Source organism: Emydura macquarii, unplaced genomic scaffold (assembly GCF_026122565.2).
Source record: "Emydura macquarii macquarii isolate MOO-44397 ecotype Brisbane River unplaced genomic scaffold, CSIRO-AGI_Emac_v2 contig_1483, whole genome shotgun sequence".
Taxonomy (NCBI): domain Eukaryota; kingdom Metazoa; phylum Chordata; order Testudines; family Chelidae; genus Emydura; species Emydura macquarii.
The window spans coordinates 6,228,331-6,289,278 of record NW_027131620.1 but is presented as its reverse complement, the minus strand read 5'-3'; the positions used below and the strand labels follow the sequence as shown (position 1 = coordinate 6,289,278).

At 43.7% G+C, this 60,948-nt stretch overlaps 1 protein-coding gene across 1 annotated transcript; it reads left to right on the top strand.

The window, feature by feature from the left end:
• The first annotated feature begins 589 nt into the window (after window positions 1-589).
• SLCO4A1 (solute carrier organic anion transporter family member 4A1) lies at window positions 590-52,981 on the top strand. The gene is made up of 12 exons (XM_067554114.1): window positions 590-692; window positions 30,936-31,899; window positions 33,981-34,071; window positions 36,684-36,805; window positions 37,963-38,074; window positions 44,525-44,679; window positions 45,585-45,780; window positions 46,085-46,244; window positions 47,621-47,793; window positions 48,269-48,333; window positions 49,147-49,295; window positions 50,208-52,981. Exons 2-12 carry the CDS (start codon window positions 31,086-31,088, stop codon window positions 50,355-50,357), a joined length of 2,187 nt encoding a protein of 728 aa, XP_067410215.1. The 5' UTR covers window positions 590-692; window positions 30,936-31,085; the 3' UTR covers window positions 50,358-52,981.
• Window positions 52,982-60,948: the final 7,967 nt, after the last annotated feature.

Below are 60,948 nucleotides of genomic sequence, written 5' to 3'. Positions count from 1 at the left end.
GCAATACAAGGTGGATATGTACACACACTCACACACACCCACATACAAAAGGGGACACACACAAAGAGGGACGTGCACACTCACACACACAAAGGGGGACACCCAGAAGGACCCACACACACACACAGAGGGATACAGTCTTTTTCAGTGTCTTGGGTCAGGAAATGAAACTGGCTGGCACCCTTGACCTTTCTCTTCTCTCTCTTCCCTTCTTTTGCCCCCCAGCCGCTGTACTCTCTCCTTTCCTCCTTTCCCCAAATTTGTCTCCCCCTTTTCCCACCTGTCTTCCTCCTCCTTTTTCTTCTTCCCTTTCCCATTCTCCTCTCCCCAGGGTGACTCCACCCCAGCTCTGCCTCTCCCCCTGGCTTCCCCCCAGCACTGCAGGGCTTTCACCGTCACAAGGCACCTTGCCTCCCCAAGACAGCCGCAGCCCTGGCCACTTGTCAAGTCTTTTTCCCTCCCTCCCCTCCTCTCTAGCTGTCACTTTCGGTTTAAGCCTATACTAGTGAGATGCTTCTATTGGTCCGGCTGGATAAGGCCACCACCTTAAACCCGCCTGGATTGGTTTGGCTCTTCATCAATCATTGCTAGTAACCGGGACTCAGATAGACTGAATGGGGAAAGAGACGAGGGAGGGAGAGAGAGAAACTGATGAGGAGAGGGGGAGAGCAGCTGCCAGAGGCCAGGAGGAGGTACAGTGGGTAGCTGGGCATGTGGGCGGCTGGGGAGAATGGGGTATGCCATGCTGTGTGTATAAAATAATGCAGAGGGACGGTGTAACAGATTGTAGGGTAATACATTATCTATATAGTGACTATATAATTATACTGATAGGGTTCCAGATTCTACTTATCTGTTTTCATCAAGGTCCCTTTTGTGCTGAGGTTTATTGCAAAAAATCCAAGCTCTGATGACCATCTGTTTTGGTGAATATTATTTTCAGTTCACTGGGGGGGCGGATGGTCAAGGTGTGCAGCCTTAGGGAAATAGGATGGCAGCCAAGGGCTGGCAGGAAATCCAGACACGGGAGAGGTATGGAACGAGCCTGGATGAGTTTATATTTATTCCGCTGTCAATGGCTGACAAAGTGTGGCAGTGCAGAATGAATTGGAGCGATGTGTGTTCATTGTCAGGTTATGCAGCGCAGTTACTCTACAGGATAACGTGGCTATAACCTGCTCTGTCTGGGAATGTACTTAGCTCTGGGGATACAGACACAGCCTTCAGCACAGCCTCGGCACCCAGTTTAAATGATGTAGATTGAATACCGTGTGAAGGTGACTGGGGAACTGGGGTGACTGACAAAGTTGTCGTAAAAAACAAATGAATGGGAACCTGATGTCACATTTCCGCCCTCGCTGATTTTATAGTAGCGTGATCAGGCCACATGATTAGGGCAAAATCCTAGCTTGTTAGGCATTTATTTATTCTTGTTTTGGTCACTCAATAGCTCAATTTTGCCAGTCTCTAGGAGGAAGCACAAGGCAAACGGAATGGGCTGAGATTCTTAGGGGAGGAGGAGATGTTATGAAAGAGATGGCAGGGAAAAAACCCCACCAGCAACAGTATTTTGTTATAATTTCTGATAATTTGATGCGGGTATTTTGGGGGACTCGAATGGGAGGGAAGGGACTGCTGATCGGCATAGCTTTGTCATTTAAGCTCTACGTCTTTTAATTTTGCCATTAGCCTGCATGCTGATGGGGCAGTTTTGTGGTCTGCTCGGGGGGCAAAGATGCAGGACGATGCTATTTGAGCAGAATTAATGTTAAGCTGGGTTACCTGGGGGCTTGCAATTTGCCTCTCCTCTGAAACCTCCCTGGAAGCTGGACGAGGTTGCATGGGGGCAGACAGCACTGTATTCACATGCTCTGAAAACCGTCTGCTCCTGCAGTGTGCGGCATTGTTCCTCCTGCAGCACGTGTGTGTAAGATGTGTACGCTCAGCCCAGGCGCTGGGCCCTGGGGAGGGCTTGGGGGTTGGTCTTCTGAGCAGTTTTCCCAGAAAACAAGAGGATGAAGGAGGAGGGGCTGGAAATGGAGGGGACTAATGGCTTATTTAATTGAGGCAAGGGAGGGAGCCGTGCCTGTGTTCCAGTGCTCAGCGAGGAGTGTCTGTCTGGGGTTATTCTCGGTCATGCACCTGCTGTTTCCACAGGCCAATCTCCTGCGCTGCCTGCTTCAGCCTCAGTCAGGAAATGAGTCGTTCTTCTACGCACTGACTTTGCAGTTTCCCCCCCGCCTTGAGTTCATTTATCAAATTAAACTGAAAAAGCTTCCCTTAAAGGGCCAGATCCTGCTCTTGCTTAGAGCAGCGTACGTCAGGCACAATCGGGTGCAGCTCAGTGGAGTTATTCCAGATAAATTAAAAACTTGCCCCTAAAGGGATGAATCCTAATTTCACATGTAAGTTTCATGGAGTAAATCAGGGTATATCTACACCATAGAGGCACAGGTAGGGTGCTCCGGCTGAGCCACTGTCTTGCTGTAGTATAGATGCTTCCTACGTAGATGGAAGGGGTTTTTCCATCAATGTAGTTAATCTACCTCTCCAAGGTGTGGTGACTAGGTTGACAGCAGAATTCTTCCATCAGCATAGGTGCATATACAGTAGGGGTTAGGCCAACCTGACTATGTTGCACAGGGAGTGACATTTTTCACAGCCCTGAACTTTGTAGCTATGTCAGTTTAATCTTTAGGTGTAGACCAGGCCTCAGTTTAGCTCCAGATTAACACTGGTGTAAATGAGATCAGCATCTGGTCCCAGATTTAATCCCATGGCATGAACAAAAATTCCAGAACATGAATCATGATTGAATAGTTCACTGCCCCACTTGGAAACTTTCATATCTATGATACCTTACCCCAGGGGTGTCAAACATCCGGCCCGCGGGCTGGATATGGCTCGCCAACCTTTTTGGTCCAGCCCCTGGCATGCCGCGACATCTCGTGGCATTATAGTCTCTGGCGGCGTTGCACGCTGACGCCAGAGGGTACAACGCTGCGAGATCTCATGGCATCGCATGCCGCCACGCGATCTGTGTACTCTGACGGCAGCACGTGGAGCGCTATGTGCACGAGAAACAGCGCTCCAAAAGTGCCTAGTATTTCGATGTATGGTATGTATGGCCCACTTGAAGTACATTTAATTCAAATCTGGCCTGCCTTCGCAAATGAGTTTGACACCCCTGCCTTACCCAATCACATTCTAATGTCACACACTCTTTTCTATATTTCCTTTAGGATTATTGCTCATTGCCAAGTAGTATGTGGGAGCTAAATGGCTCACTAGAAGTCTCCTTTCAACTCACACCATTATGTGCAGCACAGGACATTTTACTACCTCATACGTGGGCTGATGCAGTAGCAGGCAAATCAGGCAAAACGCATGTCATACTGAGATGTCACCATGCTTTGAGCTTGGTATTAATCAAGTTATATGATCTAGAAAGTAGAAATACTCTAGCGCAATGATGTAGGCTTTTTTTATCTGATTGTAATAACGATAATAACCATAATAATAATACAGAAGTTAATCACTCTTAATAAAGCTGGTTGACTTTTTTGCATAACATTTTTTTAACTTGAAAAACGGCTTTTTATTCCAAAGAATTTTTGGCAAAAATTTATCAAAAATCTTGTAATTTTTCAATGTCCATAATGTTTTCTATGAATTTTTAAATAATATTTTTAGTGACACTTAATGAAAACTTCATCAGAATTGCTTTCAGAAGCATCATAACATTTTTTTTCATTCTTCAGAAACATAAAGAAATGGAAGGAAAGAGAAAAACTAGTACTGAGTGTTTGAATTAACATAAGGCATGTATCATAAGGTACCATTAGCAGGTTCCAAATTTTAAGTAAACAAGTGTAGTTAAATAAAGAATAAAACGAATTACTATTGTTATTTTATTATCATCATGATCTTTTCTTTTCCTTGTTGTATTTTGTCAATCGGAGCATAGCGCTATTTTCGAAATGAGTTTGAGTTGGAATGTTTGCTCTTCTTCCCCGGACAGAGGGGATGCAAATCCAGTGGCTGTCCTTGTGGGCATGAAGAAAAAAAAGTCCCAGCACCATCCCTTCTTGGGACCTCGTGGTCTCCTTATGGAGCAGACGTGGGTGTGGCTTATTGGGATTCTAGAACTGCTGGAGGATGGATGGATTGGAAAAGGGGACCAACGGCTCTATGCAGTGGCATCCCTGGCTGATCCCACAAGGATCTGAGTAGATACCTGATTGAAAATTAATGCTGTTTGAGTGGCTTTGATATTCCTTCCTGGCCTCTGTACAGTTGTGATTGACACACAAAAAAAGCCACACTGCCAGGGGAAGGTTGTGGCCAGCCTTCCATGCAGACAATCATGCTCTGCTCTGACTTCCTCCAGCTTGGAATATCAGAATCCATTACTCCTGCCCCCTCCCCTCCACCAAACACTCCCCTCCTCAAGTATACAATTGACTGTGAACTCCCTGAGCTGAATCCCATGGAGTTCCCTGCCTCAGCCTTTGTCATTTTCCCAATGGAAAGGGACAAAATCTATTATTATTATTAGGGCTGGTCATACAGGAAAATCCTTTTCTCATCAACAAAAACCAAAATGTTGAAGTTGTTTTTGGTTCATCTATTTTCCAATGTTTTAAAAAATTTTCATAAATTGAAATCCCCACCTCCATTTTTATTGAAAACCTTCCTGAAATGCTTGTCTGTTTTCGCAATTTACTGAAAAAAAAAAGGAAAAGCATTTCAATCACATTATTAGTTAAAAAATGAAAGAAAAAAAAATTCTCCAAAAGCGTGACGTTTTTCACAAGAAAAAAAGAAAAATGATGATAAAGTGGACAATTTTTCACAAAAAAACCCAACCCATCAGAATTTCAAAATTAGGCCATATTTTCACTAAAATCTTGTCATTCAATATTTTTGACCCACTCCAATTATGGTGATGTGCATAGTCAGCATCATTTTGCTTAGGGGCACCAGTCATAAGAACATAAGATCAGCCATACTGGGTCAGACCAATGGTCCATCTAGCCCACAGTGGCCAATGCCACGTGCTACAAAGGGAATGAACAGAACAGGTCATCATCAAGTGATCCATCCCATTGGCCATTCCCAGCCTCTGGCAAACAGCAATCCCTGCCTATCCTGGCTAATAGCCATTGATGGACCTATCCTCCATGAATTTATCTAATTTTTTTTTGAACCCGTTATAGCCTTGACCTTCACAAAATCCTCTGGCATGCAGTTGCACAGGTTGATTCTGCATTGTATGAAGAAATACTTCCTTTTGTTTGTTTTAAACCTGCTACCTATTAGTTTCATTTGATGACCCCTAGTTCTTGTTTTCTGAGAAGGAGTAAATAACACTTCCTTATTTACTTTCTCCATACCAGTCATGATTTCATAAACCTCTATCATATCGCCCCCTTAGTCGTCTCTCTTCCAAGCTGAAAAGTCCCAGTCTTATTAATCTCTCCTCATATTGAACCTTTTCCATATCCAAAATCATTTTAGTTGCCCTTTTCTGTACCTTTTCCAATTGCGATATATCTTTTTTGAGATGGGGTGACCAGATCTTCACTCAGTATTCAAGAAGTGGGAGTACCATGGATTTATAAAGAAGCAATATGATATTTTCTGTATTATTATTTATCCCTTTTCTAATGATTCCCAACATTCTGTTAGCTGTTTTGACTGCTGCTGCACTCAGAGTGGATGTTTTCAGAGAAATATCCACAATGACTCCAAGATCTCTTCCTTGAGTGGTAACTGCTAATTTAGACCCTCTCATTATATATGTAAAGTTGGGATTATGTTTTCCAATGTGCATTACTTTGCATTTACCAACACTGAATTTAATCTGCCATTTTGTTGCCCCATCACTCAGTTTTGTAATATCCCTTTATAACTCTTCACAGTCTGCTTTGGAAGATAGTAGTTTTATATCCTCTTCAAATTTTGCCACCTCACTATTTACCCCTTTTTCCAGATAATTTATGAATATGTTGAACAGTACTGGTCCCTGTACAGATCCCTGAGGGACACCACTATTTACCTCTCTCCATTGTGAAAACTATCCATTTATTCCTACCCTTTGTTTCCTATTTTTAATCAGCTACTGATCCAGGAGAGGACCTTGCCCCTTATCCCATGACAGCTTACTTTGCTTAAGAGCCTTTGGTGAGGGACCTTGTCAAAGGCTTTCTGAAAATCTAAGTACACTGTATCCACTGGATCACCCTTGTCCACATGTTTTTGACTCCCTCAGAGAATTCTAGTAGATTGGTGAGGCATGATTTCCCTTTACAAAAAGCATGTTGACTCTTCCCCAACAATCATATTCATCTATGTGTCTGATAATTCTGTTCTTCAGTATAGTTTCAACCAGTTTGCCTGGTACTGAAGTTAGGCTTACTAGTCTGTAATTGCCAGGATTGCCTCTGGATCCCTTTTTAAACATTGGTGTCACAATAGCTAGCCTCCAGTCATCTGGTACACAATCTGATTTAAGTGATAGGTTACTGTAAAGGGTCCCCTGTTGTGGGCAGCGCCGGTGGCTCTCCCTCGCCATCTATCTCTGCAGGAGGCCACAGCTCCCAGCGCCTGCGCCCTGTGGGGAGTCCCAAACAAAGGAGCCGTCTCCTGCCCTTAGCAGGGTACGCCCTGGTTTCTGGCCCCGGCCCTTAGGAGGGCAGGCCAAACAAAGGAGTGTAGTCTCTGGTCAGTTAATTGGGCACTCTTGCCATCCAAGGCCCAGACCCTTAGGCAGGATGGGCCGGCAAACGGCTCCGGTCTCAAGTTCTTTGTAGGGTGAGTACACGGCTCTGGGCCCCAAGCCTGTAGGCAGGGTGGGCATAGCAACCGGTACAGTCTCTAGCCCTTTGTAGGGTGAGTAAGTAGTTCTGAGGCCCAACCCTTAGGCAGTGTGGGCCTACCAATGGGAACCATCTCTAGCCCTTACCAGGAGAGGAACTAACTTCCGGAGCATCCCCTTCAGGGTCCGGTAAACCGTTCCATGAGGCCATCTGTCTGGGGGTGACAGACTGAGGTCTGTAGCTTCCTGATGCCCAGGATGCCACACATCTCCCAGAGTAGGCTGGAGGTGAAGTTGGTTCCTTGGTCCAAGAGGATCTCTCGGAGCAACCCTACACGGGCAAAGATCTTGAATAATTTGGCTGTGACGGTTCAGGCTGTGGCATTCCTTTGGGGTGGCATGGTCCATGACAACCAGGATGTATCGGAATCCGGCCATGCTCTTGGGGAGGGATCCCACCAGGTCCATCGTGACCCTCCCAAATGGGGTCCCGACCACAGGGAGAGGCACAAGATGGGCTCTTAGCATGTCCGGGGGGCCGCCATTTGGCATTCTGGGAATGACGCACAGTAGTCCACCTTCTTGCGGATTCTGGGCCAATAGAAGCGGGCCAGGATCCAGGCCAGGGTGTTCTCTAGCCCCAGGTGGCCGGCAGCAGGACATTGTGGGCCAATTTCTGTACGGACCGGTGATGGACCCAGGGTACTACCAGCTGAGCCCGGGGCTCCCAGTTTCAGGGGTCTCGTTCCACGTGGTACAGCTGGTCTGTGCGGAGTTCAAAGCGGGGCCACTGATCGGTTTGGCTGGGACCAGTCGCTACCCCATCCACAGAGGCGAGCTGTTCGTAGGCCCGGCTCAGAGTGTCACTGCAGTGGGCTCTGCCCCCCAGATAGGGTTTGGCTCTCCCTCGCCATCTTTCTCCGAGGGACGCCACACCTCCTGGCTACAATTACATACCACAGTTAATAGTTCTGCAGTTTCGCATTTGAGTTTCTTCAGAACTCTTGGGTGGATCCCATCTGCTCCTGGTGACTTATTACTGTTTAATTCATAAATTTGTTCCAAAACCTCCTCAGTGTGTTGTGCTAGGCACTGTATAAACACAAGAATAAAAAATGGTCCCTGCTCCAAAGCACTTACAATCTAAGTATAAGATGAGATACAACAGGCAGGGGAAATGCTATTTCAGTGTGATAAGTAGTAATCACAGTGCAGCAACTGTTTTTGTAGGTATACTCTGCACAGTCAGGCTATTCGTTGACATATTATTAATCATCATTGTTTTAATATGATACTTTGCATTCCTGAGATCGCAAACGAATTTAGCATTAGCAAAGTGAGCTCTGCATTACTTCCGGTGAGGCAGATTAGCATTGCTATTATCATCATTGTACAGATTGTTCATTTTCACCCATGCATGGAGATATCCCAATGTGACCAACAGTTTTTTTCATATCCTGTTTCCTGGTGTGTACATTGCTTTGTTGGACATGAATCTATGTTACAAAGGAAAAAAAGCCCTTTATTGTACAGAATGACTTGAGTGGAAAGGAACACAAGTGAGCCCTCTATATATACCACATAGATCTTGGTAATCAGCAGAAGTGGGACTGGAAGCACAGAAAAGAAGTGTCTGGGGTTTTGGCAAAACATGGTCCCGGAATGCATGCAATGAATGTATATTTATGTCTAGTGCTCAGTCAAAGCCAAAGATCTAGGACTCAGCCCTCAGAAGTGCAGAGAGAGGCTTCCATGTAGTGTAGGACAATGAGTTTAGCAACCTGAGTTGATGCTTGTGTGTGCTGTGAAACGAGAGCTGGGGGTGGGAGAGTGGGCTCTGGGCATGCTGGGAGAGAGGGTTCAGATGGAAGTCCAGATCTTCAGCTGGCATGACATAAGGAAGCTTCACTGATGTCACCAGAGCTGTAGTGATTTACACCAGAAGAGAATCTGGCCCATAGGGTGATCATGGCTAAGAGGGCATGTGCAATCTCTTGAGTTCAGTTTACATGCATATGTGATGAAGTGGAGGTATTCTTGGGGTTTTCTCCGAGTGCTCTGTGTGTGTGTGCCTCAGTTTCCACCATAGGTTACTCATGTGTTTCGGTGATGGGACTCGGGCGTGTGATCATTGCAGAGGCCACTAGAGCATGGATGGGTCTTCCCCAGCCACACATCTGCAGACCCCTTTGCCCTCCGGAGTAGCCAGCTGCAACAGGTTGCGGCAAGCAGAGAGCAGGAGGAATGGCCATCTTGCCCAAGAAGGAGACAAAGGACTGGGGAGGGGCAAGGAGATGGGTCTAGGGGGTGGAAAAGGCCAGGCCCCCGGGAGGGGTCGGAGGAGTAGGGCCTGAGAATGGGGGCTCTCCAGTTTGTTAGCAGCTTACTTAGAAGTTACAGCAGCGACAAAGTCTTTCTTCACTGTGATGCTGAGAACTAATAAACCCTTCTGACTTCCATGCTGGCTGTGAATCACTTCTGACTGCATGGTGGGGTGCATGGCCCCTTTGGGGCCGTGTAGGAGCTCCCTAGAGTCCCGGCCAGGTGGACTCACAAGGGGAGGTCAGGGGAAGCAGGGGTGCTGAACCCTTCAAGGCCAGAGTCAGGAGGTGGCTGCTCTAGTGTGTGGAGACCTGAGAGGGGCAGACTCTGAAGCATTAGAGTCCTGACTGGCTGCGTCTCGAGTGGATCCACAGCATTGTTCCTGGCGGACTCTGTCACAGCATAGCAGCTGTTCTCTAGGATTTTCAATCTCTTCTACTGCCAACCAGGAGTAGTAACTACTACTTAAGAGTTGCACTTAGTAGAAATGTTTAGCAGAGGCAGTGTGGGAGTCAGCCACAGATGGAAATGTACCCAAGGGTTCAGAGAAACCAGCATTGAGCTACTCAGTGCCTTGTGATCTTCGACTGCAAACACACCGAGGCAAGCTTGTCTTTTTATTGTGTGTGTGGACTTCACCTGGCATGATGGGGCCCTGGCCTGTGATTGGGGCTGCTAGGTGCTACCACAGCACAGCAGATAAATAATTAGAAGGATCTCGGCCGATCATATTGTTCTTGTCAGCCCAACATGCGGCAGTGATCACTTCCCTTGGTTTTCTTCACTTTTGTTACGAGTAACAAAGCCCCATACTCGGGAGCTTCTAACTCACTCACGAGACCTTCTCCAGGGTTACAAACGGAGTATTTGAACATTTGATTTGAACTCTATACCAGTAACATGAAATAGAACACACTGGAGTCGCATGAACGGACCACTGACTTTTCCAGTCTGTTCTTTAAACACTATGCCCTCTTTCTGCCAGTGAGATGTGGCAATGAGAAGGTTTCCCCATCACGCAGAATTCTGGTGAATATAGTAATGTTTAGTGAGATTCTGCTATGCAAATATTCAGCAAAGAGCTGACACTGTATTTTCTCTAATAGGAAGAACCACAATGCATTTATTTAGATTGTTGCACGCTTGGTGGTTAGTCAAGTATGATGGGAAAGGAAAGGTTTCCCTTTTTAATGCTGTCTCTTCCTTCATAGCCTGATCCCCCTGCAGCCTTTATGGTATGTAAGATCACGTCCTTCCAGTGCTGTTACTTTAAGGTGGTTCTGAAAAACCATGCTCCAGGTTAGTTGCAAATTCCCACCTAACAGGCATTTCAAGGCTTTGAAGGCAATTGGAGTTTTAATTTTTACTTCAATGGTAGTCAGACCAGGCCCATCGTGTGCACCTTGAATAGCTTCGAACCACTTTTTCTTTCCTGTTTGTTGTTGTAATTAAGATAACATACAACCGAATGCTGAGGTGACATAAATTGTCATAGCTCCATTCTGGCCAAAATGAATTTAGAGTCCATGAAAGATGCTGGATTGACAGCACCAGAATCTTAGTGGCAGATCCTCAAAGAGATTTAGACTCCTAGTTTCCACTGATTTCAATGGGAATTGGGCACATATAAATGCCTGTGAAGATCTGGGTCTTAAGTCCTTTATCTTCTGAGTGGGATCTGCACAGCAGTGACAGTTCAAAGCTCCATACGCTGCCCTGGCAATGTGCCTCAGCTACCAATTAATGCCTATTGTGCCTAATCCAATGCCCATTAGTGTCCATGAAAGGAGTTGGATCAGACCCATTGTTAGGCTGGTTTCTGTGCTAGTGACATCTATCCATTAGGAATTAGACTGAGCAGCCCCCCCACACCCATAACTCTTTCATGCAGCCCACTGAAGAGCTACCAGTTGTTCATGATAGTTAGGTATTGCCACATTCATCACCATTTGAAACAATGACCCACTGGGAGTGAAAGACTCCATCCCATTACAACTCCCAGCCAAACATGTCCATCTGCCTTTGGTGATCATGCTAGGAAATGTACTGATTTGATATAAAGACTGATTCAAAGACCATGGAAGTCAATGGAAAATCTGTCATCGATTTCAATGGGGTTTGCATCAGACTCTTAGTTACTGCAGTGGGCATTGCATTGGAAATACCTAAGACAGAAAGGTAAGTAGGTAGAATATGTAAGCAAAATGTTTAATATTTACACAGTAAAGTTTTTCTGATGTTAAACTTCTGCTTGGACAGAGGCTAGCTAACCTTTTACACGAGATTTCCATATTGCTGGTGTCAAAAGTAATGTCATAGTACTTAGCCATCTCTTGGAGGTTTAATGAAGTTTAAAAACTATTGTGATCCATAGTTGGAGAGCAATATAAGTGCAAAACATACTTTTTATTCTTATTTTACTCTGTTTTACTTTTCAGTAAGATGGCAAGCATCCAAATTAGTCATTGAAATTCCCATTGTAATTAAACTCAATAGTCCAATTCCTTCCCTTGTGTAATTCCACCGATTTTATGTAGATCTACTCAGAGATAACTTGGCCCCTTATTGTAAAATATAATATATATTTTATACATGGCATGAACATTTTTTTACCATGCAAAACTTGCAGAGTAGCAAACTGAGGCAACTGAATATAGTTTTTGTTTGAATGATATAGGTACAAGAAGAAATGGAAACTTGTAACACTTAAGGTTTTTGTAATTGGTTTTAAAGGAAGTAGTTGTACATGTTGAGAAAACAAGAGCATATTTTGTTTTTTCAAAGGAGATACATAAGGATCTGTTATGGTCTTTCTGAAGAAATTCCTAGAATAAGTATTTTTTTGTATTTCCAGAGATTCAATTTCACATATGTCAAATGCATCTCTCGGGACACACTGTGCCAATGAGATAGTACTTTTATTTTGCTAACTGTCAGGGATATAGAAAAATAAATGCAAACTGTAGAGATCTGATAAACGAGCATAGCACCTGATAAAGAAATATACGGGTTCCCAAAAGCACTTACATTTTGTGTTCCTACTTACACCTTTCCTGGAAAACCGCCTCAAGTCAAAATGTAAAACATTTAGATATTTTAAAAATTGTTGAAGAGTGGACCAAAATTGTTGAAGAAGAGTGGACCAAATTTTGCCCTCTGTTACACCCATCGATGGTCACAATTGAGGGCCAAATTTCTTTCATTGTATTGATTTCCCTTAACACCCGAAAGGCTAAGGGGGCTAGCAAGATACAGACCAGCCCTTTGTGGAAAACAATAAAATGTTCTTGAATCATTAAAAAGTCACATGATTGTTTCATGGAAGGCAAGAATCCTTTAAAAGCAGATTTCAGATTTCCAAGTAAACCTATCCTCCTACAGCTGTTGTGAAATACTGCAGTTTCCCATGTGAGCAAGATTGGAGACTATGAACTACAGGCTTTCTCGCTGCCACACACGGACAACAAACCATTCAGAATTCCAGCAGATGTTTTGGTTTGACAATGGGAACATTATACACTCGTTTCTTACTTTATCACAGGAAGAAAAACCATTTGGCGGCAATTTGCACTGAGCAGATCAATGGCTCTGAGAGTTGAAAAGGCCCTCTGAGAAGCAGGGAGCTTTGCAAGCAGTCTGGGTTTGCGTCTTTTGAGCTAGTGTTCTTGCCCTTGGAATAAAGTTTGTTGTTTGTTTGTTTAAATCATGGATCTGTGTCTGCATACAAACATTGATTTATGTGAGTTTAATTTCTTGGAAAGGTTTAACAACACAGGGCCATAATGTGCTGCCCATTCTCCTCCTTGAAATCAAAGGAGAGTTCTGCTATGAAACCGATGGTGTGATTTTAATGAATTTAGACTCAGAAGTCCATCCGTTAAGAAGGAGCAGCTAGCAGAGGGGGGAGAGGGCGTGCAGGGAGATGAAGGCAGGGTGCAGCCAAGTCAGAGCACCTGTGTGCAACCCAGTGAATGCATAGAGACAATACTTGGGATTTTCAATGTCTCCTGCTTCCAAAGAAGAGTCACTGTAGAAGCCTATGGTTGAGACAGTCCTGAGGCCAGCCACTGACAGAAAAGTGTCCAGAGCTTCTATGAAAACTGTATTGTTCCAGACCTGCTGCTCTCATGATATCTATTGGCCACACTGTTCTTGTCATCCCACCCCTTTCTTTAGTTTACTTCACCCTATTGTATTGTGAACACTCAAATGCCATGCTCAACGGCAGGGCCCAAGCATAATTTTTTCAGGCTCAGTACAAACTTGTAACACTGGCCCCCTCCCACACACATACCCATGGGGGTTGCCGTCTGGGCCAGGCCCTTCAGGGCCTCCGGGCCCTGGTAAACTGTACCCTTTTCCCCCCATCATGGGGCGGTCCTGCTCAAGAGCCCCTATGTCTGACTCGGAGCTAGTCTTTCACAAGTCTCATCCATAGCTCTGCGGGATGGGATTCCTAATGTGCTTGCACAATTGTTGCAGCTGCAAATGCAACCTGGGGATTTGATATTTGCATACAGAGTCGGTGACCAGGGTACAAGTGAAGTGAATGTCCTCTCAAAAACTTATGTAAGAAACCAATTTTGCAATATGAAGTGGGGGGGGGGGGGTTCAGGATGCAGAATTCTGATAAATGTAGTGTTGTGTAGCAACAGAATTCAAATGATCCAAAACCTGACATAGTATTTCTTCTAAGAGGAAGAATCATAAACGCTTAGATTTAGTTTGTCCTTGGGGGGCAGCCAAGAAGAATGTGATGTCAGAGGAAACTATATTCTTTCGGAATACTGTTTAAAAAGTAAAATGGTTACAGTAAGAACAATGTAAAAATAATAATAAGGAACTGATTTAAGCAAAGCAAGGCGATTTCAGCTGGAGACTCTCTCTTGCATATTTTGCTCCACTGCAATTTTTATGCCATGTAAGAACACACCCTTTAGCGCTGTTTGAAGGGGAGATAGAGCCAAAGAACCCTGTAATGAGATAGGTCCAAAAACCTACCCAACAGGCCTTTCAAGGAGACAGCCTCAAACCTTTAAGGCCTCAATATGTGCCTCTGAAGCCAATGGGAGTTTTCAAAATCCTATCTTAAGTGTCTCGGATCAGGCCTATAAGAGTTTTGCGTAGCTGCTATTGTGAAATCTCTCTCTCTCTCTCTCTCTCTCTCTCTTTTTGGCTAACCATGTTGTTAAGTGAAGGTTCAGCTCATGAAAAGTGTTGTCTGTGAAAGCACAGGCAATGATTCGTTTGAGACTGGGGTACGATGGCTGTCCAGACCTTCCTATGGACTCTGCCAATACGCCAGAGCACAGATTTAGAAGGATCACTCTTAAGGGTGAGAGAAGGTAGTTTAGACTCTCTGGTCCCTTTGGTCCCTTTTTTTTTTTTTTGCAGGGGAATGGGGTTGTTTTTGTTTTTTGCAGAGAATGCCAACAAGACGCTCACTTAGAGCAGATTCTGAGGGCAGTATTTTGTGATGTGGACATTCATCCACTAGGAATTAGGCTGAGACCTAGAAATCGGACTGTGGTCTAACCTTGTAATTAAAATACACTAGTGATCAACACATATAGGGTGAAAGTCCGCCGATTAATACAAAAGGAATTCTGCGGTATTTTGCACAGTGGCTAATTTCACCAGAGAGCTCATTTCAGTGCTGTCTGCAGGGCTGTGCAGTTCCTGCATTTGTTGGGGATCCCAAAACCAGTACCTCAGAGGATTAGATACCATCACTGGATGTATAACAACATACAAAGTAGGTGGTGTGCACCGATAAGCTTGTGCTCCGGGGGATGTCTGTGGAAGCTGTTAGTAGCTGCTCTGGAAAAAGCTGGATGGTGTAGGGAAGGTTGTTCTCTCATTGGAGAACCCTTCCTTTATTTGCCAGGCATTGCCCTCCTCCGTAATATCCCCCACAGCGAACACATTCTCCATCCCCCGGACACTCATCTCCCCTGTGCCAGCTCCCCTCAGAAACTCAACCCCATGTGTCCAGCCCTCAGGAAAGAGAGGTAACCACATGAACACGACTTCCGTTCTCCAATGTGCGACACGGGAGAGGAGAGGTTTATCTCCCACTGAAGGAGAAAAAACAATGTGGCCACCCACAGCATGACTTCCCTCAATATCTCCACCACTACAGCAGTGAAGAGGGCCTTCATCCCTATGAAGAGGAGAGCCAATAGGTGGCTGCCTGTCTTGGTCTCCTCATTACACCCCATGAGAAGGAGAAGCAAGAAGTGGGATGACTGCTGACTCCCAACCCAATGTTTCCACATGGGATAGAGGTTAATTTCCAAACTAAGCCTCTCCTCGCCAATGTAAATACACAGAAGAGAAGGGGACGTGCTCCAGTTTTCATAGCGGTTTCTCCCCATCATGGAGCTGAGTCTGGTGATTAGGTGAGCAACCCCCCTTGACCTGAATTTCCCTTGTTGAAGCAGAGTTTGAAGAGAACAAGAGGAAAATTGCTCTTCAAGAGATGGCCCGTTGCTAACTAGGGTCCCCTGAGACTCCTTTCCAGTGGTGTTCGGTTAACCTGACTGAGAAAACCGACCCACAGGGGTGCTGGAGCTAGGGTTGCTGGGGTTGTGTGGCCGCACCACCTGCTTTGAAAGGTTTCCATCATATACAAGGTCTGCAGCTTTGTTCAATGGTTTTCAGCACCCTCACTATAAAAATTGTTCCAACACCACTGAAACTGAAGTGTGCTTAAGAAACAGGAGTAAGGAAATGTTTTTATTTCATTGCTTTTTGCTTTTGTTTTTTTAACCTGGCCGGCAGTGGAGAAAGGAGTGGTTAGTGTCAGGCAGCGTATAAATAGCTCTAACTTTGAGCAGGGCACTAGCTCTGCTTCTGCAATCATGCAGCCAAGCCGAAAATCGATTCTTGATATGCTGCCTGAGGATCACAGGCTGATGCAATAAATCTATCACTCATGCAGTGGGGGAAAAAGGGCCAGAATCAAAAAGACATCTCAGTTAATTCTTCTTTTACAGCACCTTGACAGCAAAAATACCAGATTCATCCTTGGTAAAAGTCTTTTAGGCCCATCATTAGGATCACTCCAGGGACCCTAATATTTTATCAAATGTATATAATATTAATGTGCTAGCTACAATAAGTCAGGTTTAGTATTATTAGTGCTAAATCCATCTGCCGCTGAAACTCCACCTAATATAGCTGAGAGATGACTGTGGTCTATGACGTTTTATTTTGTATCTTTTCATTTTTTTCTCCCCTCCTTGGTTATATCAGCATCAGTCCTGTCTGATCGGTATATGAAAACTTATAGGTTCCTGTAGACAAAGGTGGATGTCAGCATTCTGTTTTTGTAGAGTTCACTCAACCTCTTTGCATTGTGTATCTTCTATGTAGGATGTTGTTTTGGTTTGCATTTATTGCTCTTATCTTCAATAGTAGCCAAGCAATGTTCTTTAATGTTTGTCATTTCTGTCATGTCCATTTTATTTGTTTCATCTGGCATGTTAGGTGTATCTTCCACATGAAAACAGTGAGTCAGTCAGTGGTGGGGTCAGAAAGGTGGAAGGGTACAGCCCTACATTGCTGCAGACATTTTAAAATGTATCTTAAAAATATACATTCGTAGATTTTAAGGCCAAAAGAATCATTATGTTCATCTAGTCTGATCTCCTACATAACTCAGGCCATAGGATTTCACTCAGTGATTCCTGAGTCTAGTTCAACCACAAGTTGTTGGGCTAGAGTATCTCTTTTAGAAAATCATCTAGACTTGATTTTAAAACTCTAAGCAATGGAGAGTTTGTCACATCCCAATTAGTTGTTCCAAAGGTAAATTGTCCTTTCTGCTAAAAATCTCATTTCCTGTTTGAACTTTGTTGACTTTAATTCCCACCCATATTGGAATGTTGGCTCTGTGTAATCTAGTACCTTAAAATCCTTTTTGTTAATCATCTGCTGTGGCTTTCTATGTATACTGGGTGAAATTCATCCTATTTAGAACAATTAAGTGGAACACAGGGTAAATTTCATTCACTGTGGTCAGCCATTCCATAGGTATGAATAGACCTATGTGTATAGTTATACATAGACTCATAGACTTTAAGGTCAGAAGGGATCATCATTTTCATTCTGACCTTCTGCACATTGCAGGTCACAGAACCTCACCCGCCCACTTCTGTAATAGACCTTAACCTCTGGCTGAGTTACTGAAGTCCTCAAATCATGGTGTAATGACTTCAAGTTACAGAAAATCCACCATTTACACTAGTTTAAACATGCTGCAGAGGAAAGTGAAAAAAGCCCCAGGGTCTTTGCCAATCTGACCTGAGGGAAAATTCCTTCCCAGCCCCAGTCATCAGTTAGACCTTGAGCATATGAAGAAAACCCACCAACCGGATACCTGGGAAAGAATTCTCTGTAGTAACTCAGAGCCCACCCTAACTAGTGTTCAATCACCAGCCGCTGGAGATTTTTGCTGCTAGCAATCAGAGATTGGCTACATGCCGTTGTGGGCAGTCTCATCAAATGATCCCCTTCATAACCACATCAAGCTCATTTTTGAAACCAGTTAGGTTTTTTTGCGCCCACTGATTGTTGCTAATGTTAGAACCAATCAGATAGTGGCAGTAAAGTCCAGTCTGAGAGCCAAGAGACTTGACCCCTGATCATGCAATGGACAGGATGTGAGCAGACCTCTACTGAAGTTTCACACAGGCCCAGAAGTCCATCCACACAGAGTCTGTGACAGAAATGGGGATTTGGCTCCATCCTTGGCTCAGCCATTATCTTGGTGTGTGACTGTGAGCAGGACCCTTAACCTCTCCCTTCCTTGGTTTTCTTATCTGTAAAATGGGGGTATAACGCTTACCCACCTTTGCAAAGCACATTGAAATCCACTGATAAAAACTCACTATCAGTGTGCTCTGTGTTATCATCAGTTAAAGACAATGGGAGTTTTGCCCACATCAGTTTCAAAACTAGGGCCTCTTTTGTGGCCCTGCTTGCTAAGATTGTCTCCTCCGCCTTGCAAAAGGTGCACATTCTAGCCAATGCCAGGAGGGAGCTTGTACAGCTCGTGACAACTCAAGAATTGGGAGTGCAAGAATGTGATGAAGGAATGAATGCTGGCCCCATTTCCCAGGCAGCCAGGGGAATTGTGCAGGTCCCAAAGTACATAAATCCTGGCTTTGGTGCATGTACTGAGGACTACAGTATCAAATAATAAAAGCAGAAGGGGAAATTAATGCAAAGGAAGAAGACATAGAGCATGATTCTGCTATCACCGACAGAAAAATATTGGCAGACTTTGACACAATGTCCAGTTCCATTTATCGTCCTAATTTGCGTCCATTTCACACATCCTGAAAATACCAGCTTTTCCAAAGACGAGCAAGGAACTTTCTGCCCTGAAAGGATAATCTTGGATTCAAGAAGGACCTGGCTGTCTGCCATTTCCAGCCTTCTCTTTTGATGCATGGTTTAATTAATTTTATATCAGTGGGCTTAAAGTTGCCGACTCCAGCTGGAAATTGAACTTTTGACTAGGTCCCATATTTAAAAGAGATTTATAAAAAGAAAAGAAAAAAATCTCCGAACGTCTCACTCTGAGCTTCTTCTGTGCTAGCAATAATTGGAATTGGTAGAACCCATTGGGCTTGATCATCCTCTCAGTGACACTGGCATAAATGAGGCATAAATGGCATAAATTCACTCCACTGAAGTCAATGCAACAGGGACAAAACAGTGTAAAACCAGTAAAAGTAATAGAAAAGTCTGGCCATGTGTTTTTAAACAATGAAAAAAGAGAATGGATTTGCTGAATCCTTTCATGGTGAACATCTTTCTGATCTTATCCTCCCTCCAGCCAATGTAGATACCTTTCTGGATCTATAGATAAGCACCGGAATTTAAAAAAACAAACAAACAAAAAAGGATAGTCCTGTAGCAATTTAAAGACTAACAAATGTAATTTCTGCAGGCATAAGCTTTCGTGGGCTGTAACTCACGGAATTTAGTTATTTCTTCTTAATGTGAAACTTTGCTCCCCTGGAGGAAAATGGAAGTTGAAGATTTGAAAATATGCAAGTTTGCTTTTAGCTGGATCTTGTTAGACACATAACAATAAGTATCCAGAAAAAATAAAAATAAATAGAATTTAGCCCAATGTTCTTCTGCTTCCATCAGATGAATCCCTATACAGTTAGCTAATATGCCTACTGTATGGATAAAACAGTAATCACTTTCGCATAAGTCGCTAATGCAACTTAACGAGCCAGGCTTGTCAAACGACAGTATTTGGGAGCCTGATCTTACTCCAGGATTGGGCCAGTCAGGAGATGGCTATTAAATTGTTACTTGTAAAAAAAAAGTCCTATTCACAAAGAATTTGAAGAAGACTGAATTTCCTAATCAGTTGTTGCTAAGATAGCTACCTGGGTTAAATTGACATTTGTACATGATCAGCAAAGACTATGCCTGGTAATGATCTTTCATTTCACTAATGATGAATAGTTTCAAAAATATAAAACGTGGGAAAGGATGATAGACTTCTTTGTACTACTCTGTTGAGGTTTGACAGTAAAACAGGAATGTGTCTATTGAATAGCTATGTACTTTTAGAGCAAGATGAGAAGAAAGCAATTTTTCTATTTTCTGCTAATCCGTGGTTCTTTTAAAAGTTGTTGGCATACAGTTTTGGGACCCAGGTTTCTACTTTGCTTAATGAATATTTACAGGGTATAGGAGTGAGAGATATGGTGGCTGGCATTAAAAAAATCAGCTACAGTGGTATCCACATTGTGATTAATATATTTCCTCCTATCCTTAAAAAAGGAGATATTCGCTATTACACTGTGGCAACAGTTGGGAAAAGTTGACTTTTAAAGGTTTATGCTGCAATTTTAGTCTTAATAGTGAACTTCTCTACGTATGATATAAGAACCTAACGGCTTGAAAACAGTAATGCTTAGCTCTTTGTCAGAAATGCGTGTGCTCAGAAGTTCATATGCACTAGTGTGCCTAATTTTGCAATTATCACGAGTCACAATAAATGTGCCCTCACATGATAGCCAACTGGCCACATTTGGGCACCATTAATGCGATTGTGAGCACAACAATGGTAACTGAGCACACACTTTCCCATATGTTTCTTCAAACTTTTGGGGAGAAAGGCATTACAAGAAGAATGGTATTAATGGCAGAGGGTTAGGTATTATATTACTGACAACCAGACTTTTTGTTTGGGTAATGTTCACTCTGGCAGAATGAAATGATGCTGTTAAATCTCTTCCTTGAATTGACACTTTGTGTTTTTAGAGATTGTCTAAGGCACCTAAATCTATGCATAGCTCTTTCATAGTTGCATGGATAAACTAAAAGAAAGAAAGACACTTGGAAAATCTGAGTTGATTCATCTTCAATGTGTTTTCAAGCAACTAACTGAAACTCATCAAAAACACATTATGTGAGAAAATAGTATTGTTAAATAAATGTGTTAATGATTGCAAAGTGCACTGAAGAAGTGCAAAGTGCCCTGTAAGTGCTAAGCCTTATTTAATATTACTATTTTATTTTATTATGGAGCCTTGCTAAAGTGATCATCTCAGGTCAAATCCTACGACCCCTACATGCACTGAGTAGTCACGGTTCCTCAAATAGTGCTAGAGACTCCAGTGGAGCAACAGAATATAGCTGTTAGGATGTTTACTACCATGTTTATAAAAGCTTCTACAAAAACCCAGCTGGTGGACACAAATTACTGTCACCTAGAGGGACATCAGTTCCTGGTGTCTATAGCTAGCTGGTTGCCCTTTGCATTTGTTTCCTTCTCCTGAAACCATTTCAGTAAGCCCTTGACTCTATTGGGTATCGTAAGAGGTCAGACTAGATGATCACAATGGTCCCTTCCGCCCTTGGAATCTGAATGACCCAGCTATCACACTTAACAGAACGGCAGACATTAATTTTCAGGGGCTCAGTGCAATTCTGTTCAATGTACTGTCTTGTCAGAAGAAAGGCTGTGTAGCTTGCACAGGTTCTGTCACATTGCCTAGTGTGATTGCACATTGCTGGCAAGCGGTGCTAAAGCATCAAAGGGACAGAGGGAATGAAAGCATTCTGTATTGCTACAGGTGCTTAATGAACACCAGGCTCTTACTAGTCACCCTGAATAACCCAGTTTCCTACTTGTCGCTTCTTTATGGACTTTCAGTGGGTCCATTCTCTAGCTTGCTGTCTTGAATCTAGTTTTCTAATTTATTTTCCAGGTATCCATTTTTGTTTATTGGTCAAGGAATTCATGTCTCCAGAGACTGAATTCCACGGAGTAGCTGCAACACAGTCATTGGTAATCCTATCTCCCCCACATTATCTCCTCATCACTAGCGTAAAGGAATCACCTCTATGGCCGAGAAGGGAATTCAAGCGCCACATACACGTCCCATCCTTGGACTCTCTACTGAGACTGCACAAGGATGCCAGTTAGTGCCAACCATTGATCATTTTCTTTGTGGACATTTATCCACTCGGTTAGCCCCCAACTAATTCCTCATAGTTTGTGGTCACTACACATCTCAGCTCAACTGGCATCCTAAAGGTGAAAGGTTCCTGAGCTGTCCAGCCCCCCAAGATGCTGAACCTGCCTTTTTCATCCTAGATGCACCATACAGTTCACACTTTTCATTGTATTTATGGTCTCTTATTATACTCCCACTGAGGCTGACTAAAGCTAGTCAGAAAATGGGGCTTTTCCCCCCTGTGGAAAATGTGGTTTTTGCTGGAAAACTGAAATGATCTTCCTGTGCATTTGTCCTTGGCCTCACATCTGAAACGGCTGGAAAGGTGGCAGTTAATGCAAACTGTGATGTACACACTCAGGGACAAAATTTCAGCTGCCATAAATCTGGATTCCAATTGTTGCATTTGCTCATGGTGGCACTTGCAAATACCTGTTGGGCAGGCAAAAACCAGGTTGTTAGGGTGCCTAACTTTGCCTATTTGGTCACACAAAGGTGGGACTCCTCAGCACGAAAAAGGACCTGAAAATGGGGCTTGACTCGAATTGATTTGGGGTAGCACTATACATTGATTGTTCATTTATTACCATAAGAGGCAGGGGTGTTTTTCACTGCAACGTACTGCAGTCCGTTCCTGGAATGGATACCATACACACTCCTTTTCATACAAAATACCAGCAAAAGCTGAGAAATAAAAGCTCATGTATACCATGATGTATTCCAGTATGGAACGGAATAAATTACACCCATACAGAGAGCCAACTTTGGCCTTCCTTGCACTTGCACAGCTCCAATGAACCACGGTGCGGCTTTGTCAAACAGTGTGTGTGGGGGGGAGTCCATCTTTTAGCTAAATCAGCACTCAGTGCATTAGCCAGTTCACAGAAGCATCATGTGGATTTGTGACACTCCTTGGGAGGCTTTGCCATTCATAAACCAATGAGTGGATTACACACTTTATCCATATGGCGTTTATTATCTGTGACAGAAATAACGTGGATAATCCTCATAAACCACGTAATCCGGGAAAAATTCAATACGTGTTACTAAGAGAAATTACTCAGATGGGTCCAGAAGAATTTGGCCCGTTCTTGAGTGATGGACGGCCCTGAGATGCAAAATTTGGATCAAGGTCTGAACTTTCCCAAAGTCTGAGGGCTTGGATTTGGGTTGGGCACTGGGTCTTGTCAGTCGATTTAACGGTTTCAGGACATCTTGCAGAAGAGAACAGTATACAATGACTACCGCTTATGCGCCGCATGAGAACCAGTAAAGGACGTATTACTCTAATGAACCATTCTTTGTCTATACATACTCTTTGAATGTTTGCTCCATACTCTATACGCATCGTATTTCCTGCTCAGACATATGTTGACTTAGATTTGGAGCCTGTAGTAATGGAGATTTATATCTCCCACAGGAGCAAATGCAGGTGTAATTTACTACACGAGGGAGAACAGGTGAGGGGGAGAGGTTAAGTATGTGCAGAACCCATACAGGAGGGGATGTTATAGAGATCAGCATGCTGCCATAAGGGGAAGTGGCAGCAAGGCATGGGCAGACCTGCTGAAAACAGTAGGTGATTGGCGGCTTGGCTGGTCCACAGCCCATTGTTCCCCCAGGGATGGGCTTTTCAGTTGTTATGAGGCCTGCTCTGTCCCATCCAGCATCTCAGTCACCTTGCTCTATTTTCCCCAATCTAGCCTGAAAGAACGTGATTTGAAGTCATGAGTGCTGCTAGGAAGCCATGGGACCACCAGTTCATGGGTGGATGGTCAGAACCCATAAGCCTTCCCCCACTCCTGAAAAGGCTTGGTTGTTAGTCAATTACTCAGCAAATATCCCTTGCTACACTACGGTATTATAAAATACTTCAACCTTTAGCCACATAGGGTAAACTGGTTTCAGCTATGGGAAAAAAGAGTTGTAAAAGGATGCAGTAAAATTCTATCAACCATCCAAAAGCCTCCAATTAAAAAGGAAGATTAACTATTGTTGGGCATGCTTCAGCAAATAGGATTATTTCAGATGCCAGTTATCAGCTAACTCATACCAGTCAGCTAATTGAGGTCTGCAGCTGAGGTAGAGTATTTTAATTGGTCCTGTGACTTATTGTGCTAAATTAAATGATAATCCAGTTAATAGCTTTGTCATTTTGATTTAATGCCAACATTTTTGGTGGGGGGAGAGGGCGGGAGAATCTTTACCAATCTCATAATCAAATGCAAACCAAATTCTTCTGCTGCTTTGCTGCTTTTGCTCAATTGACAGTTTGGGCCTGGCTGTGCTGTTTAAAGAAAGTTTACAGCCATAGTTTGGATGTAATCTTGCTGCAAGATGGGTAAATGCGTAGTTTACAGATAGTGTAATCAGTACTCAAAGTAATCTTGGATCATTCCAACTAATCTAGAAACGATCAGCTACATTTTTAAAAAACCAAGATGAATGGAAAACGATGCTTGTGTGGCTCTTATAAACAGTGACCATTAGGTATTGTATGTAGTTAAATCAAGCTCGCTTTTCTAAAGGGTGTATTCTGTCCTTTGAAGGAGGTACACTCTCCTAGGGAAGCGAATTGCTCCTATTTAAAATGGCCCTATTTTTGAATTACTTCCCTAGGTAAAAATGGGTTTGCTGGATGTTATGTTCTAGCAGTATGGTTTTCCTGCAGGCATCATGTAGCTGCAAATTGAGTCAGTCAAGATATAGCTGCAAAAGGTGGAAGGTACTGACCGTTTGAAGAATGAAGTTTCTCTGTGTGGGGGAAAAAAATCAAAGACATCCGGTGATGGTCCTCGCTCAGGGGTTGTAGTGTGGCCTAGTGGTCAGAGCCTAGGCCTGTGACTTGCAGGGGTTTGTTGGTAGGGGAGCCTGGACCCTCTCACTCCACTGGGCTCCGACCAGGGCCCTTTGAGGGCTCTCAGTATCTGACAGCCAGGGACTGCTTAATGCTGCTGGCTCTGGGGCACTTCCTTTCACCCCCTGGCAATTGTCCCACAGTCGCCATCTGGGTTTAGTCAGTGTGAAGGGTGTCCACTCACCACAAGGAGCCTTCTGGCAGCCGTGTGTCGAGTGAAAGCTCTCTTCCTCTCTGACGGCAACTTTCTCCTTCTGCAGTATGACCCGCCGGCCCAGCTCAGTCCTGGGGCTTTCCCCTGCTGGGGTAGTCAAAGCACAGTAAAGGGGAATTAACAAAACTCCGAGTCCATTATGGAGGGAGAGGAGAACGCTTCTCTCTCAGGCTGTCTCCATAGCAGGTTCCACCTTCCCTCAGGGACCATGCATAAATATGCATCAAGACCTTTTGGGACCTTTGGACTGTCGTCAGTGGGAGAGATTATGCCTTGCCCTCAGCTCTCCTTTGCTGGAGCTGCAGGGTGCACGTCTGCTCTCTTCTCTCATCCGCCCTCAAACGAGCTGCTCGTCTGCCTTTAACTCCTCCTCCATCTCCTACAGGTGTGACGGGGTGGGGCTGGCTAAACCCAAAGCACTTCCTCAATCCCTGCCTGCCTAGTGAGAGGTTTGTACACCCCATCACACATCCATAGTTTAAGAGTTTATTTTCTTTAGATTATTAGGAGCAAGTGTATACGGAGTTTGCAAAATGATACATTTATACATACAGTCTGGAGAGTGCTTTTTTATGGCTTCAGATGGAAGTATACTTCAGTAAAGAAACTGATGCATTTAGAGGGTCATAAGAATTATTTTTCTAGCTTATGGCCTGGATTCTCTCAAGCCAGTTCCCCTATTTTTACTTCAATGTAGATAGAACGTTGATGCATATTTATTTATTGATTCTCCACTTATATTAAAAGAAGAGAACTGAAAATAAATGAAGGATGCTAGTAATAAGGGCACTGGATAAAAAAGTCATAGCTAGCTTTATACTTATGACATTACCGTTTTATGATGATACTTTTTTTTTAATTTGGCACTGCTCTTAAATTTCACAGTGTGTGGTTAGTTTCAGTGTTAGCATATGCTAAGGGTACCATGGAGGATTTAGTACTGACAGCTCGTGAAGGGTACAAATTTTAACTCAGTATAAATGACTCATGAAATGTGAACATATCCTTAGATTATCAGACCTGCATAGTCTGCTCATGGGTAGCCTAGTGAGAAGAGTTCAACTGGGAAAATAAAAAGAATGGTGGTTCTCTAAACTTGCCACAAATCCACACTCCACCTATGGTCCCACAGTAGCTGGAAATTCCTGGTAAAGAGCTCAGTTCAGAAAGTTGTTAGACACTTTCTGCTGTGATCCAATAAAAGCACTTAAATTTAAGCATGTGAGTTCTTGAACTATTGAAGACAGCGGAGCTACTTATAAGCCCATGCTTGCAGGATCACGCCCCAAATGATCACCAGTGAAATAGTTAATAACATCGACATAAGGTACATACCTGTCATAGCACCTTTGGCCTGAATTTTCCAAGGCCAGCATTCATTTTGGAAGTGTGAAATTGCACACCCAATATTTGCACCTGTACTCTGCAGCCACAAACACCTGCTTTGTACACAAGTTGGTCCCAGTGGTTTTCTGGGTGTCAAATTTTAACACATACACACACAGCTGTGAAACTATTCCAAGCTGGTGCGGTCAGACAGTGTGTGTATGTATAAAGACATAATCTATAAATGTTCCCTGCAAAATGCAGCCAAATAAATATTTTTCCCTTTATCTTTTACTCCTGCTCTCTGCAAGCAAATGGCATGATTGGCACATGAGGTTTATTACAGTCTAACGGGGAACATTTTTATAGGAACTTCTTATGCAAATGTTGGCAGCACATCATGGGTTCATTGACAACCTGAAATGCAGGGATTGAATGTGAAATACAAAGGCTTTGAGAATATCCTGCACTAAACAATTCAGATTTCTTATTTTCTAATTTCTTTAAGACCAGTATTCAATGGGGCTGCACGCTGTCTCTGTAAATGGTAGTTCAACCAATGAATTTCACACCCAGTTATAGGGCCATTGGAACCACCAAGAGTATGCGGTGTAAGAACCTCTTTGAAAGTAGGCAGTCCATGTCCGTACTCAGTTTACAGTCAGCTGTCTGTGCCCTCCAGCTGGCATTAAAATGGCATGTACAGTCTAATTAGTTATAAAGAGGACTTCACAGAATAATTGTAAATAGATCTTAGACCTCAAATAAAACTTATCCAAGTGTGGAAACTTCTCGTGATAATTATAAGCTGTTATTAAACAATATGCAAAAGTGAGCACAGGGACCTTTTACAATGTGAAATTCATGGCTTTCCTTGTAGCAATTGTTAAAAAAATTCTTAATGCAGAACAGGGTTTTGCTGTGGTCACATCTGCATGGATTTCCAAGAGAAGCTGTTCCTCTATTGCCTTCCAGCCTCTGCAGCTATCAGCGGTTTACGCTTTTCAAATGATAGGCCTTTTTCAGCTTCATTTCTTCTAAAAGGCTTTTCCTCCACTGCCCCACCCCTGCTTCTCTCCCCAGAGTCGTGTTAGAGAGTGACTGTCTTTACATATTAAAACGAATACAAATGGTGGAAATGAACAGACGCGTGCTGACTGTCACTTTGCAATCCTTCTGCCTTCGCTTCATTCCTGTTCTTTTCCTGGACATTGTCTATCAAGGGGAAGCAACTTGGGCCAGATGCTGATTTCACTTACACCAGCTGTAAACCTAGGACTTGTCTACACAGGGACACTCAGGAAAATAAATCTGAATTAACTAAATATGTGACTTTAAAGTGGGTTAGTTAAATTGCATTAAACCTCTGTTCAAACTAAACTGAATTAAGGCCACTCTAATTCTAATGAATCCAGACAGAGGTTTCCTTTTGGGAGGGTTAATATCTTTTTGAGTCTCATAGACCTGCTTTCCCACATTCTCAATATTTCTGGTTTGAACCATTGCCAAATTTATACCAACCAGAGTCATACGAACCAGGTGGAGAAATCCTTGGATCAAGGCCTATTTAAAAGGAAGGGCTGCAAAGTCTGGGTTATTGACATTTGTCAGCCCAGAGTGTTTCCAGGCCAATTTCTTCCTGGCTATCTTTCTGCTCTCTCCGTTGCTTGCTGCTTCTCTTGATGAAATATTTTCTCCTGAGATAAGGACATGTATGACTTCCTTCTGGATGTTTATGTATTTTTCTGCATCGTTAACTCCAGGAGGGGCACCCATTTGAATATCAGAAGGGAACCCTGCAAAATCGTCGGGGGTCAGACACTCCCTGCCACATCCGCTGGAGTAAATCCAGCCGTGCCAGATACTCTGACCGCCCCCGCAAGGCTGTATTCTGATTCAGTGGGCCAACTGATTTCTCTCCTGCCCTCACCTGGTCTGGGAAGAAGGGTCTGGTCTCCACCCGCTCCTCTGTTCCTCCCTGACCTCCCTTCTAGCGATTTCTATAGGGGAGCGTATGGAGACTGCCTGGTAGAATCCAGGGCGAACTCATCAGGATCCGCCCTCTCATAACTGCAGTAATGGGCGTACAATTCGGGGTCTTCTTCTGGCTCTGTCCCAGCCACGATTCCCTTTTATTGCTGCTATAATCCCCCTCTGCTCTCCCAACTGAGCCTTAAGGACACAAATTTGTCTCTGGCGTTCCCCATGAGCCGCCTGGGTTTTGCTTTGGGAATCTCTCAAAAGGGCTCTCACAGCTGCTTCACTCTCTGTCTCTGTCGTCTGCTGTTTCAACTCAGACACTTCCCTCTGCAACCTGCCACTGATTCTTTCACTGTCACATACTTGCTTCTGCGTTCCTGCTATCTGTGCTGCTTGTGTCCGAGATGTAGCTCTGAGAGCATCACGTTCTGCTTTCAGGTTAACTACTTCCCGCTCCTTTTCAGCTCTGATTCTTTCTCATCCCTGCACCCTGTCTTCCAATCGATCTATCTCCTGATTCAATGGTGTCGTAACCACCCACAAAGTTCTCTTCTTCGCCTTTACCCTTGGGCTTCCCCACTTCCCTGTACTGATCCAGACATCCCATTGTTCATGGAGCTGAAAGAAGGCTTCGGACCCGAGGAAAGCACCCGGCTTCCAGGCTCCATTTCCCCCAGGCTTCTGTACAAAGCCAGTCAAGCTTTTTCCCAACGTCATTTCCAACTGTCCTTCCTTTCTAGATGTTTCCTTTCTTTTGGACGTAATTCCTCACTCGGGCAGGTGCTCAGCCCGAGTTCTGAATCCCAGTAAATTGACTCTCAAACAGCAACACAGGCACTGTAGGGAGCGACGCCAACCCGCCGTTATTTACCACCTATTGAAATGGACAAACCACAAACCGTTAACTGTTTGTACCTCCGTCTCCTTCCTCGCTGGGGCCTCCAATTCTGTTACCCGGGGTCCTGCCAACCTGAAGCTCATGGTAACTTTACTTTGTGCGAGGTGGTGTCAGGAAATAAGCCAAGTGGAGACATGGCCGTCCAGCCAATAGATGGAGTGGTAGAAACAGTATAACACAACAGTGCTCTTACTACGAAGCCATGCTTTACTTAGGGTCAAGCACCACACGAGCGCGCTCTTACTTTGAAGGTATACTTTTACTTAGGCTCAAGCACTTACACAACTCCGCAACAGGTTAGTAAAACACCCCAACCCTTAACCCTTAATAATTACCGAAGTCTGGGGCAGCTTTTGACTGGAAACAGCCATGGCTTTCCAATTGGCCAGATCTTCCAGCTGTCATAGGATCCCAAAGCTGAGTCCCTATTTATCCTTGTTAGCAGACAATAACACGTCAAGGAAAAAGACAAAAAAGTTTCAAAAGCTTAGACCTAAGGTTACCAGAGTACTTAATTAGCGAGGTATGTTCTGACAGAATTTGCGTATCTTGAGGCTGGGACAAGCATCTCCCAGAAGGCATGCATAGATAAGCTTATTGGTCTTTTACTGAAACACAGATCCCAGCACGTCAGGGAGGGGCACAGGGTCAGTCAAAGGTTGATAAAGGGGCTCCCCTCCCCTCCGACTTAGTCATGCCAAGACTGCACAGGCCTATCGGTTTTGGCTGCTGTTAGCAAGAAGTATGATACATGACCACGTGGTCCTTGGCCCTTCTACTGGTCTATGCAAAATCTCCCGTACACCTCCATCATGTCTGTACACTAAACGAGAGAGTTTGCGAGCGACCATCTGTCTGTAAACTAAACGAGAGAGTTTGCGAGCGACCATCTGTCTGTAAACGTGAAACGATCAATAGTAGAATTGTATACTATGAGAAATGATTGCAAGCATAGGAAAATATTAGGCCTTTGTATTTTTCTCTGGTTTTATGTTTGTATTAGTTATGTTTATGCATTTTATTTAATATTAATGACTAAATAAATGAGCCATATTGCTTCAGTTAAAGCCCTGTTTGTATTCTTGTTCAGTCACCCCGCCCCTCAGTGGATGCAACTCCTCTGCTCCCGGAGACCCGCGATCCTAAGCTAAGACCTTTCAGGCCACTTTGAGTCCACGTCACCGAAGTCTTGTTACTGCTGGTCCAGCTGTCAAGTTTTGCCTCATAAGGATTATTATATATTACCTGTATTATCGTAGTGCCTAGGCACTCTAAGATAAATCAGAACCTCATTGTGGTCGGTGCTGTGCTGACGAGCTACAAGGAGGACAGTCTCTGACCCAAAGAACTCACCACCTGCATGGCAGACAGGACAAAACAGACAAAGAGGCTGGGTGTGGTCGGAGTTTGGATCTGTAAGCTCCAGCATCCAGGCTGAGCATTTTCAGAATCACTAGCAGCTGCATTCTGCCCTCAGATTCAATAGAATTTGCACGTGTGTAGCTGAGAAGAGAATGTGTTCCAATTTGCCCTGGCATGAGACACATTGAGATATGCTTTCAGCATACACTGTTGTAGTAATAAAGGAACAGGGAGACATTGCTGCTGAATTAATGTAGAAGCCCCTTGCTTTTGTAAGAATGGTGTGGTGCCTGTGACTATCATTTAAAGTACATTGGGTTTTCTTATTTTTCAAGGTGACTTTGCACATGTCAATCCATTGGCAGGATTAGGCCTTGGGTAAATATAAAGTCTTCAGTGCAGCTTGAGTGTTTAGCTGAGCTTGGAAAGAATTGGTTTAGAAATGAAGGTTTTGGTACAGAAATAGGGTGACCAGGTGTCCCAATTTTATAGGGACAGTCTCAATATTTGGGGCTTTTTCTTACATAGGCGTCCATTACCCTCCACCCTGTCCTGATTTTTCTCACTTGCTATCTGGTCACCCTACGCAGAAATGTGTGCAAATGGTATACTGCTTGACACGTCATGTTTACTAACTTCTTCTGATGTTCTTGTTACAGAGTGAAGTGGTCCAGAACTGACATTCACCATCTGCCTGCTTACAACTTGCCATAAATTGCTACACAGTGGGAGCCAGATCGTCACTGCACTGTTAAAAAGATCCCCAGCCAGACACAGCCAAACAAGCCTTTGGTTGCCCACTGGTGGAAATGTCTAATAATTTGACAGGAGAAAATGCATTCAATTCCACCCACAAGGTCAATTTAACCAGCGTATCCAGTCCAGTTGAGAACAGCTTAAATTTTGGTCTGACAAGCCCAAAGGAGCCTTGTAACACCCCACTGAGCAATGACACTTTATACTCCAACACAAACAGCCCTTCAGATTCTTGTGTGAAACCTCTCTGCAATGCAGCATCTGAAAAGAAAAGCCAGCACAACCAAGGAGTTAAATATGTCTCCTCCAAAGGAGAGAAACTTGAGTGTGGGTGGGGGGCTTTCACACCTGCTTTTTTACAGTTCTTCAATACCCCTAAGGGGGTCTTGTTTTTCCTCTGTGTGGCTTCTTTTTTGCAAGGGCTGATAGTGAACGGCTTCATTAATACAGTCATCACCTCAATAGAACGGCGCTTTGATCTGCGGAGCTACCACAGCGGACTGATTGCGAGCTCTTATGACATAGCAGCATGCATCTGCTTGACTTTTGTCAGTTACTTTGGGGGCAATGGGCATAAACCACAGTGGCTGGGATGGGGAGCGCTCATTATGGGCGTCGGCTCCCTTGTCTTTGCTTTGCCCCACTTCACCACCAACCAGTACGAAGTACCCTTCTCGAAAGAGATCGGCATATGCTCTTCCAACCAGAGCATGCAGTGTGGGGAAAGTGTCTCGAGCCTCTCAAACTACAGATTTGTTTTCATGCTTGGGCAGTTCTTGCACGGGGTTGGAGCGACCCCACTCTACACTCTTGGCGTGACCTATTTAGATGAAAATGTCAAGTCTAACTACTCCCCTGTGTATATCGGTAAGTCGAATAGCCTACTGAGGAAGAGTCTTCTGTTGTGATCATTCATGTTGGCTGAAGAGAAATCAGATGCACGTGTTGGCACTGCACGTGAAGCTCACCAGGGGTAATCCAAGTAATTTATTCCAAATATCAGATGAGATAAAAGTAGGAGAGGGGAAGCAACAAACTGGAAGCTTTGAGTTTTCCCTCCTGCTATTTACAGGTCAAGAAGAATTTTGTGAGTTGCCTGAATATTACAGTGACTAGATACATTACTTTATATCTCCAGGTTCATCCCCTCTCCCCCACACACAATATATGTCTGAACGTTGCAGAGCTCTGACATCTAACCAAGTATATGCATTTAAGGGGCTGACCTCAGCTTCTACACTTTGAACACAACCCATTGGTCCGTTGCCATTCCCCAAAGCATGCTATCCTTAAGATGACATTTCTCCCCTTAGTGCTACAACATGAGACTAGTCCCAAATCCATGGTTGTTTATCTCCCTGCGTCATAACCATAGGATAAATTAATGGAAAAACTGTGACTCAGACTATACACCCATGCAAGGCCATAAGAATCCAGGTCTGCGTGTCTGCTTACTCCCTCGCTGGAGCATCTGGGGAGGGAGGGCCAGGGAGCAGGCAGAGCCTTAGCTCAATCCCTCTGCTTACAGCGACAGGGTGGGCAGGATGACCAGATAGCAAGTGTGAAAAATTGGGACAGGGGGCGAAGGGGCAATAGGCGCCTATGTAAGAGAGAGCCCCGAATGTCGGGACTGTCTCTATAAAATCGGGACAACTGGTCAGCCTAAGTGTAGGGAGTATCATAATTTGCTGCTGGTAAATGCGAGCAGGAGATTAATGTCTTCCCTGAGGAAGAAGAAGCAGGGGGTGTATCTTGTTCTTCTTACAGCCTGGCAAGCTTTTATTTAACAATCAATCTATTTTCATCTAAACATGCCCTGGTTGCCAAGAAGGCTAATAGCATATTGGCTGCATTAGCAGGAGCATCGCCAGCAGATCGCGGGAAGCGATTATTCCCCTCTATTCGGCATTGGTGAGGCCGCATTTGGGGTATTGTGTCCAGTTTTGGGCCCCCCATTACAAAAAGGCTGTGGACAAGTTGGAGAGAATCCAGCGGAGGACAACAAAAATGATTAGGGGGCTGGAGCACATGACTTATGAGGAGAGGCTGAGGGAACTAGGTTTGTTTAGTCTGCAAAAGAGAAGAATGAAGGGGGATTTGATAGCTTTCATAGATTTAACTACCTGAAAGCAGGTTCCAGGGAGGATGGAGCTAGGCTGTTCTCAGTGGTAGCAGATGACCGAACAAGGAGCAATGGTCTCAAGTTGCAGTGGGGGAAGTCTAGGTTGGATATTAGGAAAAAGTTTTTCCCTAGGAGGGTGGTGAAGCACTGGAATGGGTTACCTAGGGAGGTGGTGGAATCTCCATCTTTAGGGGGTTTTTAAGCTGCTGCTTGACAAAGCCCTGGCTGGGATGATATAGCTGAGGTTAGTCCTGCTTTGAGCAGGGGGTTGGACTAGATACCTCCTGCGGTCCCTTCCAACCCTCATCTTCTATGATTACATGGCACAGCAATGATAGCCTGCTGTAAACCACAGCCAGCCAGGTGGTTCTGCCCCCTATAGTCCAGAACCTCACCTTGCAAAATGGAGGAGGATCTTTGCCGTCTGCAGCCCATGTTCTGACACAGCCCTGACAGCTACTCCACAGCAGACGGGAGCTGAGACACCCTAGCTGTGTGTGTGAGTCCAGAGCTGTGACTACACATTTCAGCAGCCGGAGTGAGCAAGCATATTTAAACTCTTTTTTTTTTCAGCATTTGTCTGCCCTATTTTTCCGTCCCCGCGGCTTTGTGCCCTGGTTACGGCCTTGTGTGAGTCACATTTTCTTCCAGGGTTGCATTTAGGTTCTTGGCACTTTCATAACATGTCCTTATTCATGGTTGTGCCTACTGTCACCCTAGGAATTTTTGCACTGTTTCATTTGAGAGCTAGTTTAAAGAAAGAGCATAATTAGAGCTTTCAGTGAAATGCAGAAGGTTCTATAACACTGGTTATTTTCTCTTCCAGCTATTTTCTACACTGCTGCAATACTTGGGCCTGCAGCAGGTTATCTGGTAGGAGGGATGTTTCTAAACATTTATACTGAAATTGGCAAACAGTAAGTTGGTAAAAAATAGTCTTGTTCCTTTTCCTTTATGCTGTACAGTTCCTTTAAAAAAAAAAATCTAATGCAACTTTTAGCAACTGAAATGAAAAAATACCCACTGTCTTCAAAGGGATTTTGTCCATCAATGAATTTATAAGTGGGCTGTGTGTGGATGTGGTTGAAACCAGAATAATGGGTTTTCCTGAATGCAACTACTGGAAAAAAAATTACTCACAAGCCTTATTTTTCCAAATCAATCATCCTTGTGGTTTGTCACCTGCTGTAGCTGAACTATGATGAGCAAGAGGAGTTCTTGAATGAGTTCCCCTGTATATGCAGCATTGCCACCTTTTCCATCATTCCTCACAATGATCCCACAGTGCTACCCAGTTCCTCTTTTGTTTCCTGTGGGTTTTTTTTTTTTCTTTTTCACTTGCAGCAGATGAATGATCCATGCAAAAGCATTTTGTGAGCAAACCTGGCCCATGATTTTGCTGTGACGTATGAGAAATTAGTGGATTGGATCATTTTGTTGTTGCTGCTGTTTGTTTCACCACAAGCCTTATAGCAAAAGATCAATCTTTTATTGAACATAGGCGAGGGTGACAAAAATAGAAATGAAAATGGAACCCAGAACTGAGGAGTGCTCAGAGATAAAGACAGTGTTAAACAACTCATATTTTCAGGCACATTGTCATGAGTGATCTATTATAGTCACCAACGGTGACTATGTTGTTTCTGACTCACTCAGTTTGTGGGTCGGAAAGAAAGGATGGTCCAGTGGTTAGGCTGGCCTGGAACTTGGAAAACCTGGGTTCAATTGCCTGCTGTCTCATGGCCTTCCCGTGTGACCTTGGGCAAGTCACTTAATCTCTGTGTGCCTCAGTTCCCCACCTGTAAAATGGAGATGATAGCACTCCCCTAGCTGACAGGGGTGGGGTCAGGATAAAGACATTCAAGATTATGAGGCGCTGAAATACTACAGTAGCAGGGGCCATCAAAGTACCAGTAACAAATTGAATTGGCCAAGATGGCAGGCGACTTATAGTATCAAGCTCAAATAGCCAGGTATAAAAATCAGTCTTGTCTATTCATCCAGAAGCCTGCTTGGGTGCCCAAATCACAGGGGCACCACATCAGAGACCTGCTTGCAACGGTTTCAGCGCCCTCCATCTCCCATTTCTGCACTGAAAAGAAGTAGCCAGATTTTCAGCAGAGCTCAGCTCCCGTTTCGGCACCTAAAGGAAACAGGCCAATTTTCAGAAGTCCTCCCAGTAGCACGCCAGGGTTGCCAAAGGGGCGGGTTCTCCACCCGTCTCAATGGGACCTGTAAAGTGCTGGGCGCTTTTGGAATGTAGCTCGTTTCGCCTAGCTGCCTAGATGGGATCTGGGCTCCCTTGAAAATCTGACCTCAAATGCTGAACACTTTTGAGTGCATAAGTTCTATGCTGCTTCCAAACCCATTGATCAGATTTCTGCTCTTTGGTTCCGCTTCGATTCCAGTCATGAAGCCCACGCACTAAGCGCTGGTGCTCTCTCATGTGATGAGACACACTTTGTTAGCAAGTCACAAAGGTGTTTGGAACATCTGAGCTTGGAGCAGCTTTGAAAGGGCTGTGCCGGGGTTGGGAACTCACCTTTCCAAGCCTTTGAGTTTGCCTTTAGTTTAGATGAAGTATTTGTGCAGTTTATTTACAAATAAAGAGCCCTTTGGCCGTGCCTCCTGGTCTTTGCCAAAGTGGTCCCTTTGCTTCCATTACACAGCCTTTTGTCCTGGGTTGTTTTATGATTGACTTAGAGGAGAATGCCAAGGGCTGACAGTAATTTTCACACTAACTTCAGGCTAGGACATGCCACATGCAATTCTTCTTGAGCAGGTTTGCCACAGTCCTTACTCAGCCATACAGGGGAATATGGGGGTGCAAAGCCCTGGAAATTCTCTTGCTTATCCTTGGCCAGATTGTTATTGAGCCACATGGGGTGAGAGGGGGAGCGCAGGGTCATCTCAGCTGATACTCCACCTCTGGCAGTGAATGGGGTAAGAGGCCCAGGATGTGGGAGGAGACCTAACTCTGTACCCCCCACTTGTCAGCCTGAGTAGCTATCAGGGCACATGGAGGGGAGAAAGCTGTTCCGTGAAAAGGAGGGAAATATTTTACCCCTTCCCCAGAGGAAGAAGAGCAGGATGGAGCTGTGAGTCTCTGAATCTGAATACATTCTCTGGGTCTGCCCCTGGGGCAGGGCAGCTCCACACAGCCCCTTACTGAAGGCAGACTGTAAAATTAACATTTAGTCCATGGTGATGTTTGAATGGAAAAGATAAGTCTCCTTTAGTTCTTTAAAGCACAGAGCCTCCTTGGACAGTGTCGCTGGGTTTTTTTTTAGTAAGAAGTAAAATCCAAGGCCTAAAATCTGCTCTCAGATGCACCAGTAGAAATCTGCTCTCTCCATTGCTGTCAGGGGAGTTACTTGGGGGCAGATTGTCCTCCGCTTGGCACCAGTTTTGCATTGATGTAACTTGGCGGACTTCAGCTGTTACTCTTGATCTATGCCAGTGTGAGGGTCAAGCCTGTCACATTCAGTCTCAGCTAGGTAACTGCCTTCCCCCTCTTGTTCTTTTACAGAATTAATCTAACCCCAGATAACACGCTCTGGGTCGGAGCCTGGTGGATCGGATTTCTTGGCGCTGGCGTGGCTTCCCTGCTGATTGCCATTCCCATTCTGGGTTACCCTCGCCAGCTGCCAGGTACATGAAAAATGAAACCCTGAATAACTTCAGGGGGAAACGCTTTGGGATCTTCTTAATGGAAGGCGTCTGCCTTGACTTATTAGTGCTTATTCCAGCTAAGCTATTGCCTGAGCCATGCTTGTTTCTCTGTGATACAAACCTTGTTTCTCATTTCAGGGTCACAGATTTGATACATCTCTGGGTGAGGCAGTGCAAATTGGCTGCTTTAGGCTAGAGCAGAAAGAAGAAATTAGTCATTAGATGTTAATTACTCCCAGAACACTGTTTCATTGTTTTGTTACTATTAGCCTGCTATTTCTACTGTCCTTCATACCACTAACACGTGCATTCAAGCAGTTATCCTCAGCTTGGATGCTATACATATCTGCATATACATAGGGAAGGAACAGGATGCGATTTCACCTATGTATTTTGTTCCCCATTAGGGTCTTTTGTTTGTTTCTGTATCCAACCCTCCCATTCATCCGTCTCTATCTTTTGTTCTCATTTGCAGAACACTTGAGATAATGTGACATTTTCTGTCTGTCCTGCAGATGTGCACAGTACGTTGATTTTCATTCCCTCCTACGTGCTGTCTCCTCCTATTTTGAGATATGTCTGACTAAATGTTGCCCCTTCGGATGGATGCCAACGAATGAGGAAAAAACAGGCTGGGGAAAAGTGGTTACATTTTAAAGTGTTGTTTATACCTTGATTTCACACCTTCCATTTCACAGCCACCTGTTTTCCCCGTGTTTCATTGTCTTTCTTTGTTCATCCCCTTTATGCTGCTTATGAACAAGTAGAGGGAAAGTGGGGATAAATGTAAAACAGGCATTGGAGAGAGGGAGGGGTTCAAAGGCATCAACTCGAATTAAGCACCCTGAGTCCCATTAACTTTCAAAGAGAGTTGAGCCCTAACTGCTTTTTGTTTGGCTGGTTGGGAAGTGGTAAAAGCGTTTGCACAAAAATGTCCAATGGAAGAAAATGTGCAGGGAACAAAACTCCTGTTTTACATGGAAACATTTTTGGTTGAGCACTATCTGACGAGCTGAGTCATAGTAGCAACAGGCTGATACTAGGATGCTTTTTTGCCCCCCATGATATTGCTACTTGTGTGGCACATAAACCCTTCTATCTCATGTATTCTTTATTTCCGGCATTAATGCTTTCAGGATCCCAGCGCTACACAGTCATGAGAATCTCGGAGACTCATCAGCTGAAAGACGGGAGCCACAAAACGGCCTCGGATCCTGACTTTGGGAAAACAGTTAAAGATCTTCCTCGGTGAGAACCTTTGCGTGTGCATGATGTTCAGTGAGATCTTACCAAAAGTAGGGAAATGGCTCCAATTTCATCTGGCTTTCTACAGTAATAATGAAAAGGCTTTGCAATACCTGGCGCAATACCTGTAGGATGCTACTGAAATCAGCGGGAGTTGACGATAACCCCGCACCTCACAAGATCAAGCCAGTCCTACCCAAAGCACTTTAGGAACATTAATACTATAATGCGCCTCTACAGGTAGGTAGAATCAACCCCATTTTACAGATTCAGTGATAGGGCCAGGAATAAACATAGGAATCTTAGTCACCAAATGGCAACTCTACAGTTGACATGGGGACAGTTTATCTTCCTGGAACTGTTTGTGTTTCAGCCTTTGAAATAAAATCCAGTTCAACAATGGCCCAGTGTATACAGCACCATAATGCGTTACAGCAACTGCTGCCCATAAGGTTGTTTTCTTAAGCACAATTTTGTGCCCACAGAGAACCACCTACCATCTGTGATATGTGACATGGTGGGCTTTGTTGCAGGTGGCTTAAAGCCGATCGTTGTTGTAGTCTAAGGCCTGGTCTATACTTACGGGCAAATTTGGCGGCAGTCGATGGCAGTTACGCAAGCTACATAGAGTAGCTTGCGTAACTTGCGTCGACTTCCTAAATCCTCTTCTGCGTGCTGTCTCCACTATGCTGCGCCAATGGGAACTGCGTGCCCGCCGATGCAGCGCTACGCCTTTTGAGGAGATGGTTTAATCGAATCGACTTCCGGATCGATTGAACGGGTCTTCACTGCTGCTCAATCGATCTGGATAGATCAATCTGAAGTGAAGACGTACCCCAAACCAGTGTTTCTCCATGACTGATCCGTGGACCCTGAGATCTCTCTGACACAGCTTAGGAAGGCAGGAAGCTGGTCCCTGGTATCAAAAAGTTTGAGAAAAACTGCTTTAAACTCTATGCACGGGCACAATCTTTTGAATCTTCCCCTTAAATTGGCTTTTTTTCTTATAAACTGCTCACTCTGTATCACTGCTCACTTGCTTATTGTGAAATGTCTCCTCATCTTTGTCCTCTCTGACCTTTTCTGACTTGCCTGTTGTTTTAGTCACATGTTGGCTTCCTCATATGTCCCTTTAATTTTCATCTTTGTTCCCTTTTCTTTCTCATAGCAAGTCGAATATCTCTGTTTTGAATCTGCTTCCCAGCATCCTAGCTTCATCTCTGTTTCCCCTTCTGTTTTATTCCACTGCCTTTCTCCTGTGCCAATCAGCTTCTGTGTGTGTTTTCCTCTTTCTTTATGCAAAGTATCCGTGGCAGAGTGCATGGTTACAGGAGCAGTCTTCAGCTCTCCGTGTAGGCACACACACAGGCTATATCTATACTGTGGCTTAGGGGTGTGATTCCCCTGCTTGTGCACACAGATACTCACACTAGCACTCACTAGCTTAGCAGTGTGGTCAAGGTAGCACAAGTAGCAGCAGCGGAGACATGGCTGAGCAGTGCTGGGTAAAAAGCCACGTGAAATCGGTACCTCAGCTACCACTACCCATGCTACTGCAGCTACCCTGCTATTTATGTTTGCACTAGCTCAATGAGAGAATCACACCCCTCACTCATAGTGTAAACATAGCCACACACAGGCCAAAATCCAATTCAATTGGGAGTTGTTTTCTGGAAACATAGAGCAGGAAATGCCAAAGAACAATTGACCTAAATAAGAATTTCTCTGTGCTGTTTTCGGTTATCATTTAACTGGAGGAGCCTGGGAGACAAAAAGGGTGGTGTGGTGAAGCTACATGGTACCAATCTGCAGTGTTGTTGGGAGTTACCAGATGATGCTATTGCACATGGTGTTTAAAGTTCTGTGTTAATGGAAGGTACAGGAGTTGAATCTTGGAGAAATACTCTGTATTACTGGTGATGCACTTTTATTTGGAAGCTGAGTTTAACACCAGCAACTGTATGTTTACTGCCTCAGCCTCTCCAAGAATCATTCTTATGTACAACTACTGTCTACAGGTTATACCCATAGAGTGGAAACAAAAATCTTAGCTGGTGTAGGGCTATCATACCATTGCTAAGAGTCGTTTGTGAATTTTAGAATCATTACCTTCCTCTGTACATGAAAAGGAGAATTGAAACAGAGATGCCCAGTAAAATTGATCTCATACAATAGTCAACTTTTATTGATTCTAAGCAACTTTTTGAGTTGCTATTCAAAGGGAACACCAAAGCAGTTCACCCGGGATTAAGTAAGTTTTATGAAGAATATTGCATTGAACCGATTTCACCCTTGTTATTAAATGAAATTCTTGACTGAGTGCCGCTCCTTCACCACACGGAAATTAAATTCAAAGACTGTATTTAACTAATGTTAAGGGAGCTGCATCTAAACTTCAGGGCGTCACACTCTGCAGGCCTCACTGAAACAAAACTCCCATTAACCTCCAGGAAGTGTTGACTGAGTAAGAGCTGTGGGATCAGTTCATTTGCCTTGGAAATTCCTTAATGTGCCTAGTCCCTGAAGAACATGTGGCAAATAACTAGAGACGGGCAAACCAGATCATAGAAAGTACGAGCCAGTCGGGACCTGAATGTGTTTTTATGCATCTTAAAAGTTGAGTAAAATGTCCCTTTTATAAAAACACAAAACAAAACTCAACATCCTTCTGTGTTTGCTAGTTTGGTTGAGAGGAGAGGAAATGCCTCCAAGGGAAGCTGTTCTTGAGGAATGGATCACATCTGTTAATGAGGCAGCTTTGGAAGAGCAGGCTGATGTGTCAATTACAAGGACAAGAGACAGCTTAATTTTATAGGAGCACCATTCCTGTTTTATGTTAATTAGGGGGTGGATTCTGGCACATTTACTCGTCATAGAGTAAGAGAGTTCCATTGAGATAAGTGGAATTACCTGTAGAATAAGATACCACTCAATGTGGTCCAAGTAGCCTGATTCTGCTCCTCAGAGAGTATGTACTGCTTAAAAAATGATGCCAAAAATTCTTGCAGCCAGCAACAACCAGGAATGAAGCCAATGCAATGAAATGATCTATCAGTGAATTCCAGCTCGGTTCCTGGTTCACAAAGGCTTGATAAAAGTAGCAATTTTTTTCCCTGCTTCCCTCTGCAGATTTCTGTTGCATGTTCCACTTTGGTTGTGCACATGAAAAGTCTGCTGGAGCCAATGCACTAGAGATTCAAACAGAATATATAAGAGACACTCCTGATAAATAGTGTGCTGAGTCTGATCAGAGAAAGGGAGTTTTATACCAAGTTGATAAGAATCTCCTTTATGAGGCATGCATTAATCTCCAAAACAAAAAGCTGAAGTCAATATTACATTCTTCCCTTAGGTTGACCTGAGGGGAGGAGAAGGGGTTGGTTTGCATCACAGCTTTAACATTGTTTTAGCTTTGGAGAAGGAGGAAGTTCATTGACTTTCATTTGATGATTTTTAACAATAATCCTTTCAAAAGATGAAAAAGTTCCCATACCACATACACCAAGACAATGTAAACATAAGTGTAGACTTTTTACGCAGCATGTTATGGACCTATTAAAATATAATGAGACTGCAAATGTTATGACTGCCCATTGTCTCTATTCTGCACAGGTGAACAGATTCCACTCGTAGTCTCAATGAAATCAACAGGACTATTTGCATGAGTAAGGGTTACCCATATGGGAAAGCGTTGCAGGATCAGAGCTTAATACGTAGCAGGGCTTATCCCTGGGAGATGATGAGTTACCTCAAGAATTGAGGACATCCAGGACTTCTCAAGAGTTGTGCAGTCTCTGCATTTGATCCAAAGCCCATTGATATCAGTGGAAGATTCCCACTGATTTCAGTGGCTTTGTATGGGGTACCAGCTCTGTGGTCAGTCCCTACATGTGCAAGCAATAGAAGACAGGGGCAGATCCCCCGATGGTGTCATTGGAGCTACCTCAATTTACACCAGTTGAGGATCTGACCCATTCTCATCATGGTGCAGGCACAAATGGTTCTCCTGTGATGGAGTAACTGTACTATTCTAGTGCTCTGTTTTTTCTTGAGTGTAGAAGATAGGAGCAGTCACAAAATACACAATCAGTCATATGTTTTCTAGCCAAGAGATCTAGCCAAGGCATCACACTTCCAAATAAAATGCAATCTTGCGGTTTAATTTCTTTCATGTTACAATTAAGGGAAATAATGGGGGGAAGAAAAGGTCATTCTTGGAAGAATATTCAAGTAATTAAAATGATTCTAAGTTAGAGACAACTGTTGCATAGGGTCCCATGAAATTACATGATAGGAATTTGCCATATTTCTTTATTTCTTTTCCTTCTTGGTTGTTTTGGTGTACAGAAGTCATGGACTGCCCAGTGGTAGTATCTCATAAATATCTAAATTCCCAGAATGTGTGGTGCAGAGACTCCACATTAGAGCTGGCCAGAAAATGGAATTTCCCTCCCACTGAACATTTTGATGTGTTGGGGGGGGAGGAGAGGAATAATCTTGATTCAGGATGACCAGTAAACAATTGGAAATTGCTCATGGAATGCAAAATTCCATTGCAGGAGAATCAAAATGGAATTTTTCAGCTTGTTCCTGGCTGCCCAAAGTAAGGGCCTGGGTAAGCTGCCTCCTAGATCTGTCTAACTGCCCAGGCAGTCAGTTTCCTGAGGCATCAGGTAGTAGTGAATGGCAGCTCCTCCGGGAACCAGAGCAGACAGCCTTGGGAAGCTGCTGCCCCAGGAACTCGCTGCCCAGGGAACTTGGGGTTGGCCAGCTTGCCTGCCTGCCTGGCTTCCATGGGAAGTTTTGACAGCATCGATACATGCCCACATTTTGATTTAATCTAATCAGCATTCTCCACTGCAAAAGGGTTCCATCAGAAAAATGTTTGACCAGCTCTACTCATCATGTGACATCTAGTTGCACTGCGCTAGATTTGCCCCCATTTCACATTCTCTCCAAAGCAATAAGCAATAATCAAGTGATTTTTGACATATTGCTTTAAAACACTCACACACACATACGCACATCAGATGTCTGTATGGAAAGATCTGATGAGTACAACACTCACTATCGTTCCAGAGATAGCTAATTTGTTCAAAATTGCTTTGGTCAGGACTTTTCATTACACATAACAGACTAAAAAGTGAGTAGTTGTGATACGCCAAGACAGAGTTACATGACAGAATTTCAAGCTAGTTACAAAAGAAATCCCAGCAAAGCAGTGTAGAGTTCCTAATTCAGTATCCAAGATAGAGGGAATAACTGAGACCGTCCAGTAAGGCTCGGGCTTTTTCTATATTCAAGAGAAGGATCTCTGCTGAATCATCTTTCTGCATAAATATGGCCACATGGCAAATTGTCTGGAATGTCTGCTGTCCCTCTAATAAATCCTAGTTAGTCTAAAGGAAAATGTATTTGTTAAACATACTAGTTAATCTTAAACTGTGCCCCACTTTGCCTGGCCTGTGTTGATTGCTGCTTTACAGTACGACGATAAGGTCTTTATGAAAGTGGTTAGAGCAGGGAAGAACCTTATTAGATTTGAGTCGTAGAATAATAAACGTGTGACAACAGGAGTGCTGGTGCTGGTATGAGACACAGCTTTATTTCCTGACCCCAGTCACCTGATCTGGATCAGGGTTACAAAGATTAAGATCACTACTTATTAGTATAATTCCCATAAACTGCAATGAGAATTGACTGTATTCGACAGCTAGCAGAATCAGGACCTAAAAGGGTATTTACTGATATGTCATTCTTCAGAATGTCATTCATTCTGAAAGGTGCTGAGTACCCTCCAATTTTATTGTCCTGAATGGGAATTGAGGACACTCAGCACCTTAAAAGACAAGCCCCAAATTTTCAAAACTCACCATCTCAATTGCACCCACAGAATTTGTGATTCTGCCATTTGTGTCCGCAAGAGGTCAATTATTTTGCACGTCTGATGTGAATGATTGCACACGCAATGCCCATTTTGCATATGCTGGTCCCTACGTGAGCACAACAGATGCATTCGCAAAGTCTGCAGGTGCAATCAAGGTGTTTACTTCGGAAAATCCTATATATGAAAGGGAAGTGGGGAAAAAAACCATTGAGAAACCACTGCAACATTTATCAAACTCAATGGACAAACTAGAGATTGAGGGAGGAGACTGCTTATAGAAGATTTTCACCCCATACTTCCCATCCTGAGTAGGTGGACAGGGATTGGTCAGAGAGGGGAGCTGCTCCTCGGCTCCATGGCTGAATCAGCATGAGTGGAGAAACATGCTACACTTTTTAAAGAGCTGCAGCAATTATTTCCCTTCTTTTTCTTCCACCCTTATGCAAGGATGAACTTAAAGACCTAATCTAGCCCTTAGATTCAAAGAGACGGTAATGACGTAAAAGTGCACCACCCTACACTGTTTCATCGTATTTGTTTTTCTGTATGCCTCTTGGACTCTACAGATCAGTATTGCTGCTTCTGAAGAACCCCACCTTCATCTGCCTCTGTTTAGCTGGCGCAACTGAAGCTACGCTCATTGCTGGAATGTCTACTTTTGGACCCAAGTTCCTTGAATCGCAGTTTAGTTTAAGTGCCTCTGAAGCTGCTACCTTGTTTGGTAAGAAAACAAATTCTCTGCAGCGTCCCTGTGCATTTTACATTGTCTAAAAATACTAAAATATCATGGCCAAGAAGATGATCTCTTTTACGACAGAGTCAAACGTAATCCTGAGACTATGTGGTAATTGCACTGTGTGTATCATTTAAAATGTGGCTGTAATCTTAGATAGAAATGGCACTTTCCAACCCAGCAGACCTGCACCCTGTGTGTAGTCAGTGTTATATCTACTAACTTTAGTGGGAAATGTTTTCCCTGCTTTTACACCTGTTGGTCCTGCCAAACCAACACAGTGTGAGCTGGGATTTGTTTTTTTTTCGGGCACCATCCACAGAACTGTCAATAGCTGTCTCTAAGTATTACACAAGTACAAATGAGAAGAATATCTGAGTTGCAGAACTCGTATTACTGGCAACATACATCTGGAAAGAATCCAGCTTCACTCTCAGGTCTCAGGCTGAGTTTGCAGGCGTGCCAATTAGAAAAAATTATATATATACATGCATATATTTATACATTTAAATTGATAAACGGAACAAATTGGATCAGAATTCAGTGGGATACAATATACATGGGACCCCATAATCCTGTTCTTCAAGAGTCACTTTACAGGGCAGAACTGCACTATATGGAGAAAATATTTCCTTATTTCTCAGATTTGGAGGTAGGCTTTCAGAGCTGCTACAGAGGGCAGAATGCTCCTTTTCTTTTCTTTTCTTTTCTTTTCTTTTCTTTTCTTTTCTTTTCTTTTCTTTTCTTTTCTTTTCTTTTCAGTCCAGTAAATTCCCAGCAAGAAACAAGTATAGGCCAGTGGCACAGAAGAAGTTAAATTGTGCTAACTTTGCAGTTTATTTATTCAGCCAGAAACTCCCTTCCTGATATTTATGGGCTTGTTTTTTTCGTAGGCTATCTTGTCGTGCCAGCTGGGGGCGGAGGCACGTTCCTGGGAGGATTCATTGTGAATAAGCTTAAGCTTCGCTGTGCCGGAATCATCAAGTTGTGTTTACTTTGCACAATTTCAAGTCTCCTGGCTATTTTCATATTTTTCATTCACTGCCCTAATATGCCTCTGGCGGGAGTAACGCAGATGTACGACCAAAGGTAGTAATAATAATAACGGGTCCTGTCAGCTTTGTGGTGGGATGGTACAAAAACACGAGGATAAATCTGAATAATCAACGGTGAGGTTGAAATATTAATGCAATACAGAATAATGTCGTAGCTGCATGGCCAACTTTATAGGCATGTTCCAAGCCTATGACCATACACATCCTAGCACCTTCCAGCATCCTACTACCTTAGCATCCCCTCTCCCAAGCCCTCCTTCTCCTCTTATTCCACCCCACCCACTCCTGAAAGATACTCTTAAAGAAAATTCTGCTGACTAATCCAGTGTTTCCTGTAGCATCTTACTGGAAAGCAGCCAAAACCTGACAGCAGCGTGCAATACCGAATGTGGTTGTCTAAGGGAGATCTACAGTCCAGTCTGTGGAAGCGATGACATCATGTATTACTCTCCCTGCCATGCAGGATGCAAAACATCTCTTCTCGAGAGTGGCAAGAAGGTATGGTTTGAACAACCCAGGCGTTAGCGAAGAACATTACCTAGCACATAGTCCTTATAAAATGCTTGACGAGGTTACATTGTTTATTCAGGTTTTGAGTTTTGCTTCAAAGCTGATATAAACAATGAAGGCCCCCTGTGAATGCACAGAAATCGTGAGAATCCAGCACCAGCTGAGATGCAAGTACTCTGGATATGCGCCTGCTGCACAGCACTGACTTAGTTCTGGTGCTCCATTTTGGGTTTTGAAGTGTCCAGTGTTGTTACGTAAGGGTGTAGACTCCATGCAGTTGGTCAGATTCTGCTCTCAGCTGCACTGAGGTAAATTCTGCACAACTCATAGATTCATAGACTTTAAGTCCGGAAGGGATCATCGTGATCATCTCATCTGACCTCCTGCATATCGCAGGCCATAGAACCTCCCCCACCCGCTCCTGCAATAGACTCATAACCTCTGGCTGAGTTACTGAAGTCCTCAAATCATGATTTAAAGACTTGAAGTTACAGAGAATCCACCATTTACTCTAGTTCAAACCAGCAAGTGACCCATGCCCTGCTCTGCAGAGGAAGCTGCAAAACCCCGAAGATCTCTGCCAGTCTGACCTGGGAGAAAATTCCTTCCCCACCACAAATATGGCAATCAGCTAGTCCCTGAGCATGTGGGTGAGACCCACCATCCAGATATCTGGGAAAGAATTCACTGCAGTAGCTCAGAGCCCTCCCCATCTAGTGTCCCATCTCTGACCATTGGCGATATTTGCTACTGGCCATCACAGATGGGCCACATGCCATTGTAAGCAGCCTCATCAGACCATCCCCTCCACGCCCTTATCAAGTTCTGTCTTGGAATCAGTTAAGTTTTTTGTCCCTACTGCTCCCCTTGGAAGGCTGTTCCGGAACTTCTCTCCTCTGATGATTAGAAACCTTTGACTTCAGTTCAGTTATCAACAAATTTTGGCTTGAAATTAGACAATGGCAGAATTCTGGATTTTTGCAAGTATAACTGGGAACTGAATTTTTCCCATTGTGTGCTCATAATTCCCATTTTCAGAGCAGAGTTTGTCCCACTGTGTGCTCTTAATTTCCTGTTAGTATTTTGTGCAGATAGGGGAAAGTGTGTCAGAGGGTGTTCACACCGTGCAATAACTAACTTTTCCAGAGTTCAACGTGGTCTTGTGAAGTTCATTGCCACCTGACCTGATAATGTCTGCACTGGAAACTGACACAATAGCTGCCTTACTCTGCTCCAGTAGCAAAACACAGCTGGAAAAGCAGCTGATCTGGAGGGATTCACCATGTGTAATTCTAGTTATGGCTCAAACTATGCCTACCAAAATGCTGTCTCTCTGGGAAATTGATGAGGTGTTTGTTTGCCAGGTTTACCATGAGTGTAGCTGCATCCTGGAGAATGATCCCACCGGTTTGGCCAACGCGACGCCAGGGAAATGCACTTCCTCATGTCAGAAAAGAAATCTCCTTCTGATTTTCATGTTTGTTGTGATTCTCTGTACGTTCCTTAGCAGTATTCCTGCCCTGACTGCAACTCTGCGGTAAGCAGCACAACCTTCTCTTTACTGTACAAAGCCCCCATTTCCGCAGGACATAATTGAACTCCAACATTTTCATTTTATCCTAGTAATTGTGGCCGGGTACGGGGCCTGATGAAAATAGCCCCGTTTTCAGTGTGTTGAAGATATTGAGCCAAATTCTCCCCTCAGTCCAGTGGTGAGCACAATCTGAGTGCTTGCCCCCGTATGTAGCTCATTTGTGCCCTCAGTGAGGTAGTTAGATGTGCAAATACCCGGAAGTGCATTCACAATTCCCAAAAGTGTGGACACAAATGCTGAGGACGCACATTATACCCACAAAAAGGGAGAATGAGCCTTGGCTGAAAATATACCCCTTTATTAGCAGAGTACACTGTTTGATGGTGTTATGGAGTGAAGAGAAGCTATTCTCTTTGCGGGCAGGGAGCTGCCACTACTACATATCAACATTTTTAAGTGCTAACTTTGTGTTCTCTAGGTGCGTATCTGACAGACAGAGATCATTTGCACTAGGAATCCAGTGGATTGTAGTAAGAACTCTAGGTATAGTATGGAGTGAATGTATATATCTTACCTATTGTATTTGTAAAACACTTATCGCAGGAGTGTCTAGAGGCCAGAGAGAGAGTTTAAGGGCAGGGGAGTGGGGATATATGATGTCTGAGTGGTGGATGTTTTCTCTCACCTACCTGCACTATTCATAAACATCCAATCCTGTTTGCATGTGATTTGCAAACAGAAAAAAAAAACCCTAAATTTTGAACAAGATTATTCATTGTGACTAGCTCACCCAGCTCTAGAGAGAGCTTCATACAGAACAGCAAAGCTTCATACAATATCCTTAACTTGAGTGCATTAAGTTCAGGCCCCAAAAGTTCCTTGAGGTCCTGGTGGGGACAGAGCTTTGAATTCTTACGAGTGTGATGTGTTGAAGTGAGGTCTCTTTAACCATGTCCACTGGCTTGTTGGAGGGAAAAGTAAAGCTCCCATAACATGTTTCCAAAAGAGTAAAGAAGAGCAGTGGGCTTCTGGCAACATTCGCTCATTCCAAGAAGAAAACGGGTTGTGTTGTCCAAGGCCCTGGATAAGTACAGAAGTCATTGCTGAGTTCACAGGCTGCAGTTTTCCAAAGAGTTGATGGGAGTTAGTCACCTGACTCCTTTTGAAATCCAGCGGGGTTTGGGTGCCTATCTCTTTAATATCTTTTGGAAATCCCGGTCATAAAGATTGCAGAGTTAGCTTACTCGGTCACTCTACCCGCAAAACCTGACACATTGTTTCAAAAGTGCTTTGGGCTACCTTAAGGATGATAGATGGAAGTTATATAAACTGATGTTCCATTCTGTCTTAATGCAGGAGGCATTCCCGGTCCTATTGCCTTTGGCTCAATGATTGATCAGTCATGTCTGGTGTGGCAGGACCAGTGTGGAGAACAAGGTTCTTGCTACGTTTATCAGAATTTCTCCATGAGCCGATACACTCTGATTGCGGGGGTGATCTACAAGGTGATGCTCAGTTACTATTTCACATCTCCTAGCCTTTGCTTTTTGCTTATCAGCAGTGCCAGAATCGGAACACTCCTTAATTTAAAAACAAATCTCAGCTGATGCTAGGTGATGCTAGGTCATGACTGCAAAATTCAGATTCAGAGCTGAACTTCCTTGAACCGGCAGTTATTCAAATGAAGGGTTTTGGGCCAGTCCATTAGAAAGATCACCCTGGGGGGCCATGGGTGACGTATATATCTGGATCTGATCATCATCGTCAGGGATGGTTTGGTTTGGATAAATCCCCCTTCCTTATGCTAATGGGTATGATAGTCACTGGCCCCCCAGCATAATACAGTGGAGGTCTAAAAAGCATGATTATAAATTGTGTGTGTAACGACGTGAACTTTTATTTCTAATTTGTATCGTGCTAGGCACTACTCACTACTTCTAAAATAAGGCTTCTACTCTTGCTTCGCTGCCTCTGTACATGAAGATTAACTTGTTGCTCACTGAGGTTTCATGCACATTCCTAAAAAGTAGGCATACACACCTGCCCATAATAAACTGGAGCATATTCCCAGAGCCATGTACTAATATATTTGCTCGGCGAATCTCTTCCTTGTCTTTATAATCTAGTCAAATCCTCCTGTACAGATCATTGCATGACAAAGTGTCTTTACAAATCCCTCTTAATGTGTTCAAGATCTTTAATCCCTTCTATGTCTGTTCCTAAGGATCTGGGATGTCTGGAGGAAGCTACTCTGCCACTGTTAATTGGCATAGCTCCACGGACACCAGCAACACCACTGTCTTCACAGGTTGCTATAGTGATTCACACTAGTTGCGGATCTGGCCCTGGGTTTTTAAATAAGATGTTGGGTATTAGAAGTGGCTATAACAGTAACAGGGGTGTTTTGATGGTTGCAGGTAGCTGGAACGGTCTTCTTTCTGCTGGCCTGTTTAAATTACAAACCGCCCCCACCAGAGTCCCAACCAGGGAGCTCAGGTGCATCAGAAAATGGCAACTGTGACCTCCAGGAGAACAAATCCCCACTCCAGACCCAAGGTGCTGTATAGCTCTGCAAATACCGCAAGTGACTTTCTCCCAGAAATACCACGTCCAGATATTTTTCTGTTCCTGTTTTATTCTTACTAGTTATAATTGCTTTACACTTTTGTTTCTCCATTTCAAGAAGGATATTTTAAGTAAGTTCTGATTTGGCTTAACGTTTTTTAAATGGCAGAAGCACATGAGAGGATATGTACATTGACACTAGACACTTATTTTATTTTATCTAAAGAAGGGCTACCTATAATTTTATAGTATTCCTGTAACAAACCTCAACCACATAATAAGGAAGCCAGAGTACCAATATGGGACCAAATTCTCAGCTGGTGTAAACTGGCTCCCTTAACTTCAGCTGAGAATCTGGCCTGTGATACATACATTACCAAGCCATCAGTAGCAAAGCACCTGTGTTCAGACTTTTTAGGTCTGATCAACTGCCTATCCACATGTTAACAATCTGAGTTGCAAAAAAGATTTTTCCTTAAGCTACTATAAGCAAAGAAAGGGTAAAAAACATTGTCTTTTTTGTTGCTATAGCACATACAGCATTGCTTTTAATGCATGCTGTATTCTATCTGTGTTCAGTTCAGGTATAAAACATTTAATTGTGATAGTTCATATTACTGTGCAACGTAAGACACATGTTTGAGATCAGAGTTTACTTGGATTCATCAGTCGATCCCACACAGCACAGTGTTGAAACTTGAACACCTCCAGTTATTTTAACTCACTGACGAAGCATTTTTCTATTGCCGCCTCTGGTTTCCATTCCCAGGATTTGCAGTATAGTTCCAATCTGCTTTTGTGACATTGTTTTAAGATGGACACATTTTGTAATGTGCCGTAAAATCAACTGGACTATTTGTTGTCCTTGCGTGTTAGCTATTTTGCTGCTTGACACAGAAACACAGACGATATGGATCTATGCAATGTTTAACTTGTTCTGCTCTGTAAAGACATTGTTTTTAAGTACACCGAGAAATCAGAACTAATTTAATTTTTCTTACACTGCTCTTTTAAAGAGAAACCTAGCATAGAGACAGACTATTGTATGAAGCCAATGAAAAGATCAACACGGTGGGCTAGATTCTCAGCTGGCGTAAATAGATGTAACTCTGTTGAAGTCAATGGAGCTACAACTGATTTCCACCAGATGATGATCTGAACCATTGTTTGCAAATAAACTGGGCCAAGTTTTCAAAAATGACCTTTAAGTATGCACTTGCAGTATAGCCCAAATGTCATCTGCAAGGACAAGCAATGGGTTTTCAGCCTCTGATGGCCAGATTTGTAGGTGCCCATCTCATCGGCACCCATGAAATCAGGCAGGGGTCGAAATCTTATTATTTGGATCTTCAAATGGTTGCCCAGGCAAAAATTGTAGGTAAAAATTCAGCCTGTGGATTGAGGGCCCGCTGAAGATACTGGCCCCTGCAATCTTACACTGTATAAAACCGTGGGGAAGAATTGTAGGACAACCACTAAGGAGCGGTTTAACCAACATTTAATGTTCACTGCAATATATGTAAAATGATTTTGTAGTTACATTGTATATTTTTTTAATATTTATGTTTTTGTAAATGGAGGAAAGCTGAAAAGCTGGTTTTAGATTTTTCCGCAAAGGATTAAATGTTCCTAAGCACAGCTGGGGCCATTAAACACTGTCGAATACCATGCATGGTGACTCCCATTCTACCGAGGGTGATACTGTGGTGGAGTTCTGGGGTTGCAGTCAAATGTCCGTTCTTTCAGTGGCACTCACTGGGAATCAACTTTGCACAAAAGAGCTCCTCTTCCACCTCTGAATCCTCCTCCACCCAGGCCATAGATTTACCAGGCAGCAGCAGCCATATCAAAGTGCACATTTACCTCTGAAGCCCACCCCCCAGTCCCAGCCACAACTTCCGCAGCTCCAGCCCCAGCTGCAACTTCAAAGCACTGTGTACGCTCTTAGAGCTGTCCACCTACACTGAGAGGCTCACTCCAAAATACCTTGTACACTTACCCTGGGAGGGAATAGCTAGCCTCGGGAAAGGCTGCAGCATCTCTGGAATAAAACCCCTGTGGCTGAATGTAGACATTCTGAAAGGCCACCTCTTTACTGGAGACTTAAGGCTGCTGAAGCATCCCTGGTTAGCAGCTCTGTGTTGTCATGAAATCATTGGGTACTGCCTGCCCGGAAGAAATCACTACTCATTGGTGCCTGTAGAACCCTTTCAGAGCAGTATTCTGGGTGTGGCACCCCCCCCCCCCCTTTCTGCAGCTTGACACCCTGTCTAGTGAAAACACACGAGTTCCACTACCCACCTTACACACCTGTGGTGATTTGAGGGGCCTGACCAGGCCCAATGAGATTAATCCTGACAACATACCATTAGCTCTTCATGACCTTGAACACTTTGCTCAGGCACCAGTAAACAAGACGACCACTATCTAGAGGAGTCTGCCCTGCCAGGACACTATAAACATTGAACACTTTGGGTACAAGCCGTAGAATGTTGAGGTGCATGAATTTATTTTGGGGACATATTTTGTGTATAATGTATTTGATGATGTTACAAGTGTTTATACAGATGATTGATGTTTTACTAGTGTTTATCAAACGGATTTTTTTTTTTTTGAATTTATTGTTCCAGGAGCAAAAGAATAGGGGTGTTTTATTATGTTGATGTGGGATTGAAGATTCTTGATTTTAATTAAATGGCAAAAAAAACCCTGTTCCTATCAGGACATCATATGTATATATAAAAAAGTATATACGTGCACACGGTATTTGAAAGGACATTCCCCAATCTCATGTGAAGTATTGTATTCCTACGCTGTCACCGAAATATAAGCAATATTTGACAGGTACTTTGTATGTGTCTTGATCAGCTTCATTTCATCCTGACTGGTGCTTTTGAGGCACCCAGAATGAAATAGCTTATCTGTAGCTATAATGTAGTCACAGCTGAAAAGGTTGGGGTGTAGACAGCTGCAGCTGTCAATGAAGCCAATAAAGTTATGGTACGAAGCAGCTTTCTGGACACAAGACTTGTTTAGTGTCAGCTAGCGCTTTGGATCGTGGTTGAAGTTCGGATGCACCATAGTTTTGCTTCTCTTTTTAATTACTCTCCCTTTCTTCCTGAGCTGACGGAGGAAGGTTACGCAAGAGGGAGCCAGGAAACGGTTAGGGAAGTAACCCACCACAGACTGAAGACAATGGAAAGCCTCCTGTTGGCTTAATTGGACATTGGATTAGGCTCAGGGTAAGCAGAAGCAATCTGATTCTGCCTCTGAACTTCTGCCGTCTGTCTAGTACAGAGATCCCAACCCAGGGCTCAGAGGTCTTTCAAAGTGGCCCGCGGCTCCCCTCCCACTGGCTGCAGAAGGGAGCTGCTGCCTAAGGACCCAGGCAGAGCCCGTTGCTGCTGGGCTACAAGACCATTTCAGGCTCCTGCTGCAGCCAAAGGGACGGGAGATCAGCGCTCCCCTCCCCCTGGCTGTAGCAGGGAGCACGGCAAAGTGCTCCGCCCGGGTCCATAGGCACTGGGGTCCCTTTTGGAGCCAGAGGGAGGGGACCACTGATCTCCTGTCCCCCTGGCTGCAGAAGGGAGCCACCGCCTAGGGACCCAGGTGGAGCACACAGAGCAAGAGGACGTGTGCAGTTTCCCTGCTGCAGCTGGGGAGGCGGGGAGCGGGTTGCTGGCCCTACAGGGTTGTAAAAATGATATCTATGGCCCTTGAGCAAAAAAGGTTGGGAACCCCTGGTCTAATGCCTTTGGGAATAAAGAACATTATGATGCCAGCTCAGATCAGTGCGCTTTTATGGAGAGAAGCCTTTGTGGCATGGGGAATTGGACCTTATGGTACTGAGCTCAGAACACAGCTAGGTTTCTTGATACCATTCCTCATTAGCTGAGACAGCACGTGGAAGGACAACAGCGATCCCCCAAATCAAAATGTCTGGAGAAATCTAAGAACTTGGGACAACCGTCGGTCAAGGCTAAGTGTAGCAAACAAGAGCCTATTCCTGGATCTTCGTGGGAGAGGAGGAGGGTGGAGAGTCTGAGCACAACCAAAAGAAACAGAATGTCAATGTGCTTCTGCTTGCAGGAGAGATTTCTCTTCTATGCTCAGCTCAGTTGGGACTCATTTCCTTTCCTTTCCTTTCCTTTGTTGTGCCAACCTGAATGCGATGATATGTTTATTTTTTGAAAACGAATCCCTTTTTCTGTTGTGCCAAGTGCATTATTGTCAAATATCGAGGGACAGATCCTCAGCTGCCATAAGGTGATGTAACTCCATCAGAGTCAATGGAGCTATGGAACTTTTCATTAGCTGGGGACCTGGCCCTGATTCTGCACAAGCAGGACTGGCTACCTGGCCGAAACAAGAGGTCTTTGGTTATCAAAGAAGAACGAAATAAGCAAGATTGGGACCTCATTTTCACTGGAGTAAACCAATGAGTTGAAGCCAATGGAGTTACTCTGGGCTCAGACCGGTGTGAATGAGGTCAGAATCCTGAAATAGAAAAACTGAGGAAAAAAAATCCACTCTGTATTAAAACCAGTCAAATAAGCTGATGGATTTGCAGCAGGAAGAACTAGTTGTGAAGGGCCAAATGTAACAAAGCAGTGTGGTCAAGTGCCCTGTGACTCAGGAAACCTAAGTTCTATTCCCAGCTCGGCCACTGGCCTGCTGGGTGACCTTCACTGCTCTCTGCCTCAGTTTTCCCATCTGTAAAATGGGGCTAATAATCCTGACCTCCTTCATAAAGTGCTTTGAGATCTACTGATGAAAAGTGCTAGATAAGAGCTATAGCTAGGTATTATTTAGCACTTTTTTTTCTTTTAGAAACTTCTGGGAGATTTAAAAATCTCATTAAATTAAAGCGCTGATTTTTTAAAACTATTTAAGTAATTTTCCCCCCCAAGGAATTGTTTTAAGACCTGATCTTGAAATCAGAACTGTACACACAGAGCCCTGGGTCTGTGAGGAGCTGCACTGAATTCAATAGCGCTCCCTGGGAGTGTAAAGTTCGGCCCGCATTGATTCAACTGCAGAATCAGGGCCTTCATTAACAATTACTACCTGCTAGACTGAATTTCGGCTCTTGCTCTACCTTTTGTTCTTCTTGATTACAAGGACAGATAACAGCCTTGCTAGAATTTACAGCCCTTTCCAGGTTCTTGGATGTTTAAAGCATAGCATTGATGAACCACAATGTACAGTACAGCTGCGTTAATAGATATAAAGGCAATCAGATTGTAAATGTCTTTAAAGCCCATTCTCGATATGTAAAATATAAAAGCTTGCATTGTTTTTGTACTGGTGCACTGAAATAAAATATTGAAAAAAAATACGTTTGCAATTTATTTTTTAAGATAGAATGCTGATTTTCTGGTAGGCATTCAGATATTTCCGTATTTTGGATAAAGGTAAATTATGGCACATTATTCATGACTTGGCAGTCTTCCAAACTATGGCATTCCATGAGTGCATCTGCCATGGCTTCAAATGAGACTAACTACATGTCAATTACCGTTTATTCTTACATCAATAAAATATTTTACTAGATCGATCAGGTTTCCTTCTCCAAACTGTCTCTCTCCACTCAGGTTTCATGGGAAAGCTAAGAGCAGTTTTCCCAGCGTTGCAGATGATTCCTTAGAGTGTTTTAGTTAGAAACAGGCCTAGGCTGTAAAATTTGGATCCAAATTTCCATTCTTACCCCCCATCTCCCCAATCTTAATGTCAGAGGCATTTGGCTCTGGGATCTTGGTTTGATGCGCTACAGACTACAAACCTAGTGTAAATGTTGGATCCGTATGTAGAACCAGATTCCAGGAGTTACTTAAGTACTTACTGGATCAGCTCCATGTTCTATGAGACTTCTCAGAATGCTGCATTGTTTTAAGGTGTTGTAACTGAGTGGAGCCATCTGGCTGGGTTTTTTCAGGTCTGATCCAACTGTGTCAACATATCCACTATTACTGGACTGGAAAACAAGGAGCATGTAAATGTCTCACATGGTTTTCTTTTTTGTTCCCACAGCACAAGCTTCTTGGGAGGCAGGGGGAAAAAAAGCTGCTTGTTTTGACTAATAATAAAAATAATCATAGGGTTAATTTATGGATAAAGTTTTCACAACGTATCCCGTTTATTGTATGAAACCCAGAACATCTGTAATAACGTCTGTCACTGAGCTTGTCCATCCATAACCTGACTCTGGTTTTATTGTGACTCAGAGAGCATTGGTCATGGTGGGAGTGGATTCAGAGGTGCACCATTCCGCCGGGGGCATCCTGTGGAGTATACAGGCAGGTAGAATGACGGATAGCACTGGAAGAAGGCACCCCATGAAGATCACAGCACTTATTACTTTTCCTTTTTTGGAGGTGTGATATGCATGCCTTCCGCACTGTCTGCACTTTGCTGGCAGGTGCTGTAGGTGTTACGGGGACATGGCCTAGGTCCACCTATTTGCACTTTTCCCATTGTCTTCAATGTATACAAGACCCGGGATTAGAGCTGCTCCTTGTGTAGGAGGAGGGTTCTTGTGCTCTCTCTTCTAGGGTTACCAGATATCCTTATATTATCGGGACTATCCCAATATCAGAGGTTTTGTCTTATATACACAACTATACAGCCGCCGCTGCCCCCGAAAAAGAAAGCATCCTGATTATTCACACTTGCTATCTGGTCACCCTACTCTGCCCCTTCCTATTCACACACACTGTACCAGCCACCACCTACCTCATAGTATTTTGTTGGCTATTTCTGGACTGGATGATACAGGGAGCGTGAAAAACATCCCTGGAAAATGTTTGTGTTTTATTTCTCGATCCACAACATCTTTGTAGCAGTGCCACAGCACCACTAGATGGCAGTACAGACAATGTCTTTGTAAAAGTCTATAGTGCCAACCAGCCGGGAAAGGTGTGCTCTATGCATATCCCATGATTGTTATTTGATTACTATTATTATTATATTCATTAGGGTAGGGCCTAGGGGCCCCATTGTGCTGGGCAGCATACAAACATAAATGAATAGGTTTTGTTCCAGACTGACACTGGTGAATTTGGGAGTAGTCTTTGGTCTCAATTCCTTGGTTTCAAAATAAAGAACGTTAAATGTTCATGTTAAACTTTTAGCAAATAAACTTTTATTTGCTAAAAGTTTAACATGAACATTTAACATTCTTTATGGAGGGGAGAGGAAATGTCTGTCCATAAAATGATTGTACATGTGATCAGAAAAGGGAACTCCCATTTTTGGGAGGCTAACTTGAGCTGCCGTCAAGGCATCTGATTTTCACAGGGAGCTTGCTCAGCTCTTTCCAAAATCAGGCCTCTTGGAGGGGTCTTGATTTGTGCATGCAGATGGTGAGGCACCCAAAATCACCAGTCACTTCGAATACCTTGGCCCATTTTGTTTTCGGTTACAAAGCAGAACCATTATTCTAGCCTTCAGACATGGAGTGAGTGGCTAAGGATCCCACCACCCTGGGTGCACAGGGACTGCAGGAGACCCCAACCACTGTGGCACCCATAGAGGGTCCCTGTATGAGAAGGGGCAGGCTGCGCAGCGAGACTGCACACCCCTGTGTGTTGCAAAGCACAGCTCTGCGGTGAGTTATGCAGCAGGCCCAAGGATGGAGCTGTGTGGCCAGCGGATCTTATGACCATAGATCCTCCAGTAAAAACCTCTGGACAAAGGTAAAAGAGCAGGCAGTAGATACCCTCTGCATAGATTCTTTGTAAACAGCCCATGAACTCAGACTGTTTGCAGGAAGCAAGATTTGCCCCGCAGAAGACAGTTTGATTGGGGAGTTCACAGTCTCCTTTCGCATTTCCATATGCTGAAAATTAGCATCATGGTTCATTATTTATAAACCCTCATGCAGCATGCGTCACGTGTGTTACCATCTGTATTACAGCATGCACCAATCTGGGAACATAAATCTTCACAGTGATGTCAGGCTGCCAAGGTCCAGAGATGTAGTGGTGAGGGAAAATCCTATGCCAGAGTAATATGCCCCCTGAACTCCCCTTCTGCTCGTTCAGACAAGTTCTAGGAACAAAAGAAATCCAGCCCAAAAGCCTGGTTTAAAAAATAAACCAAACTCACTGCTATGCCCATCTGTATAGTCATTTAATTGAAACCAGGCATGTTATGACTTGGCTGAGCTATTCCTAATAAATAGCCCAGCAGAGATCTGATGTTGTGCGCGTGAATTTGTAATGTGCTGTTTGACAAGGCAGAGTCAGGTAACGCAGTTCTCTAGGGACAGCGTCCAAGTGACTAAATGGCCATCAAGCTGATTTACTGGGCTTGTTTTGCAAAGACATGTAACAGTTAAGGCTCTGTCAAATCTAAATTCGTATGTAACGTGCTCTTGGTAGGTTACAGCATGGTATAAATTATAAGGCCAGCCCCCTGGCCCCTGTTTTCTTGTACTCAGAATGACTCAGAAAACAATTGTTTTTCTGGTGATACTTTCCATGTTTGGTCTCTTGCCAAAGGTAATTTTTTTTTTTTTTTTACTTTTTACATTTTTAGCCAAACCCCTTTGGCCCTTTTTGAGGGAGATGAAGATGAAAATAAAATGCACAATTTTCCTTCCAGAAATTCATACGGCATTTCTCTTTGTGGTCTAGTCACTGAACATTTATTGGCACAATCAGAGGGTATGGGACAGGTACATGAGAAGGGCTGCAGCACAGCAAATCTTCTCCTTGCACCTGCTCTAGCTGCTTTGCCACAATGGAGGGCATCAAATCAAATTCTTGATTCTACTCCCGGATCAGGATCAGCGGCAGACAAACAATAATCCTGATTCATCATTTTTGCATTTGCCCCTGAAAGATTATCTCCATTTGCTTAGACGCTGCACTACAGCTGAAATTATTAACTCCACCCCCTTCTCTGCATTGTATAACCTGATAGTAGCTGGGAGATGGATGGTCATTACAGTATTTCATTCTCTCCCTCTCCTTTTCAAACTCTAATCTGCTCTCCCCACAAGAAGACACTGCATCTGTATTACCACGAACACTCCCTGCAGCTTAATTTACTTATCTCTTATGAGAGGAATGCAAATGAACAGACATTATACTTCAGCTGGGGACACATGGTTTGGTTTTCCAAAGTACCCTTCACTGAATAGTCAACCATTAAAGCTCAATATTTATGTACGCAGAGTCTGACCAGCTATCAGCCCGTGAAAGGTGTGTTTCAGAATGAAGCATAAGACACATGACATCCATTTGTCACGTCTCCCTCCCCTCCCCATAAACCCATTTACATGGCCCAGGCTGAAACCTGTTCCCTCTTGACTAAAGTACAAACATTACACAGAAATTGTATTAACAACTCATCAACATAATGGGAGATTTGGCTGAAATGCAATGAAAACTCGGATTACAGCAATGACGGGGGGCACTCGGCAAACCTTTTAATTACCACGGTTGTGTTGGCGCTCCTGAAAGGTTTGCTATTTTGGGGGCAACAAGTAAATGTGTTAGTGTATTGGGTATATGTTTGTTGTCAAATGGACTTAACAAACAAGCTGCTCAATGACGCTTGCTTGTTTCTTGTTGTTTTTCACCCAAGCAACTTGACAACTAGCAATACTGCTCAAGTCTTCTTCATTTGGAGTGGCTTGTATTAATATTACATCCCTGCTCAGGATTCTTTTGATGTCTATATTAAGTTCAAATGAGATGCTATGTCTAGGACACTCATTTCCCTCCCACAAAGCCTGGGCACCAGCTGTATTACCATCATTTTTTGCATATACGCCGAGACACTAAATCCAGACTCTAAAAAAGATACTACGTTCCTCTGAATCAGCAGCTTGCTGCTGGAAACCTGGCATTGTTTTTGAATGTGAATAATCTCTGTTTCCATTACTGTGCCTGCGTGCTCAAGATTTCAGACACTTGCTTCCGTTTACATGTAGCTATATGGTTCCAACTCCTTTCCTGAAGTTATCCCTTCTGATAGTGTCGTTTGAGAACTGGGAAAGGTTGAGAGAAGAATTGGTTGAAAGGTTGACATTTCAGTGAAAAAAATTCATGCTAATCTTGAATTTCAATGAAAAAAACAAGAGGAAAACAACTTGGACACAATTTTCTTGAAACTCTTTTTGAATGTGTTTTTTAAACCAGCTCGAGTTACAAATTACGCGTAGTGCTAATAGCACAAGCTACTGGGTACGGCCAAATTCCTCCTTTATGTGCTATTCACCAGAGCTTCATTCACAAACTAAAAGATGAATGTACTTGCTGGCCACCCAACGTTTGGCCATTGCTATTTCCCTCTACCCAACGCGAGGACAAAAACTGTGGTTTTTTTCTGCTTGAAGTATGTTGGCAGTGGAGCTTTGGCTATGGGAGGAAATGCAGCTTAACTGACAGAGCATTGTCCTGCTACTCAGGAGATGTGGATTCTGCTGCTGGGTGACCTTGGGCTAGTCATGCTGCTTCTCTGTGCCTCAGTTTCCCATCCATAAGATGGGTGCTTGTCTGCTTTGTCAAGCACTTTGAGATCTGCTGATGAAAAGCATTACGTATAAGAGCGAGGTGCTATTATCAACCTGTCATTGAACCAGAT

Bases quoted from the DNA above. Each gene is read 5' to 3' on its own strand.
- SLCO4A1 (XM_067554114.1), top strand. From the start codon at position 31,086: ATGTCTAATAATTTGACAGGAGAAAATGCATTCAATTCCACCCACAAG. The intron at 31,900-33,980 runs GTAAGTCGAATA...TTTCTCTTCCAG, and splicing joins CTACTCCCCTGTGTATATCG to CTATTTTCTACACTGCTGCA. The intron at 46,245-47,620 runs GTATGGTTTGAA...TTTGTTTGCCAG, and splicing joins TTCTCGAGAGTGGCAAGAAG to GTTTACCATGAGTGTAGCTG.